At 51.2% G+C, this 70,823-nt stretch overlaps 2 protein-coding genes across 6 annotated transcripts; one reads left to right on the forward strand and one right to left on the reverse strand.

The window, feature by feature from the left end:
- Window positions 1-1,147: 1,147 nt before the first annotated feature.
- sulf1 (sulfatase 1) lies at window positions 1,148-28,505 on the forward strand. 5 transcript variants are annotated; one of them, XM_072699524.1, is made up of 21 exons: window positions 1,149-1,634; window positions 1,930-2,237; window positions 12,080-12,294; window positions 13,078-13,317; window positions 14,268-14,419; window positions 15,676-15,845; window positions 17,758-17,908; window positions 18,009-18,184; window positions 18,279-18,407; window positions 18,855-18,911; window positions 20,027-20,162; window positions 21,162-21,372; window positions 21,797-22,046; window positions 22,452-22,548; window positions 22,629-22,723; window positions 23,497-23,669; window positions 23,780-23,922; window positions 24,399-24,522; window positions 25,063-25,096; window positions 26,082-26,135; window positions 26,968-27,136. In XM_072699524.1, the coding sequence occupies exons 3-21, from the start codon at window positions 12,123-12,125 to the stop codon at window positions 26,999-27,001; spliced, it is 2,598 nt and encodes an 865-aa protein (XP_072555625.1). In that variant the 5' UTR covers window positions 1,149-1,634; window positions 1,930-2,237; window positions 12,080-12,122; the 3' UTR covers window positions 27,002-27,136. The 5 variants fall into 5 exon arrangements, with proteins under 5 accessions (XP_072555622.1, XP_072555623.1, XP_072555625.1 ...); XM_072699525.1 differs by lacking the exon at window positions 26,082-26,135 and having other exon boundaries at window positions 1,150-1,634; XM_072699521.1 differs by lacking the exons at window positions 25,063-25,096; window positions 26,082-26,135 and having other exon boundaries at window positions 1,148-1,634; window positions 26,968-28,505.
- Window positions 28,506-28,675: 170 nt separating this feature from the next.
- Window positions 28,676-52,138, reverse strand: slco5a1 (solute carrier organic anion transporter family member 5A1). Its single transcript, XM_023794351.2, has 10 exons — window positions 52,078-52,138; window positions 50,184-51,603; window positions 40,301-40,433; window positions 39,749-39,966; window positions 36,863-37,027; window positions 35,165-35,363; window positions 34,550-34,709; window positions 32,570-32,811; window positions 32,379-32,443; window positions 28,676-31,956 (listed from the first exon to the last, which is right to left on the reverse strand). Exons 2-10 carry the CDS (start codon window positions 51,136-51,138, stop codon window positions 31,508-31,510), a joined length of 2,586 nt encoding a protein of 861 aa, XP_023650119.1. The 5' UTR covers window positions 51,139-51,603; window positions 52,078-52,138; the 3' UTR covers window positions 28,676-31,507.
- Window positions 52,139-70,823: the final 18,685 nt, after the last annotated feature.

Here is a 70,823-nt window from a genome sequence, read left to right on the forward strand (position 1 = left end):
AGATGATGACACTGCAGTAACAGCTGAGCCGAGCAAGTTATACAATAAGGAGAAGCTTCAGTTCAGTGAGTGTTTGGCTTTGTGTGAACGAAGCGCTCCGTCCGAATGGCGTAGGAGCCGAACGCCTTAGCGGACGCTGTAATCCACCAGAGAGCAGCAGCCTTTGTGAGCCTCTGGCCGGCCTCAAAGGAGAGAGAGGGAGGGAGGGAGGCAGAGGGAGCTAGTGGGGGTGGCGGGTGGAGGTATGGGCAGGGTGGGGGGTGTGACAGGAACGGGGGAGGGGGCCCCTTTGTGAATTTAGGCAGTTAGATTTGGGTTTAACTTCCCCTGTAAGCCCTGCTTTTATGACAATATGAACCTAGAATAGTTTTAAATATGTTAAGACCATTTCGTTTAACCAAGTGTTTTATTTAGCTCTTGGCCACTTAACAGGCATTAAAACAGTACGGAGGTGCAAAGGACTGGGGAACCACTATTCTCACTTTGCGGGATCTGGCTGAACGCGGAGCCCCCTTTACAGACTCGGGAAGGTATTCAATCCTCATTGGCTTGTTTTTATTGGTGCCTTCGGGACTTGCTCACCGTGAAGCTGATCAGAAACTACTGAAAAACAGTTTGATCATACATACAGTCCAGGAACAGTTTCCACCCCACTGCAATTCGACAGCGCAACACAATGCAATAAACTTCATAAATGCACAGCACTCGTTACGGGACAGAACGACATATTGCACTTTTATATATGTACTTTTATATGCATTTTAAATATTTATAATTAATCTAGCCATATCTTCTTCTTCAGCCGTTTATTATGCCATAAATACATACCTCTGCGGTTCCCGTGTCTACCTTGATGTTGTGTAAGTGACTTTGTCTTTTTTTGTGCTTATCCTGCTGGATATGCATGCCATCAAGTGGATCGTGCGAATAAGCATTCATATGTACTGATGTATGAAAGGCAAATAAGGAATCTCGAAACTCGGCTGGACTCCCTTCGTTTGGTCATCGTCTGGGTAGTTTACAGGTGCCGGGGCTTCAGGGTGGGGCCGTCACTTGCTTACGGAAATAAACCTAATGAATGTGCGCCTGTTTCATAAAACTGATCAATGCGTTTGGGGTCATTTCCTCCGGGAGGGTTTGAACACCAGGACCAGGTGTGAGGTCCGCCCAGTGCCGCCCTCTCTGCCTTTTGTTTCTATCCTAATGCAGATGGTTCGGTCACTGGGGGTCCCGTTAGAAGTCTGATCCAGACCGAGGCGTGTCAGGGTTCACGGGCGTGAAAACACGTACAGGTCCAACCTGCCTATTAATCAATGGAAATGCAAAGCGCGTCTCCAGCTGTCTTTCATGAAGTTTAACTGCGTCCGATACCTTTTAACCAAATACAAACTCTTGCTTTTAATCATTTTTGCAGACGTGACGCGTTAAACCAAAGAAAACGTTTTTGGTTCGGGAAACAGAAACACACGTAAATGGCCCATCCTGCGGGGGGACAGTGTGCGCGCTGAGCCGCTTCGGTTGACTGACTGATCGGAGTCGTTTCTCCAGCAGCCCCCTCCTCCCCGGCCGGCAGACGGTGTGTGAGCGCCGCTCCGCTTCGCGTAAATACGCCACGGCTTTATGACTGTAACTCGGTGAGATTATGGTGTTTGCACGGTCGTTGCGGTGTGTGAGTGTGTTGGCGTATATATGCGAGTGCATATGTACATGTGCGCGTGTTTGCGGGCGGCCCGCACTCCCGGAGACCGAGGCTGGTCGGGGCGCAGACCGACTCCGCTATTCACCGGCACCTCCTACTTTAACACTGATCGCTATAATTTACTTCTTTCTCTCTCTTTTTTTAATTTCGCACCTCTCTCTCTCCCCCCCCCCCCCCCCGCTCTCCCCCCTCCCCCTGTCCCGTACCCCTCCCTCTCCTCCTCCCCCCAGCCCCTCTCCCCCAGGCTCAGGTTACCGTGGCCGGACTCTCCAGGCGCACAGCGGCGGTTCCCCTGTCCTTGTCCCAGCCTCCTGCCTCCCAGAGCCACCCAGCGGCCCCTCTGATTGGACCCCGGCGATCGGCGGCGCTGAGAGCTTCGGGACGTGTTTCAACAGATGGTTGGGGTTAGTGTGTCATCACACTGGAGAAAGGATTAGAGAGGGAAGGTTGCCTTCCAGGATCTGTGTGGTCCCCCAAGACTGAACCTTTATGAGAGGACCAGCCTGTGGGAACCAGAGGAGCCTCCATCCAGCGTCAGGTAGCTGTATAACCTTCACTGCTGCTGGGCACGTCTGTGATCGCGGGTCAGACTGAGCCGTCCACGCTCTTCAGAAGACACAAGAGTCTGTACGCTTAGCAGAGATCACTTAGCATTTTCTAAGCATGGCTAGGGAACAGAAAAGTCTAATTTTATTCACCTCTGTGTCTGAGCTTGTTGTAAAGTTGTAGTTTGATCACAGAAGCTGTGGGAAGCTGGGTGTAGTGTTTTAGTTTGTGACTGTGGACCTCTGCGTGCGTGGTCACCCAGGGGGGTGGTAACTGGTAAGCTGTTAATGGCTTTTATGGAGCTTCTGGAGGGTCATGAGGAACACTGCTGTCCCGTGGAGGAATGCCCTGTTTTCCCATCTGGGGGCCCACATTTGCGGGGGCCCACATTTGTGTGGCCCCGCGTGACACACGTCCGGCATGCGGCGGTCCCCTTGCACAGATCGCCGGCTGTTCCCGCGCGCACACTGAGCGGTCTGTGTCGCGATGTGCCCGCGCGTATCGCCCCCTTTGCTTCATGTTTCGCTTGTGTAAATACTTAATATCAGTCTTGTTTATATTCAGCACGTCCCGGCCAGGGCTGCCGGCCTGCCTGGTAAATGGCCGCGCTGTTCGCAGATGTCTTCGGGAGGCGCTGTCAGGTCGGCACCCTCCTGGGAAGCCCTAAATTTATGCCCCAGTTAAAGTATTTCGCCAGGGAGTGTGGGGTGGGGTGTGCGGGTGGTTTGAGCTCTGCCAGGGTGAGTGGAAATGCGATGTACAGCTGTTAGGATCTGCCGGGGGCCGCTGCGGGACTTGTTGGCCGAGTCGGTCCCCTGTCACCAAGCCGGACGGCACGTCAGCCTGACCTCTGACTGATGTCCGTGTTTGTATTTTATTGTATTTGATGTAGATTTGAGCAGCGATATGATAGTTGCGTAGTGCGTAACGGAGACCTGGTGTAGGTTATAATGAAGTATGAGATGATTGGCATGCGGGAGAGGATTATATCCCGTCTCCGGGAAACCGGGAGGGATGGGGGCTCGGGCCCAAATCATCTCCCTTTGACTACCAGCCATTTAAGGGGATCGTAGCAACCCCCCCCCCCCCATGCAAAAATTAAGCCACACACATGGTACAACCCCCCCTCCCCAAAAGAGCTGAATACTGGGGGTGCTTTTGGGCTTTCAAATCTGCGTCATCCCTGTGAATATCTTTTCTGAAGGTGCTTTGGTGAAGGGCAAGGTTCCTCAGACATGAATTGGGCGTTTTCTCCTCTTACCCGGACAAAGATAGCCTTTTCCCAAGACCACTGCCTCTTTGGACTTGCAGAAATTTAAAATGGATTAAATAAGTCTGTTCTTTTAAAGGGGCCATTTAGTTCATTAGGAAGGAAATGATTTTATGTGATAGCGCTTGGGGTCGTTAACTTTATGGCTGTTGCTAAGCACACCCCCCTGCCCGGTTACTGCGGGTCCAGGAGGCCGTCCATGGTGACCTGGCGTGTGTCGTTGTCCCGTTTGTCTGTGGGGGCACTAAATACTCTCACAGTTGTGTGTTGATGTTGGTTGGTGGGGGGGCTGGTTTGGCATCGCCAAACATGAACAAATAGCAGCAGCAACCGCAAATCACCGGCCGCTCCCGCCCTCTCAGTGCCAACACAAATATTGTTTCAGGAGTTCCCCTGTGGTCACTTGGGTTTGCTGCCCTGGGAGACCATCAGGGAGATATGGGGTGTGGGCGCTGTCTGGACACGCAGGTGGTGGTGGGGGGGGCGGGGGGGTGTGGCCTGCATATTCACATGCATGTACGTGACAGTGGGAACACTGGGCTGGTTTAATTGGCCACGACGTCTGAATGCCCCTCTGCACTCCGAGCTGGAATGGGACCCGTATCTTTCTGTCTTTACCCAGAATCCCCATGGGTGGCTCGCAAAGCCATTTCTCACGCTGCTACAGCATTTTAATCATTGAGTACTTAGTGTTAGAGCTGAATGATTGGGGGGGTATCCTATTCTGCTGTGTTTTTCATCTGTGGCGTGTTCAGAGCGAGATGCTGTGTTCAGGCGGTACCGCAGCCCGTGTGCAGCGGGGGGAACTCCTGCTGATACCGGGCCCTCCTGCTCTCTGGCCGGGTTCGGCTCTGTCCTCGCCATCCGCTCTGGGCTCTCAGGGATCTGGTTTGGCCTTGGGCCTCTGTGGCTTTTGCTGTAAAGTACGGCTGGCCGCTGTTCCCTCATCCCAACCTTGAACCGCGATCCCACCACCGGCGCTGAGAGCCGGGATGGTCACGGTTACGCGTGGACTGCGTGTTCTGGCTCTTTCTGTCAATTTCAGCTGCTGGGATCCCACCCGGCCTCATTCCTTTGTATGCTGAGGAGGTCACAACAGCGCCCCCCAGTGTCATTGATGCAGGAGACATGCAGCCGCTGCTGCCTAAGGAAGCATCTCCTGCCTCTGCCTGAATGGGAGGCGCCATCCTCAATCCCGCTGCCTGCTCCGTTGTCTCTTGGTTGGTTGTCTGGTGAGGTGTACTGGTCCCCTCTAGGGTGCAGTTTGGAGTGAAATGATCTGTTTGCAGTTTGAAAAGTGACAGACCGCCCACTGTATCTCAGACAGGCTACTCCTGGGGGAGGGGGCTTTTTAAAATGGGGGGGGGGGGAGTCAGTGCTTTCATCCCAGAGGGCAGCTTACTCACTATACAGCATTAAAAATGCCCACCACCCATATTTTGTTCAAGTCTGTTGCTTTATGTACCAGAGGACGATGCTGCGACCCACCCCCCCCCCCCCCCCCCCACCCCACCCGGCACCAGGACCCTGTGACGATCAGTCGTCGTGGACCTGAAAGCAACGTTTGTAAACATTTCCACGCTCAGGCCATGCTGCTGCCAGGACCCCGATCCAGATCCCGGCAGATATGTAATTTTCAAATTCCATGATGTGTCATTTTCCAATTACGCCCCTGTGGCACGATCGGCATGCGGGGTTCTGCGGAGTGTGGGCGGGGCCTCGCCGGGTCTTGGCGGCTGGCTTTGGCCACCGAGGCCCCAGCAGGCTCAGTGCTTATGAAAGGCTCACTTGTGCAGGCAGGTGACAATAATGAGGCCTCTGCTCTCTCCGGGCGGCTCGGGCCCAGGGCTCGGGCCCAGGGTTCGAGGCAGCGTTATGTTCTGGTGATGCGTTTAGATCAGTGTTTCTCAAACCAGTCCTCAGGGACATCCAGACGGTCCACTATTTGCTCTCTCCCAATTCCTGGGTGTTGGGAGGGAGCAAAAACGTGGACTGTTTGGGGGTTTCTGACTGGTTTGAGAAACACGGGTTTTGATGGTGAATCAGGCTCCCTGGCTGTATGTTGAGTTGGACTTGCGTACTTTCACGTTTCATCTCATGGAAGCGTTTCTCTCTGTAGGTAATGTCTGTCGGGGGGGGGGACTAGACCTCAGAGGGCTACATGGAGCCAACTACGTGCCAGCCGACCCAGTTGTCCTGAAATGGACCTATGGGCGTCCCTGTCCTGCTGGAACAAGCTTAAAATCACCCTGGGTGGCTTTCAGAGAGCTTTCGGGGCACACATGACCCTCGATGTGACCCAGGTGCCCGTATGCGTCTCCAGCTCTCCACACCTCCTTACCTGGGTATGGAGGCCTGCTCCCTGGAGGCCTGCTCCCTGTCTGCTCCACTGGCCCAGATGTTGCTGCATCCTGCTGGTTCTGCTCCGCAGTAACTCCAGCTGCTTCGTGTTCCGGATCTGGGGACCGGCTGAGCTCCGGCAGGCTGGACGGCGTGGAGACTCTGCCCCGTGTAACGTGATGCGTGAGGCCTGTCGCAGGTTCACGGGCTGCCACTTCATCTCGGCCTTGACCTCCGTGCTTCTTAATTTCGCAGCAGGGCCCCTATTTTTAGCCGCTAAATTGCTCACAGTGCCGTTAGCGCTTGAGGGACTGGGAGCACTTTTAATGCTCTGGCGTGTCGTTCAGCTACTGGAGTCGGCAGGGGTGTCTGCAGCAGTACTTACTGGCTGCCTGACGCCTGTCACGTGTTTGCAGATGTTAGAGTGAGCGGGGCTGGTGCCGGCCGTCTCCAGCTATTTATTCTGATCAAACCCAGCAAGACGCCTCGACCCGCATGCTAAAACGCTCGCAGATCGCTTACAAACCGGCGCGCGGTGTCAGAAACGAACACAGACTCTTTTGAAACCTGCCTCTTAGACAAGTGGGCCTTCAGAAACCGCCGTCGACCGTTTCCAAACCAGTACGGGCCGTTAGACTGGTTCAGCGAAGCCGCCCGTCAGCCCGAGTGCTGGAAGGCCTGACCTCTGACCGGAGAAGTGGATATCGGGGTTCCCATAGCAAAACGGAAGCAAGGAAATAGGAATTTGTGTTGGGATGAGCTGCTGTGCGTCACGGTGAAAGGGGCCGATTTTATTTATTCTGAGCGATTTCCTCAGTGGAAACTTGTTGAAACAATTAGCATGTTTTTCAGCTTCTTCGTGCCTCTACGCCATTAAAGATTCTGCTGTTCGTTCAGTGCAGATAAGGGGGGCGAAATCACCTCTTGCAGCTTGCAGCACGTTTATCTTCTACGCACTTCATTTACTCACTTTGGTGCTGAAATGTTGTTGGGCGTTGCCCCTGATTATGAGTGAACCGCCGTAGCGCACGTTACAAATGGCCCTTCTCTTAATGTCCAGCGTAATGATGATTGAATCCCGTAATGATGAATCCCTGAAGATTCATCCCAAACATGCTATGTGTCATGTCAATAAGTGACTGTTTGGTTTTGGCGCTGTGAAAGTCCTCGTTCTTCTGTGAATGAGGGGCACGTCTTCCCCACCTGTTTTCTGTTTCCCTCATCACCACAAGCCGTATAACCCCCGTCCCCCTCAGTTACACCACCCATGGCCGATATGCCCCCCTATACCACCCCCCGCCCTCGATCCATACCTTCACACAGGCTTGCCGGGAGGTGGACCACATATGGGTGTGTCCGTGGGTGGTTCCACAAATTAGCTGCAGTGACCTTCACATAAATTTAGAAGCTGGGTCTCCACAGCCGAGAGCAAGGATTTATGAGGAAGCTGGGGGGTGAATACCTCACTCCGCGCTGCGACACACCCCCATGTCTCTCGGAGATTGCAGGGGTGTCCTACAACCCCTCAGATCTACAGCCTTCTGTGCCTCCTGACCAAAGGAGGGCAGGAATGTCGCCGGCGGAGTTTAGCCTGTACACCCCAGATGGAGCTCCCAGTCCCCCAGAGGGCGCTAACGCTCCCCAGCTCAATGCTTTAGTGGCCCTGTGTCACCAGAATCGCCCCCCCCCCCCATGTTTTAATCATTTCCCTCTTAGTGCTAAGAAAATCCCACCAGCGTTCCCAGTGGACCCCCTGGTGACACCTGGAATACGTCTTTGAAGTCGCCTGAGCAGCATTAATTAAATTATATATTTTCATGCGTCCATAATGAAGGTCTGGCCTGCGGATTATGAGGGGTGGGTATTAATTAACTCGTAATTAAAACCCGGCCACAGTCATCATTTAGTCAGCTGTCAGCTTCTGGATGAAGTGAATGCCTTAAAAATGTGGGTCACAGTGAGGTGGCCAGACTAGACCCAACGATTTTACTGGGGTGACAGTGGGGGTAATATTTTGCCAAACAGGGCTGTGGATCCCCCCTGGTATATTTTGCAGATTGTGGACATTATCCATTTTATCCGTTCATTTGGAGAGACACGCCACAATCGACTGATGGATGCTTTGGACACCTCTGATTAGCAGGATTACATGCTCTATATTTTGTTTTTATTTTTGTTGGGGGGTCAAGTGGAGTGACCACAGAGTTACCAGAGGGGGCCATGGTCACTCCTGCTCCCCCATCGATTCACCCCCATGTTCATCTGTGTCTGGTTGGCAGCTGTTTACGCTGATGTCTTCATAGATGTTTTCTCTTTTAATACCGTTTCGGGGTAACGTGCCGACATTGGGTTCTGCGCTCTCTTCTCTGAGGTCCCTGAACAGCTGCCACGTCTCTATGGCCCGCCGGACTCTTTCTGAACCCGTGCATGATGTTTGACAGCCGTTTCTCGTAGAATCGCCTGGCAGCATTCGGTGGAAATCAACGTCGTCACATAGCCGGTTTATGATGGTTTACGACGGAGCGGGTCCATCTGGCGTTCGATGGTCGGCGGCAGGTGGGGCTCGTGTTTGTGCCGCGGTCTTCTCCGGGTTCCTGGTGGAGCTGGAACAGGATCTCCAGCTGTAAGGGCAGGCCGACTCCAGGGGTCCTGCTGCAGTCGCCAGGAGTCGCCGTCGCACGGACGGGTAGCTGCAGAGGCGAGCCTTAAAAACATCTTACGCTGTTGCCGAGAAGCAGCTGCGGTCACGGTCCGAATTCTGATGGCCGTTCCTGATTGATCTGTTTTCGCAGAATCCACAGGATGGGAGGTGTTGGCTCTGCCCAGTTACCCACACTGCATTGCTGTGACTGACACCATGCGTGACTTTCTCCACGTTTAAGAGTACCCCCCCCCCACACACACGCAGACACACACATAAGGTCATGGCTACATGTCTGGTTAGCATTAGCTGGCATTTAACTCGACAGCATCATTGTGGGGGGGGGGGGGCATCCGTGTGTTTTAGGCGTAGACCTTGCAGTTCTTTTTATGTTAAAAGTCTCACTTTGGGTAACGCCTTATTCTCTATGGGAGGATTCGCCCACCCCCAAAAAAAAAAGTGAAGATGCATTTAGTTACAGTCCCGGCTGGAACCGTTTGCCGGTGATTAATCTGCGTAGCTTGGAGGTTTGACAGCAGATGGAAACCGCTTCAGTGAGTCGGCCTGCGTAATCAGTGCCCTGCCTGGCAGCTCGCCGCTAACGCGAGAATAACACCGCCGCCACAAGCGATAAGCGGTCTGCCTGTCCGCTTTACGGCACGGACGCGGCTCGTCGCGGCGAGGGAGCAGCTGAGCGCGGTAAGTCCGTCTGCCGTGACGTGCCTGTCCTGTAACTCCCGCCATGTTCACGCGAGTGTCTTTCCGTGGCTCTTTGGTGTCAGAGATGCCGGGACATGGGACCACCCTGGGCTAGCCGTACTCCGCAGTCTGGCATGGAGACAGGCTTCTGGCCTGGGGGGGAAGGGGGGGGGGCGTTTGACAGTGATCCCTGGGGAATCGCAGGCTGTGAATGCAATTTGCTCAGGCAGGGATTCTTCCGGATTAAAAACGCCTCTGACGCGCCAAGATCCCGTCCGCCCAGAGCCATAATCGTCCTTTTTTTTTTGCGCTGTAACGTGCCGAATCGCAGCTAAAATGCTCCGACCATGCAGGAGACGTCGAGTGAGAGCTCCCCTCGCAGGATCCCACTGAGACATCCCCTGCGTTTCTGGGTTCGGCCACAGAGGCCAGTCTCCTGTACTGTAATTTACTGCACGCAGAATTCGAACTATGCCACACGAGTCCAACAACCCCGCCCGCCTCCCCCCCCCACCCCCCCCCGGCGCACTCCGGCATCTTGGCAGCCAGAGGGATGAAATCAGCAGTGCCCAGTGGGGTTTGCTCATGCCCGGCTTTCAAACGGTCATTGTCCCCAGTGACTGGCCTCTTCTGAATGGCCGATTTACTTTTGGGCCATGTCATCTACTTTAATTATAGTCCCCCCCTCCCCCCCCTGCCTTGAGCAGTAGCGGGGAATCGGGAGATGGGCCGCTGAAGATGGCCGGGAGCTGCTGCTGAATGGAACACTCTTGTTAAAAGGCGTTTGGAAAGGACCTCCATCGGTCAGGACCAGCGTCCTTGTTCTCGTCAATGTTGCCTATATTTATGGTGTAGGTTGCCCCTGGAGAGGCCCGGGAGAACGCTGCTGGTGTTTTCCTCGGCACCTTGGAGCGATATTGCCGTAGCTCTGTGTTTTTTGGAAGGTGTAAGGACCACGCCGGCCTGCCTCCCAGTAATGGCGGCCGCGTGCAAAAAGAGCCAGCGTTGGCGAGCCGTCTCCCCCTCGAGCGTCTTCGTAACCTCGACCTCCTCACCCCGTCGCGTGGCCGTGTCGAATTCAACAAGATCACGTCAAGTAGCCACAAAGCAACCACTGTTGGCACCACGGAGACGCATTGCTGACCCAGCAGGAGCCATGGTGACCAGCGAGCCGCCTGACAGTGGCAGTGACCCCGGCTGACCACGGGCTGATGTCGGCATACAGATCTGATGATCTGGTCAGGAGGCTTAGACTCAGGGCCTGTTGATGTGCCATTAGTCTGTCGCCCTGTAATCCATCTGTCTGACAATTGCATGTTTCCACTTCTCGCCTTTCTGCAGAATCGGTCTTTCACAGCCTCCGAGAGCATAACAGTCCTTCGAATGTTAGGATCATCATGATGAATATGAGAGGACCCTCAAAGCCTAATGGCCCTTCACCACTCAGCACAGGCACTGATGTGCAAATGAAATGTCTGACCTTCTCTGCTTTGTCTCATGTTCCTCGAGTACAGATTACTTTTGTTTGAACTTCTGAGTAGGCTTTTATCTCCTTAAGAGTCCAGCATCTGTTTTGAGCAGTTATTGTCCCAGTGTGCATGGCTTATTAAAACGAGACCATTTCTCCTTCTTCAGAACGTCTGAGGGTCCTTCTCTTTGAACCTGGGTGCTTGGAAGGAGCTGTGTGCCAATTATGCACCTTCCTTCTATCAAACCCAACATGTGCTTCTTAAATTGAAGGTGCTGGCTTTTGAGTGTTCGTCTTGATGGTGCTTTTGCACTAGTTGGCTTCAGAACCTTTATGGCTAAACCTGACATTGTAGGCAGGACCACAGGCGATGTGGGTCGAGCATGTTGGTTTGAAAGCTTGATCGTCACACTGTACATGTCCACATTATGCTGCTATCCTGTATCATGGGCTCTGGGGTTTGTGGGTGGAGGGGAGCTCGCTGGGGGTGTGGGGCAGGGTTGTGGACTCAACCAGTCGCTCTGCAGTGGCGGCTAGTTCAAACAGTGCCAGTATTTTTCCAGGGCTGCTGGAGGTGGCCTTGTCGGTGGGTCTGTGATGCACTCTTTCCGGGAAAGTCTTTAAACCCATATCGGAGAGCCCCCATGTTACTGCCGCAAACATGGTAAAACGGGGCATGCAGATGGCGTGTTTGTCTTATCAGCCACCATGCCAGATCGCTGAGTGCCCTCACTCTATTGAAGGTCTCACATCCGTAGAGAGCTGCTGTTGGTGACTCAGACCGTGTCTATTTGGTGCCTTAGTCAAAGGAAGCCATTGTCTCTCGCATGCTTCAGGGCACGTGCTGGTGGTCCACTGGCTTAGCAACACCCTGTGCTTTGCTTCCAGCCCGGGGGCCTGAGCAGGAGAGATCGAGGACCCTACAGTTCATGTGGTTTACAGGGGATGCAATCTGATTGGTCATTGTGAATACCAAAGCCATTCTGATTGGCTTGCACCAAGTCCTGTGCAAAAGGATGGCTCAAATTGGTCCAGAGCTGACACATACCCATGGGAATGACTGTCTGGGGAGTCTGACAGGAAAGAGATGCTCGAGGTGCCTTCAGTGGGGAATGTGTTTGTCAGGTGCTACAAGAGTGCAAGTTAAGGCCCGGATGTGGCAGCAGCAGGAATGGGCAAAAATTCACTTGAAGTGCTCACATTGTGCCAGTGAACCTTCATTATGTACAGCCAGACAAAGTGGTTTAAACCCTGTTTACATCTGGGCTTGTGACGCTAAGCCCCAGAGAAACGTGAGGTTCACACGAGAGGCGTCAATCCTCTGTATGCTCTCTTTGGGTGAATGGCCAATTTAAAAACTTTTTAAATTCCCTGTTATTCTGAAGCAGATTTTAAAAACAGGCTCCCCTCCACCAGGTCGTGACATCCAAGTGGAAACGCGATCCCCACCGCCATCGCCATGAAGCTGCTGTGCCTAGCCGCTGTCGCCGCCCTGCTGGTGGCTGGCCCACTGGACTGCACTGCGTTTACCACACGCGCTCAGGGGCTGCGCGGCCGTGTGCAGAGAGACCGCCGCAACATCCGGCCTAACATCATACTCATCATGACCGACGACCAGGACGTGGAACTGGGTGAGTCTCGGGGGCCCTCTAATTCTCATGTGGCCCGGTAATTCTCATGGGCCCCTCACAGAGCTCTGTCAGGGGCCCTGTAATTTTCCTGGACCCCTCAGGGGCCCTCTCTCTCACAGGGCTCTCTCTCTCTTGCTGAACTGGACTCGTTTGCATAAATAAGGAAGGTTTTCATTGCACGAGAAGCACCCGCGGTGAGGAGAGGGCGAGGTGGCTTTTAGGGGCATGATTAAGGAAGCAGGAAACACTAACATCTACTTATTAAGCAAAACCGACCTTGTTTGTTCTGGCGAGACCCCAGACTGCGGACGGCGAGCCCAGGAGTGTTTGAGATTCCTTCGCGTTTTTGCTTAACCTGAGAGGCGTTTGCTATGTGTGAGGTACCTATAACTCGCCGGCCGCTGGATCAGACGCCACATAACATCTGACGCACATTGTTGAGGGAGCGCTGGACAGGAAAAGGCATTTAGCAAAAGGTTTTAGAGAAACATCGAGGTTCAGCTGCTTGTCTAATTTACAGTGAGCCGCATGGATCTGGCGGATTACTGTTGGGGGTCTTAGGGAATGCAAATACTAACACGGGGCATTAAACCATGGAGGAGTGTTCAAATCCGGCTTTGGGATGTGGCCAGGAGACCCTCTCATCTTGGGCGGCGAGACCCCGCAGGGGTTGGCGTGATCCTGCAGAGGGCGCTCTGCGACGACAAACCAAGCATCTGCCAGCTTTCATAAACCACCTGGTGGGGGTTCCTGTCTGTTTGACGCCCGTCTTCCGCCCCACAGGCTCGCTGCAGGTGATGAACAAAACACGCCGGATCCTGGAGCAGGGAGGTACAACCTTCACCAACGCTTTCGTCACCACGCCCATGTGTTGCCCATCACGTTCCTCCATGCTCACCGGCAAGTACGTCCACAATCACAACACCTACACCAACAACGAGAACTGCTCATCACCATCCTGGCAGGCCCAGCACGAGCCGCGCACCTTCGCCGTTTACCTCAACAACACGGGATACCGGACCGGTAAGCCTGCTACCCCCTGCTGGAGCTCAGGGACCCCTTGGGGTTTCTGTTTGGGTTCTGTGGTGGGTTCTGGAAAGGTCTTCTCTGGACAATCCAGTACCGTGGAGAAGAGTTCCTCCTTTAATCATTGCGTTATGCTAACCCTAACCCACTGTTAATCACCATGTTATACTCACATGTAAGTGGCTCGACTGCAGCCAAACCCGAAAGCTGAAGCTTGTCATTTAAAAACGATTACAGCAATAAAAGCTTGTATTTTATCCATTAAGAACTTTGACGAAAGCCAGCAGCCCTTCCAGGTTTGAAGTTGAAATTGGAGTGGCGTATCTGGAGATTATCTGGCTTTCTCACCTGGAGGTCAGTCTGGTTTCAGGCATGTCCTCCCGGGATCTGGTCCACGCTCTTTGCATGCCCACGAGCCCTCCTTCACCCCTAGACCCACCCGCGGTTTCTAGCGAAGACGCTGGTCCACTGTTGACTCCCTGGGGTGGACTGGCGCCGTTCCCAGATATTGGGAGATGTATGGCCTGATTCAGCAGGAAACGATCGCATGTTTGCAGGCTCGTCTGAAAGGACTCGCGTCCGGAGAAGAGGAACAGAGGAATCTGAGCAGATATTTATTGACACGTAGAGCAAATACTCAGTTTTCAGGGCAGATGCTCACGATTATTTATTGACACGGAGAGCAGATACTCGTGGTCAGTTATTGATATGGAGAGCAGATACTCGTGGTCAGTTATTGACACGGAGAGCAGATACGGTTATTTTTCAACATGGACAGCAGATACTCGTGGTTGGTTATCAACATGGAGAGCAGATACTCTCATTTATTTATCAACGCAGAGAGCAGATACTCGCTGTGACCTGTCCCTCATTCCATGGTAAACACCTCCTGTCCTGCAGACATTATCTTTCTATCTCCTCACTGTGGATCCATTCCTCCTCTGCAGCTTTCTTTGGGAAGTACCTGAATGAGTACAACGGCAGCTATATCCCGCCCGGCTGGAGGGAGTGGGTGGGCCTCATCAAGAACTCACGCTTCTATAACTACACCGTCTGCCGCAATGGTTACAAGGAGAAGCACGGGGCTGACTATGCCAAGGTGTGTACCGCTGGGCCACCCGGCCCCTGCAGCTGGCCAAAAGGGCACGCCCATGACCCCCGGACAATGGCTGGAGGGCTGCATGTTAGCCTAACCTGGGCAGTCCTCCTGGCCGTGTGACATGACAAGGAGCAGAAACCCAATTGGTCACATTGTGGGCGGTCAGTATCATGGCAGCTCAGCTGTAATGATACAGGTTCACCTGAAGGAGGCGGGTGTCTTTGGCAGGAACCCAAACGGGCAGCCATGTGACCAGCCCAGGTGGGGCCCAGTGCTTCACTCATGAGTCAACTAATCACCCTCTCATCAGTGAAGACGTAGTGAAGTGTACCAAATTAGTGAAGTACAACATTATACCCTAGTGTAGCGTTTCCCAATCGGATCCTTGGGGACCCCCAGAAAGTCCACATTTTTGCTCCCTCCCAGCTCCTGGAACTCCTGGGTCTCCAAGGAGTGGGTCAGGAAACACTGCCCTAGTTTGCTACCATGGTGCCTCCAGTACACTGATGTTATAGCATAATGAATGTTAGCAGTGAAGATTACACCTACGGGGTGTGTTTACCCTGTCAGTAAAGAAAGTGTGACGGTATAATCTTTATGAAAAAATGACCTATCCCTGTCACCTTGGGGCCCGAGGAGCATATGGACAGGATAGCAATGTTTCCAGAAGCCTGGACTTGTGTTGCCGCCTTACCGTATGATTATTCTAGAAGGGGCGTCTGCTGTGGGGGCTTTTCCTGGAGCTGCTACCTGTCAGTGTGCTCCTAGGTAGCGTGAAAATGTGAGGGAGGGGGTGTTTATGGTCGGGAGCCAGTCTGTCCATTGAGGGATGTCTGCACCATAGGTAAACGTGAGTGTGGGGTAGCAGGCGGATGTCAGGCGCCCTGCTCATTGGGTCAGACGGAGGTGTGAGGGCCCCTGCGTGTCAGGAAGGCGTCCCAGGGAGTCTGGCATAGACGCGCCTAGTATGTCCTCTCCTCGCCTTTTATAGGGGTGTATATTTATGCTTCTCGATGTCCAGTAGCTTTTCCTGAGTGAGACGCTTTGGTGTGTCTCATTCTGGCTGTGGCTGCTGACCCCCACCCCCCCCCCATAGCCTCATAGAGACATTCGGAACCCCGCCCCCCCCCAGGCAAACGTGCACCCAGCCACTGCAGGCCTGCTCATCCCTTCTTCTGGGTTTTGAGTCTGAAGTGTGCTAGTCCTCAGTCTTCTCAGAGCTCTACCTTCTCATTGGCCTGTTACCTCTCCTGCAGGACTACTTCACGGACCTGATCACCAATGAGAGCATCAGCTACTTTCGGACGTCTAAGCGCATGTACCCACACCGGCCCGTCATGATGGTCATCAGCCACGCCGCCCCGCACGGTCCCGAGGACTCCGCCCCCCAGTACTCTGAGCTCTTCCCCAACGCCTCCCAGCACATGTGAGTCCCCCCCATCCCCCTCCTACCCACCATGCCAGGGTCAGCAGCAGGGTCGGTCAAGCACCTGGGGGGTATTTACACAAAGCAGGATTCATTCTTTAGTCACATAACTTAAGCCAAAATGTAAGGATTGTCCAATAGGAATGCCACTCATTTCTTTTCCTATTCAGGTCAAATCCTGTAAGTCAGGAGAAAGCGTCAGACAGGAAACATTTCTCAAAGGATTTATTCTTTATTATTTTTATAAAGACCAGACTGGAATTCCAGTGCCACTGATTGATACTGGTAGAAAAGGACAGGCTGCGTTTGCCGGTTTTAGGTCTGGCAGTGCGTAGCAGACACTAAACAGCCGCGCCTGTAAACGTCCTAAAATCGTTATTCCGGCATCTATTATGTCGATGGGCTGGAAAAACGTCAGCTTGGCCGATTTTGACGTCAGATAGCCTGTGGATTCGGTGCTGAGGCGTCTGGCCGTTCACGAGGAGCGTGAGAGCCTCACAGCGCTGCACACCAGCTCCCGGACCTCAGCTGGGCTTCCAGAAATGGGGGAGCAGAACTCTGCGCTGCCCCCGTCCTTGCACTCTCTCACCCCGTCCCTCCCCAGGCTCCGCGATTCGCAGAGTATGTTGTTTGCTTTGGACGGCGCTCTGCGGCGTGATTAATTTACTGCCATGCTGGCACCAGGACCGGCCCTGAAACGCTCCGAGACCGGAATGTGGCTGAGGCGTGTCAAGTGCTGCGTGCCGGTTTATGGGGTCCGATTTACGGGATCGCGTGAATACGGCAGGCTGGCCGCGGAGGCCAAGGAGAACCTATTGTCAGCAGGACGCCCAGGTGGGGCGGTGGTGTATGAAAACGGGGGACCGCATCCCCAAGCGGAACCGTAAGTGATATGCTTAATGTGCAAGGCATGCGTCAGTCCTGCGTAAATCAAACCGGCATCTCAGCACCTCGAAGGGGCCATCGATGCTTTTAACTTGGCCGGCAGGAGTCCGTTTAGCCGAGGGCTTTGCCTCTGGAGGGCCGCGTGATGGCGTGTTTAGACGCGGAACACATATCCTGCACTGTGTTCTCCGAGAAGAGTCTTCCCAGCCTATGAAGCAGATAGGAACCCACACATCACCACGGATCTCTCGCTCCACCTGGAGGTCTCACCTGTTGTTCTTGGTTGCCCCCCACCTCAAGCTGTCCTCTATGGCATGGGGCAAAAGGCTCGCAGCCTCAGATCCTGGGTGAGGAGTTCAGCAGGGTGGGGGGAGAGGCCTCGACTGTCGCCTGCTAGCTCATTACCACTCTGGCAGGATCAGCAGGCAAACGCCGGCCCTTGGCACCCACACGGTGCCCTCGGCCAAACTGCCCACCTGCTCTGCCTCTGACCGGACCCTCTCGGAGCGGTTAACTATGTTTATTCGACGGGTCATTTAGGAACTTTATTTTTGGGTCCGTTGGTCATGGACCTATTTTCTTTAGCGCGTGCCAACCCTCAAATGATTTTCCGCAGCCAAAAGCCTTTGACGTTCAGCTGTGTGTGAAGACAGAGTGACTGGCATTCTTGTTAAAATGCTCACCAGGGAAAATTAGCGAATTTCCTTGAGCAAACAAGAGGCCGTCACTTTCTCTCACTTGGGGGTCACCAGGCCTCTCTGCTGGCCGCTCTCTCTCGGGGGAGGGCATCATCAGACCCCTCTACTGGCTGCTCTCACTACCTTTGGGGGGTCGTTGAGCCCCTCCACCAGCCACTCTCAGGGGGAATTCTTGGACCACTCTGCAAGCCAGTCCCTCGGGGGGCGGGGGGTCATCAGACTCTTCTGCTGGTCTCTCTCTTTTGGGGGGGGGGCTTACTCTCTCTGGGATGCTGCCCCCTGAGTCTGGATGTTGGGAGGCTCCTCACCCAAGCCACTTATTTTCCCAGTACTCCCAGTTATAACTACGCTCCCAACATGGACAAGCACTGGATCATGCAGTACACCGGCCCCATGAAGCCCATCCACATGGAGTTCACCAACTTCCTGCACAGGAAGCGCCTGCAGACTCTCATGTCCGTGGACGATTCCGTGGAGAAGGTGAGGCTGTGGAGGTCACACTCCTCAGTGTGGGTGTCTCGGGGGGGCTTCCCCTGGTGGATCTCTCACACCTCATGTTGTGCCATGGTCACCGATGCAGATATATGAGATGCTGGTGGACACCGGAGAGCTGGAGAACACCTACGTAATCTACACAGCCGACCATGGCTACCACATCGGCCAGTTCGGCTTGGTGAAGGGCAAATCCATGCCCTACGACTTCGACATCCGGGTGCCCTTCTTCATCCGCGGGCCCAACGTGGAGGCAGGAGCAGTGTAAGGAGCCCTTCCAGCGTGTGGGACTGGGGCGCCCCCAGGGCAGTGCTGAGCTGGGACGTCCGTCTTTACACCGCCGTGCTTGAATCCGCAGGAATCTCCACCTGGTGCTGAACATCGACTTGGCGCCCACCATCCTGGACATCGCGGGGCTGGACACGCCCCCCGACATGGATGGCAAGTCCATCCTGAAGCTGCTGGAGCAGGAGAGGACAGGGAACAGGTGAGGTGCTGAACCTGCACGCGCCATCCTGCAGGGGGCAGGTGACTAGATGTAGAGGCAGGCCGTGGTGTGTGTTAGGCGTTAGGGTTAGGAAGCCTCTGTCAGAAGTAGTGTCAGTACTGTTGTTGTCGCCCGTCCTTTATAATGACATTTCTCTTACTCTTGATGATTAAACATCATTGTGAATCTGCATATTTATGCTTGTTGAAGTTCCAGTATTGGCAAGAGTATCTTTTTGTAACTTCTCTGCATAGCTGAGAAGGTAGTTTGAAATTCGGCTGAACCTCCCAAAATTTTGGAATGTTAGAAGACATTTGAAGGTCACCCAAATGAGGGAAGCGGTACTCAGATCATGTAACGCGAGCGAATTGTTTACTGCGTGTTTTGGGGGGGGGTTTGGTGAACCATGCTGTCAGAATACTATCACGTCATTTCACTCTGTTTCAGATTCAAACCAAACCGGAAACCCAAAGTCTGGAGGGACACTTTCCTGGTGGAGAGAGGGTATTGTGCCATTCAGATTCTTATTTTCAAATTTATTTTGTTCCAGTCTGTGTTATGGATTCCTGTTGGCGGGGCGGCAGTGTGACCCAGGGTAACCTCGCCTGCGCAGTGTCCGCCTGCGCAGTGTCCGCCTGCGCAGTGTCCGCCTGCCCCGGCCATCACTGCCTTTAGGGTCTTTTCTCGGAAAGCGCAGATATAGCGCTAGCTGTAACTGAGCGCAGCATGACGTCATCTACACGCTGACGGCGCGTCGGGGCCGACGCATGCAGGGTCTCGCTGGGAAAGCGCGCATGTTCCCGGACCGACGGCACATTTCCCAGGAATATTACAGAGCCTCACTCCAAGAACCTTGGGCCCACGGCGAGGCGGTGGGGTTACCTGCAGGTGGGGGCACGGAATACGATCCACGGCTCTTTTTTTTACACTCTTTTTGTATCACTTAACACGCTAAGCTGTGCTAATGCCCCAGGCTCTTTGTTGCGAGTGCGCTGCCCGGACCCTCGTAATCCCATCAGTCTCCCTGCGTGGCCGGGATGCCTGGGACCGAGCCCACGGCCTCGGAGCCAACATTCCTGCTGTCACCGGCGCTGTCAGCTCCCACCCAGCCGGGGGGTCGGGGGGGGGGCACACAGCACTGAAAAGCTGCAGCCTGCTTGCTGGATCGTCGCGGTGCGGAAAATGAAGCAGCGTGATCCGGACCTCGACGTTCTGAGCCCAGCCGCTGTTAACCCGGACAACGGTCCGCTGTGTTCGGAGGGGGGGGGGGAGATCACTGTCGCTGGTCTTGCATACCCTCAGACCCCATGCCCGCGGGACGCCCTTCGGCTCCTCGGCCCAGTCCCCGGACCGAGCGCCAGCTGTGGCTTCAGGCTGCGGACAGCAGGGGGGTGTACACCACAGAGGGCCCCCCTGCCTTATTTATTTGTCTGGGTTCTCATGAGAATGTGGTGTGCGCTGGCAGGACTCAGGAAGCGGGGGGCACCAGCAAGGGGACAAGCGGTTTGGCAGCGGGGGCCGGCCGATCTCACGGCCGTGGTCCTCTGGCACCCAGGCCACCTCCATCTTCATTGTAACCCCGCCCCCCCGGTCGCTCACTCGCCCGTCTCATTTTGCAGGAAGATACTCCGCAAGAAGGAGCAGGGGGCTGGCGGCTTGAACACGCCGCAGAGCAACAGCCTGCCCAAGTACCGCAAGGTGAAGGAGGTGTGCCAGCAGGCAGAGCTGCAGACGGCCTGCGCGCAGCCGGGACAGGTGGGTACCGGGGGGGCACCAGGGGCGCTCAGGAGGCTGCCGCAGGAGCCTGAGGAGCTGAAGCACCTCCCGGAAATGCAGAATCGAATCACTGATTTGAACTTGGGGGGGGGGGGGGGGGGTTAAAAGATTCCTCCAGCTAGTGGGGGCTGCTTTGAAGCTGACGGGGGGAACATGGAGGTGCTAAAGGACCTTTTGCCGTTTGCTGCTGGGGCAAGGGGGGGGGGGGGGGGGGTTCAGAAGACAATCAGTAAAAGTTGATAAAAGAACAATCGCTACAGTGTCAGGAGCATTTAGCAGGATGTTGATGTAGAATAAGCACCTTTTGGACAGCTATTCCTGCAAGTGACCCTCAGAGCCGAGTTTAAATGCCACTCAGAGACCTATTCCTGTTTCACGAAAGCGTCCCCAACTCTGCTCTTCCACTTCTGGGGTCTATGGCTGCCATCGAACCCGGCCCCCAAGAGGGGCGTCCTCTGTGTCATTTGTCTGCCGTCTCGTGGGCATTTAGTTTCGGCCCAGTGCAGTCACGTGTGGGAGAGCAGTGCCGGGGGGGGGGGGGGACATCCTGCGGCTGACGGCGAGTGGCCCCCACTGTCCCTTCGTGGCAGTCCCAGAACATGCCTGTAGCGTTGAGGGTCTCAGCTCCATGCAGATGTGTGATCAGCAGTCAGCAGTAGTATCTGTAGTTTGGTGCCAGATATTGGATGCTCCTGTGTCTGGTACGGCCCAACAGGACAGCAGGTGGCACAACACCGCGCTCCGCCAGCCTGCGTCCATATAAAGGGGTTTCTGTCCGTAACTCGCGGTTCCCTTTCTGCCTCGTGCGGGATGTGGCAGCACACAGCTTCCCTGGGGCCTCGTGCGGCGAGATGCCGCAGAACAAGAGCGATTATCTCTGGGAGGTCCTGATCCACGCCCCGAGCTGCCAGACAGGGCGTCGGCGCAGACGTACCTCTCTCTGATCTCCCCGCCGTCTTGTGTTTTGGCGCCGGGCAGAAGTGGCACTGCGTGGAGGACGTCGCGGGCAAGTGGCGGATCCAGAAGTGCAAGGGGCCCCTGAAGGAGGGCCCCAGGAAGAAGGCGAGGAGCCTGCGGGGCCGTGGCTATGATAGCCGTGAGACGGAGTGTGACTGCGGGGAGCCGCCGTACCGTGCCGCCGGCGGGGGCCGACGTACCCAGAGGCCCTTTGGCAAGCCAGGCAGCCCACGTGAGTCAATGGGGGGAGGGATGGGGGCTTGGTTGGGGTGCATGATTATTTTAGACGTCCCGGTGTCTTTGTGTACCCTGTGAAATGTCACTGTGATTATGGTAAAAATGTAGCGGTAATTAAAGCTGGAAGAGCGGCGTCCTGGAAACGCTGCAGAAAGCTGATCTGCTCCCAGAGCTGCTGTCGCTGCTTTGAAATCTCGTAACGTGGCTGCTATGGAAACACAGCGCACCTGCGGGGCTGTAAGGAGAGCGTTTCATTGACTTTGTCAGGCCGCCTGTCATATCCAGTGGATGTTGGCTGGAATAAGTGGTGCTGGTGCACCCCCTAGTGGTAGAAATGTTAGTTGCGTTTAGGTTTTGAACAGCCGGACTGTCATACTCGGGGGGGCTTAACGCACGGAGCCTTATCTCTCTTCCCCCAGGATTCCGGCCTCGGTTTGTTCACATGCGGCCGTCCCGCTCTCTGGCAGTGGAGTTCGAGGGCCGGATCTACGACATCGACCTGCAGGCCGAGGACAAGTCGGACCTGGTCCCACGGAGCATCAGCAAGCGGCAGGACATGCCAACGGGCGACGTGGACTTCGGCCTGGAGTCGGACGACGCCTCGGAGGAGATGCTGGCAGACGACACCAATGCGGTCGGATATCCCAACTCCATCAAAGTCACGCACAAGTGAGCCAGTCCACCATAGTGCAGAACTCAGAGTTACCAGGTGGGGGCATCAGAGATCCCCTTCAGTTTAGAGGAGACATGCTGTCATCGAGCGAACATCACGGCGGCGTTTGTTGTCGCTGGGGCCCCTTGCTCCCCCCCCCGCAGTGTAGTGACTATTTGTGGCTGACAGGGGTCCTCCCAGGACTTGGGACCCCACACAAATGCATGGTGTGAGGTGAGGTAAACGTCACTCTGGGCAACACCATCCCACAATCTGTGACGGATAATACAGTATCTGCTCTGAGACACGAACCAGTAAAGTCAGAGAGTCCCCAGTTTGATCCGTGTAACCGGTGCAGGCTCATATCCCTGTGAGGCGTAGGGGAAGCTCCCAGTGACCGACCCCTCCCTGCCACTCTCTAGGTGCTACATCCTGACCAACGACACCATACACTGCGAGAGGGAGATCTACCAGTCATCCCGGGCCTGGAAGGACCATAAGAGTTACGTAGATCAAGAGGTGAGTCCATCCCCCGCACCGTCGGTCTGTCTACCGCCACGCGGCACCAACCGCGACTCTCACTCTACGCTTGGATGCAGATCGAAGCTCTTCAAGACAAAATCAAGAACCTGCGGGAGGTCCGGGGACACCTGAAACGGCGGCGACCCGATGAGTGCGACTGTGGCCGGAAGAGGTCAGTCCCGCTAGCTGCTAACTACCCTGTTCTTGTCACCTTCACTGCACCCAGACACAAAGGCCCCTTTACAAAGCCCCAGGGTCCCTCTGTCCCACAGCTTTGCTACAGGCTCTTGCTAATGGATCATGTCAGGAGTCCCTCCATTTTTCTGCTTGCCGTGATATCCCATAATCCCTTAGTCTCCTGAGCCTTCATTCTCACTATATCACGGCTGCCCTGAGGGAGAGTAATGGCAGTTTTTTCTGGCTCTTTCTGATTCTTCCTCACCTCTGTCCATCCCCTGCAGTGTGTGACACTGCTAAAGCCCACTGCTGTACATTCTCCTGTAATCATAGGAACTAGAGGGAGGCGGAGCCTGGACTATTAATAGTAATGATTTTACATTCACATTACATTTTACTGGGGCCGTGAAGTCAGGAACAGTTGTACATCCTCTTAGAGCCAGAGTCCGCCTCAGTGGCATAAGGGACGTGCTGGGGAGGAGCAGAGGTGCCCTCGTCATGGTGAATAGCCCCCGTGAATCTGTTTGCCCTTCAGTTTCATACACACTAAATTGGCATTGGGGGCCTAATCTACTGTAACACAGTTAAATGCATTAAAGAGCTTTTTTAATGTTACTCTGGGGGTTAAAGAGGCCTCTAGTTGCTGGGATATGGACAAGGTTAAGCCAGCATTTACTTCAGTAAAAGTCCTCTATGTGTAATGTGTGTAAAATCCACTCAGTCATTGGTTAGTAAGTGCACCGCTTTCTGATTGGTTGGCTCTGTCAGGGAGGTGGTGCCAGAGGTGGACAGGAAGTCGCAGCTGTTTAACGAGATCCGCAGGAAGAAGAAGGAGCGTAAGCTGAAGAAACGGCAGCGCAAGGGGGACGACTGCAGCCTTCCGGGCCTTACCTGCTTCACGCACAACGACGACCACTGGCAGACAGCCCCCTTCTGGAACTGTACGTCAATGCTCCCCCCGCCCCCCCCCCCCCCCCCCCCCCAGCTGTTGGTGTGACAGGTGGCCCCCCAAAAGACCATGTCACATTGATCTCTCCCCTTCTTTCTGCAGTGGGGGGCTTCTGTGCCTGTACAAGCTCCAACAACAACACCTACTGGTGCTTGCGGACTATAAACGAGACTCACAACACCCTCTTCTGTGAGTTCGCCACGGGCTTCCTGGAGTACTTTGACCTCAACAGTGATCCGTATCAGGTGAGCAGGCGAAACTGGGCACTGCGTGCCCTGGAATGTTCTGGGTGGTCCCAGTCCATTCCAGCAGCTGCAGGAGACCTTATCAAATATGTGAGGGGTAGAGACCCTAAATCAGCCAGAAATCTACTTGTATTATAGTGAGTTTCAGGTTCTTTTCTATGGGGCATTATAATATGCACAAAATGCTAGTAATATACACTAAAGAACACATATTAAATAAATGTAAGTGTAAATTTACTTAGTTATTGCCTTTTCATGTTGGTGCTTCCGTAAACCCTATGTATCTTGGATATTTCAGGATTTACTTAAGTCGGTTTATGTAAGTTGAGAGCTGCATGTGTAGGTAAGCAAGGTTTGCTGAACATGTATCTGTAACTGTGTATGTTTGTGTGCCGCTCTGTTTGTGTTTGTGTGCGTGTGTCTCTGCCCACCGCGGTGTGTCTTTAATGGACCTCCGTCCTCCCGGACTCGGGCAGCTGACGAATGCCGTCTTCTCTGTGGAGAGGGACGTCCTCAACCAGCTGCACTCCCAGCTGATGGAGATGAGAAGCTGCCAGGGACACCGGCAATGCAATCCCAGGCACAAGGGCCAGGAAGCCGGTAAGATCCTGACGCCCTGGGGGGGTCACAGGTACCCTGCAACCTGCCCCGGCTACGACTCAGCCCCGGTCACCTGATTTAAACCATGTGATTGACCACTCTCTGGAGAGTCGGTTCTGTCACAGTAGTCATGTGACTTGGGCCAGGTCATGTGATTTAAACCATGTGATCAACCACTTTCTGGACAGTCAGTGTTGTCAGACTGAGATGGACTATGAAATTCCCGTTTAGGTCATGTCCATGGAAGCCATGCCCCAATCAGAGTAAACGGGGCTAATGGTCCGTCTGGGTCACATGGTTACAGATGCTGTGGGGACTCAGATGGGGGTTCGGCGTGTCTGGGTGGTGGCATGTGTGAACCGGGATGATGGTCCACAGGCTCTCCCCGCCTCCTCTGCTCCAGCTCTCTCTGGGTCTAACGCCCCGCGTCTCCTTCTAGGAGCTAGAAACTATGCATGAGGAGCTACAATGTGGATGTTTGTTCTCTTTTCCCGTCAGTCCTAGAAATTAACATGGAATTGCTCTTATTTTCCTAATCAGGAGGTAAAGATGGAGGAGGCTATGATCCACACAGGTATCCACCCTTTTTTGTATCCCGTAACTGCATGAAGCAGCCTGTTCCCACTAACCTCTCAGCATGACAGCTGTGGCTCAGGGCTTGGCTGTGTGGCGTGCCTCTAACCGCGGGGGGGGGGGGGGGGCAGCAATGACGGGGCTCCTATCTGATTATCAGTGTCTGTCTTTCACATACATGTGGCTGCTGCTCTGTCTCCGGGGGCAACAACCGCATTCGTGCTCCTGGCTACACAGAGCAACGCTTTTCTGTCCGGGTCAAGTAGCATTTAACTGAGTCTAACTATCACTAGCACTGCCTACTGAATGGTGAGATTAAAACCAAATTAAATAATAGCAGGACAATTATAAAGACCAGAAAAATCAGATGAGCTTTCATGAGAGATATTTAGGAAGCTGGCACATGTTAGGGTTCAGATTTGGGTTCAAATTTCATTTATTACTGAATTCAAACCGATGATTTACTGTTAGGGTTAGTCGCTGCATTCGGACGGAGGAGGCGTGGCGTCTCTTACTGTAGCTCACTGGGTGTATAGTTTTTGATAACCCCGCCCACCTCTCTCGCCCATCAGACCACACCCTCATATGTATGTTAGTGTAGATGCATGTCCGCATAGTCATCCATGAGTCATCCATGAGTCATCCTGTCACCAGCCTCCATCCACCTCACTGGCTTCTGCAAAGAGGGCTTTGGCGGCACAGACCATACTTGCAGCGTGCTTTGATTTAAAACCACGGTCTCTCTCGTAAAGACAGACCCGCATTATTAAATGTTCACCTTGATGCGGACCTGGTGGCTCCACCTTGAGGCTGTCGTCGCCACGTTTCATATAGACCACAGTGACGGGTTAGCAGGCCTGCGTCAGGTCATGCCCCTGCCTGAACATGGGCTCACGGGCCCGCAGATTCTGGCTGTGGTGAGTTTGGGTCATGTGACTGAAACCCCTCCTCCTTTGATCTTTTCTGTCTCTGGCCCTGCCTACCAGGCTGCTGCAGCACCGAAAGTGGTCAAAGTTGAGGAGACCGAGCCTTGCGTATGCGTGAGTCTCTCAGCCAATGAAACGTCACCTCCGCCCTCTCTCTCCTCATTCCACTCAGCCACTGCCTGAACACGTGAGCGCCCCCTAGAGCCCTACAGCCATTGCCTGAATGATCGTTTAAGGGGGCTGGGTCTCTGTCAGTTTCAGATGAACCACACTGGCTTTTCTGATTGGTCCTCGTTGGTCTGCCCCATCCCCCACCATTAGATCAGGGCCAGAGGGTTTTACCGCAGCTTGTGACAGTGATAAAATGCTGTGTGTCCAATTCCGAGGAGCAGCGCAGGTGGAGTTCATCCAGCTGAAGTGACCTGAAGGGAATGTTCTGCAACATTCAGTGCAGGAAGTGCTTAAATGTGCCCATCTAGTTTGGGTTTTCTAGAGACTCACCTGTTCAGGTTTGCAGATCTATACCCCTGCCACACTCATCCTTCTGCCTTTCCCTCATTTTCCATCATATTTCGGAACACTTTCTGAAGTCCATCACCTGCTTCCTTTTTCTCCACTTCCTATGCCCTCCATTCAATACATTTGCATCAATGCTTTCATTGGATTTGATACTTGCCAAGTCAGAGCAGAGTGACTCCATACTCTCCTGTATGGCTTGGGCTTTGCCTCGTGGTCTGGATTCGGAGTCTCTGACATCGCAAGCCTTTGTCTTGGCCCCGCCCCTTGTGGAGTCTGCTGCTGGGTGCAAAGCTGTATCATCTGTTTGGAGGGGCCCTGGGCGAACTTTGTAGCAGTCGCATGGCAGTTTTTTAAACCGGGTCTCTCTCTCTGCCTCCCGTGTCTCTCCAGATGCACACTTACACACCTGCTCTCTGCTTCTCCCCAGAGCTCAGCCTGCCTGGGATGGACGCCGGGGCTAAGATGGCCGACTTCCCAGACGACACGGACTGGCGGGGGCTGGAGGACTTGTACAGCGTGGATGAGAGCCGGTACGAGTGGCGCTCCCATTTTAGCCCCGCCGAGGACGACTGGACGAACTTCTGGAAAGATGTAGACAGTATGTTTGTGCTGCTGAGTAATTTTAAGAAACTCAACCAAACGGACGAGCTCGAACCCACAGCCGAGTCTGGCTCGGGGGCCCTCGACCTGGAGGAGGGCAGTGGGGCGGGGGGCCCAGTCCAGCCTGCCACCACCGCCACTCCCAAACTCTCCACTCTCCCACCACTGGGTAGTGCGCCCCCCCAGGTTGAGATGAAGCCCCATCCCCTGAATGACATCCCTGAGAAGCTCCCCCCTTGGGGGAGGAGCCCCTCCACCGGGGAGACCTGGGCCCAGCAGCTGAAGGATGGCCTGGATGGAGACGGACTCACCTTCAGCGGAAACAGCCTGACGGAGTTGGAAACGCACCATGTCCACCTGCTGCGTTTGGCCCCCCAGGTGGATCAGGGCCCCAGGGAGGACGAGGAGGACATCTTCCTGGCCCAGGGCTACCTCCCCCTGTCCCCGCAAACCGAGAGGCCTGCAGCATAGACAGCGGGTGGCGGCGGCAGCGGCGCCCCCCGGAGGCAGGTGGTGGAGCTGCCGGGACAGCGCCCGAGCCAGTCTGACTCCACACACTGACACGCACTCCCTGATGAGCGGGCCGCCCGCTGGCCACACTTTCTGGCCAGTGTATGGCAGGTCCTGCTGTCTCGCAGAGCAATTTATAATTATATTGTGAATGACAAGTTGGCTTATTTTTCTACAGGTCCTTCCAGTTAGTACAAAGCAGTGTTATGCTGATCCGGTCTCTATGTAATATGTATGTATACATATAATTGCCTAATGCAGCGATGGTTGAATACTGGATTTAAATTGAAATAGTTTAGTACCACAAGGAAGCTTATACCATTAAAGGATGTTTTAATATAAATATGTCATGTAAAACGCAGGCTCTGTGATGGCACTGGGCGCCATTGTTTTCTGCTGATTGGTACTTTGTGACATTTGGCCGCTGGTCCATTAGACCATCACCCTTGTTGGGAAAAGAATTCCTGATGGGAGGGGGGTAATTAAACCCATATTAATGAGAGACCATGGTAATCAGGAGGGTCAGAGTAAAACCCCATACCAGTTATCGGGAGGTCTGCACACCTTTAACATGACATCTGCTGTCCCATGTGTCCCCAATGGGGGGGCGCTCATGGCTGCTACCCGAAGAGGGCCGGCAAATCTCACAATGGTGTAGACTGAACTGGAAGGTGGATTCCCCAAAAACCCAAAGCCATGACCTGTTTACTCCAAATCTGGTCTGGCTTCAGAAATGGTCACGCCAATCGTTGTAAATATTTAAACTGAGCTATTTTTTTTTTTAGAAACTTTGCAGCAAATCGGGCTTCAGGAAAGCCAATGAAATGGGTTAGAAATAAATATTTTACTGATTGATCTGTAAGAGATGTGAGTTTTATTTGACTGTGTAGATTTATACAGTGGCCCCACACACCCACCCATACACACACACACCTGGAATAAGACAGTCTGTCCTTTTCACAGTTTGATTTTCCAGGTAAGTCTTTGCAGAACAGCTTAAACATCATACGTGAAACAGGCATCCATACATTTTTACCATTTTTATTGACAAAGTATTCAAGGTATTTGCAAACCAAAATGTTCACAAATACTGTATTGATTTAGCTTCCTGAACATTTTTTTTTCCTTTTAAAATACGGGGTTCCTGAAATAAATGACGATATTGATATAAATGAAGAAAAAAGTTGCCCCCCCCCCCCCCCCAAGCTGTAACCCCCACACACCAGTGGCATGACAAGATGCTTCTGTTACAAACACCTTTTGTAACAGCGTGAGGAGGTATGAGGTTGCAAAATGCCCAGATTTGTCATCAAGCACCCCCCCCCCCCCCCCCGCCCTAAAACAAAATAATTAGTGCAAGCATACTGACCCAAATCCTGACCTCTCCTTCAGCTCCTTTCAAGCTGGTTGTGAGAAAAACCATCACTCTGAATGGCTTGGAGCAGTGTGGCAAACGGCATGGTCAGTAAGAGCATTTCCAGAAGACCATGGCGGGTAGGGACAGGGTGAGAATTTCAGCCAGCCTGCATCTGAGCCGACAGCAAACAGTCGTACTGTACAGTCGACTCGCACCGAGGTGGTCACCTTGAATGCATATTCAGGCTTTCACATTGTATATCACAAAATGTTCAGTTCGGCCACTTGAAATATTTACATTATTCTCTACCGGGGTATGACATGCCTGTTGGGGGAAAGCACTAAGGATTCTGCTCTTTGCATCATTCCATTTTCAAATTGACTGCAAGTCAGAATCTGCAGCTGTCATCTTAAAAAAAAAACAAAACACTGATCTCACAACTACTGTTTAGTAAACGCAAATGAATAACGACACCGTGACTCATCTATCAGCGACAATTATATGCTGTTGGAATTAAGTATTTTAAAACACGTACATGATGCCTTGAGCCTCACACCACTGGAAATTACACTCCAGCTGTCCTGATATATTTCCGGAGATATGGATGGACGATGCGTCGGCACAGTGCTGACCATCTGCAGGCCAGTAGTTCATTCACAGAGTAATGCAGACCTCCTCATCCCACGATAGCGCCCCCCAGAGGAAGAGGGTGGGCACAGGAGATCCCTGTTTAACGCCGCTAATATGCTGGACTGCAGTTAAGACGTTTTTTTTTTTTTTTTTTACTTTGGTAATTTCATCATATCCTTTAAATGCCATGAACAGAAAGAAATGGAATTTGTTGTTGCAGATCCTTCATTGTTTTCTTTGCACCATACATACACAAGAACATCCACAGAGAAATCTCCTCCCTCTCCATTCCGTTCCTCACCCACTGTCCTTATCATGTCGCCACTGTATGTCATACCCATTCTGACCAGCAGGGGATCTCAGCTGTCAAGCACACAGGCTCTGCCATTTGCTTTGAGGTTACATACTGCTGTTTTGTTATTGATTATTCCGGACATACAGTAGTTACATGCATGCTTACTGCACTACTGGTTAAAATCTTAACTGATTAAGACGGAAGCCTACCGTACATCCGGTGATCGAAAGAGCGCAAGTCGGAAGCCATTCTTCTGGGGCTAACGTTAAGCACAAACTCATCCTCTGGGTCTCCCATCCTCCCTGCCAAACCAGTGGCTTACAGGCTCCTCAGTTGTGGCCAGGCTGTATCATATATGTGACATTGCGCCACCAAGGGGCGCTGTTGAGGGTAGGCTGTGAGCACCGGGCCTAAAGCAGGAATCAGCCGTGTTCTGCTCTTTGCTGGCTGATCTTGCAAAGGTCATGGGCAGAGGCGGAGGAAACAATGCCTTCCCTGCAGGGACGAGGGCACTACGACCGGTGTAGAGGCTGCCCGCCCATGGGGGCATCGGCCATAGCTAAGATGCTTCTAACACTGCATTGGCATACAGGCAGCTAACACTATCATCATGGGGAATGGGCTGAGCCACCTACAGGGGGAGCCACACCATGCTGGGAGACCCTTTGTGCCACTTGAGCCATATGCTTGTCAGGCCCTCCCCCCTCCTTTTTACTGAAGTCAGTGACTGTGAGCCCATGTACACGTCGTGGCTGGCAGGACCACAGGAAGTGAGCAGGCTCAGCTCAGTGCCCTGAAGGAGAGCTTTGGGGATTTCCCTTGTCCCAGTTACAGTACGGTGCTGGAGGGACAAGAGCAAAAAGAAACTATAAAAAGCTGCAGCAAAGGAGAGGACTAAGAGGAAAGAGGAGAGGACCAGGAGGAAAGAGGGACTGACCAACGACGGAAGAGGAAGGCACAGGAAGGGAAGAGGGATGGACAAGGAGAAAAAAGGGATGAACCAAAAAGGGAAGAGGGAGAGACAAAGGGGGGGCGGGGGGAGTGGGACGGACCGAGGAGGGAAAAAACAGAACGCCACAGAGGCAGAACATTTAAACAGTGAGGTTTGCGAACATCATTCGATGCAAACAATAGGTAAGCTGTCAAAGAGACACAGACAACGGCCTTCCATGAGTGGCACGAGAGCTGGGAGGGCTTGCATAGTACACAATTCCGTTGTGCTCACCAAACAGCTTATATGCGGCATCTTAATTAAACAGGTCTATTCTATATATCCAGGTAAGACTCCCTCACATAGCACCATGGTGGATCGGAACACTTCATACGGATTATGTTCTGCACGTGCTGTAGAGGGTAAATGTGTGAGGGCTTGTTCGGGGGGGGCGGGGGGGGACGCACCGCTGGGCTCCCTGAACACACAAGTGGGGGGTGCACCGTGTAGCAAGGAAACCAGGCCTCCAGCAATCGGTGGGGTTTGGGGAGGGGACAGACCACGCATAAGCCAAAGGGGCGGGCAAAGCGTGGGGCAGGAAGGCACGTGTCCGGCATGGCTGTGGAGCGAGGGGGGGCCTCGCCTCAGACGCGTGCAGCAGTGGCCTCAGGTGAGCAGACAGGCGGGCTTATTGCTTTGAGGGCATTGCCAGGGCAGCTTTGGCTGCTGGGCCCACGGTTGAGGGAGGGCAGGCCGGGGGGTTCGGCGCGGGGTGTGAAGACGGGACAGGAGCGAGTCCGCGCGTGGCTCTTCTGGCCCCCAGCATGGCAGATGAGCTCGCTGACCGTGCCCAGAGGGGCAGCGTTCTGCTGCCAGCGCTCCAGCCGGTCCTCCTTGCACTTGATGGAGTACCACGTGAGGAAGATGAAGATGAAGCCCACAAACTTAAGACTGGCGGCCAGACCAAAGTAAACAAAGCGGAAGGCGGTGACGTCATACTCCCAGCAAGAGCCGTGGATGCCACAATCCTGCTGCCACAACATGCAGGTGGTATCGATGACGGCGCCGAAGTAGATGGGCGTGGGAATGTATGCTGCAGAGGGCAGAGTCAGAGGTCACGCTTCAGAGATCAACTCTACCCTGCATTACAATATGTGGTCCAAACATCTTGAAGGCATAGAATTCTTTTGACAATGCTTCAGAAATGTTGTAGAAACATTTCTGCAGACCACTGGCACAGTGAAAAATATTTACACATTTCTGAGACTTTTTTACTTTTATTTTTAAAGGAGCCCTGCCTGTGACTATGGTTAGCAAGTAATTACAAACAGTCCAGCATGAAGGCTGCAAAAGAGAACAAGCTAACATGGCTCTTTTGAGATCTGCAATCACTGAAAGTCTGCTATTCCAACACCCTGCTTTTAACAGGGGCTTTTGCAGGGCACCTCCCAAATCAAACACCAGATGGTTCCATTTTATCATCTGCCCTTCTTTTAGATTGTTTGCTGAACTTACCAAGTGTTCGGAGAAGAACAAACTGCATTCCAAGCGCAAAAGGTCGTTCCTGTTCCTCTACGGACCTGGAGAGAGTCCGGGAAAGACAGTATGTGTTTATGATCCCTCTGCATGGGCTGTTCTGTGTGAGCTGTTCTTAAAAACATATTTAGCATCTCTTCTCACTTTGAACTTTAGTGCAGCTCTCCTACCTAAGGGTCACAATGATGGCAGAGGGCTGGGCACAGGCAGTGATGAGCGTGACGATGAAGAGGAAGATGAGGAAGGGGATGAGTGTGCTGCAGGTGCGGTCGCATTTGCCCAACACAGCATGGCCGTTCTCGTTCAGGTAGGTCTTGACGATGACGAGCTGGAGCTGGTTGCCCTGTCCCCCTCCAGGAGGAGTGATGACTTGCCGGCTCTGGACACAGGCACAGTCCGTGTAGTTCCTGATCTGGGGTTAGAAAGAGAGGCATGCGGTGAAACTGACATTCAGACAGGAACCTCACCTGTTGTTCAATGGAGAGCCACCTACCAGTCGCTCTCTGAAAATAACAACAAAAATAATAACAAATAAATGAGGTCATATACAACACACATTTTGGCCATTGCAGTGGTGGACTTTTCCTTTGCATTCCAGCTATGGCAGTAGGAAACTTTTCCGTAGTCCCCCAGCCTTAGCGGTAAGAGACTCTTCCCCCGCACTCCGGGCTTGACTGTAAGAGACTCTTCCCCCGCACTCCAGCCTTGACGGCAAGAGACTCTTCCCCCGCACTCCGGGCTTGACTGTAAGAGACTCTTTCCCCGCACTCCAGCCTTGACGGCAAGAGACTCTTCCCCCGCACTCCGGGCTTGACTGTAAGAGACTCTTCCCCCGCACTCCAGCCTTGACGGCAAGAGACTCTTCCCCCGCACTCCGGCCTTGACGGCAAGAGACTCTTCCCCCGCACTCCGGCCTTGACTGTAAGAGACTCTTCCCCCGCACTCCGGCCTTGATGGCAACAGACTCTTCCCCCACACTCTGGCCTTGACTGTAAGAGACTCTTCCCCCGCACTCCGGCTTTGACGGCAAGAGACTCTTCCCCCGCACTCTGGCCTTGACTGTAAGAGACTCTTCCCCTGTACTCCGGCCTTGACGGCAAGAGACTCTTCCCCTGCACTCCGGCCTTGACGGCAAGAGACTCTTCTCCCGCACTCCGGCTTTGACTGTAAGACTCTTCCCCCGCACTCCAGCCTTGACGGCAAGAGACTCTTCCCCCGCACTCCAGCCTTGACGGCAAGAGACTCTTCCCCCGCACTCCAGCCTTGACGGCAAGAGACTCTTCCCCCGCACTCCGGCCTTGACGGTAAGAGACTCTTCCCCCACACTCCAGCCTTGACGGCAACAGACTCTTCCCCCACACTCCGGCCTTGACTGTAAGAGACTCTTCCCCCGCACTCCAGCCTTGACGGCAAGAGACTCTTCCCCCGCACTCCGGCTTTGACGGCAAGAGACTCTTCCCCCGCACTCTGGCCTTGACTATAAGAGACTCTTCCCCCGCACTCCAGCCTTGACAGCAAGAGACTCTTCCCCCGCACTACGGCCTTGACGGCAATAGACTCTTCCCCCGCACTCCGGCCTTGACGGCAAGAGACTCTTCCCCCGCACTCCGGCCTTGACGGCAAGAGACTCTTCCCCCACACTCCAGCCTTGACGGCAAGAGACTTTTCCCCCACACTCTAGCCTTGACAGTGACACTTTTGCCTTGAACTCTTGCTGTGGTGTTAGGAGACTTATCCCTCGCACTGCGGCTGCATTCAGCTATGGACTCCAGGCTTAATTCAGGAATGCGAAGGAATGCAAAGAGCAGGTTTGGATTGTCTGTCCCACCACATAAAATGTTTCTGCTGCTTTGTTCTGTATCCTAGCCTGATACAGAAAGGTGTCCCTGAAGAACACATCTTCCCTGTGTCAGCCTTTCCTCTCAGTGTTGCTACTTACCTTCCTACACGTCTGCCAATATTGTCTACTTCCTATATCACACTGGCCACATTGGCTACTTCCTATCTCAGATTGATGTGTGCTGAGCCCTGGGAAGCAGCTGTTTACCACGAACCTTCATTTATGCGTGCCATAGCAGTGTGGCCTTTGAAGCAGCAGAATACAGCTGGAGTCCCTAAACACAGTGGCACACGCTGGCAGTTAACCTCACCCCGGTGCTGTCGTTGCCCACACTGCCACAGCCCGCCAGACAGGGGTTGAAGTAGGTGATGCCGTCAGATCCACAGACGGGGGCATACTCGTGGATCCTGCAGCCACAATTCACATTGCAGCTGCCAGTCAGGTTCCGGTGGGTCAGGGTGAGTGTGGGCCTGTAGGGGACAGTCACAGTGAAGTGACAGTGAAGTACACACACAGCACTCCACCCCCCACCGGGGCAAGTCTCCCACTGGTTTTGGATCAAAGATTGTTTTCTTTTGGGAAAAAAAACTGGTTGAATTGGTGTTAAATGACCCTAGAAGAGAATGGCTAAAAGAAAATGTGAATGTATAGATCTGATACCATGGAGGCAAGCAGAACCAGGAGTTGGAACCAGGAGGTTCTTTTGTAGGTGGACCTTACCCTATGGTGTAGTGGATGTTGATGTGGGAGGCAGGCCTCACCCTGTGGTGTAGGGGATGTTGATGCAGGAGGTGGGCCTTATCCTATGGTGTAGTGGATGTTGATGTGGGAGGCAGGCCTTACCCTGTGGTGTAGGGGATGTTGATGCAGGAGGTGGGCCTTTCCCTGTGGTGTAGGGGATGTTGATGCAGGAGGTGGGCCTTACCCTGTGGTGTATGGGATGTTGATGCCTCCAAGGTTGATGCTCTCACAGCCCACGATGAAAAGTGTGGAGAAGCAGAGCAGTGAGACCCCACTGCAAATCATGGCCAGCTTGGCAGACTCGCGGGCACCCAGCTTCAGCTTCTTGATGATGTAACCCCCCAGGACAATTCCCACCCCAGCGCTGGGCACAATGATCACACCTGAGAGAAGGAAGACGACGACAGGGTTACCATATGAGGAATCTGGGAGCCAAGAGAGAATCGCAGCACAGTGGACTTTAAGGAGAATCTGTATCACAGAATTCATTCAAGTAACCCATTAAACCGGCATTATTCCAGGAGCATGGAAAGTATCTGTTGATCAGAGGGACACAAAATCCCATGTCCATCATTACCTGCCAAATTTAACCTAAGAGTATTGACAGCATGCACTGTGGGTCTGCCTGACACTGCACAGGTGGCTTACAAACTGGGTTATCAGCCTGAAGGGTACAGTGATGGGCTCTGTGGAAACTGGGAACTGGGTGAGCCCCAGCAGAGAAGTGCAGGAACTGCCCCCTGGAGGGCCGGTGCTATAAATCGACCTCCCCACTGAGAGAGATCGTAATGAGAGACAGGTATTGACGCAAAAAGATGGCGGGCAGCTAGAACACCTCAAAAAAAAGGTAGGAGATGATGGGGGGGGGGGGGCCTGGTAGCCTGAGCCCAGCCCACACAACACAGTAGGCTGGGACTGGCAAAAACCATACCAGTCTCAGGAAAGAGGCGTGTTTATGACAGGCATTAACCTGATCAGTCCCCAGGACACTGCTCACTGCTGGGACTCCCTGAGGACATGTCCAGTGGACATGTCCAGTGGACAAGCCCAGTGGACATGTCCAGTGGACAAGCCCAGTGGACATGTCCAGTGGACAAGCCCAGTGGACATGTCCAGTGGACAAGCCCAGTGGACATGTCCAGTGGACAAGCCCAGTGGACATGTCCAGTGGACAAGCCCAGTGGACATGTCCAGTGGACAAGCCCAGTGGACATGTCCAGTGGACAAGCCCAGTGGACATGTCCAGTGGACAAGCCCAGTGGACAAGCCCAGTGGACATGTCCAGTGGACAAGCCCAGTGGACATGCCCAGTGGACAGCCTGATAGGGCACGCCCAGAGGACAGCAAAAGTTTCAGTTTCACTCATTTCTCAGTTTATGGGTATGTTCCTGTTTTTTTGCAAACTGCAGCCTGGCTCTTCCCTGCTTCTCATTGATGAATGGATTCTCCCTAGTTTTATAGGTCTTTATGGTCTTCTAGGAGTCCTAGCAGACCTAACCATGCTATCAGTGCACTTCACACCACTTAATGTTTCCCATTCCTTATGAAGGTCATTTGAGGTTATCCTCCGATTTATGAGGCACTGCGGAATAAGTCGACGGCCATCTCTGGCATCGACGGCCATCTCTGGCATGTCTCCTTCTGTCTTAGAAATTTTGAGCTTGGAAGCAGCCTGTCTCTCAGTATAGCTTCCTGCCAGCAGAACCAGGATTAAACCAGGATTTAAAATTGCATATCACAAACACACACACACGCGCACGCGCACGCACACGCACACGCACACGCACACGCACACGCACACGCACACGCACACACACACACACACACACACACACACACACACACACACACACACACGCACACACACACACACAGCCCTCACCTGTGTAGATGCTGGCATTGGACGCTGGAATCCCGAACTGGGACTCAATGAACTTGGGGATGAAGGTGATAAATGCAGTGACGATGGCGCTCTCCGCCGTGTAGGACAGGCTGACGAACAGGAATGTCATGTTGCTCAGGATCCGGACAGCGGCCCGGGGGAGGTCTGCGGGGAGGGGGGCAGGGGGTCAGGAGGCTGCTGACACCCCAGGCCGTGCCAGGCCCTGGGGCTACAGAGCCGCATCCTGAGGGCAGCCGTCCAGAGCAGCATCAGGACCTTGCTTTGACTTACGACTGCGGGACCAGATTCATTCAGCGGTTCATTTCACAGCAGGCGGCCCGTTTAATGAGGAGGACTCGTACCGCAGGAAGGTCCATCTGCAGTTAAATCTTTCCCTTTATGTGGTCCTTCCTGGTAACACCAAGCATGGCATTGAGCTTCCTGAACCAGTAACACCTCCGATTTGCATCGGTGTCGTCCTGCACACGCAGCTAGGAAATATGCCGTGTTTAACAGCGAATCGGGACGTTTGTTAGCGTGTTACTGTAGATGATGACAGTAACATAAAACCCCTCCATTCACTGAGCCACCAGCCTTTGTAATCAGACACACAACATGAGGGATACAATATCAATCCTCTGAGATGTCTCCAGATTGGAGGGAGGGGCAGGTTAATTATTACGCTGAGCGAATCCCTGCCCTGCACTGTTATTCAAGGTGACGGAAAGGTATATTTTACCCATCATTCATCTCTACAGCATGTTCAGGAGTGATCGAGGTCATTTTGGTGCGTCAGTGTTGCCCACCTGGGATTTGACCCAAAACCCTTCTGGTGAGGAGCACAGAGTGAAACAGCTCACTAAGGCAAACTTAAACACCTCCCCGGGACCTCTGAGACCCTTGCCCTGGCTGCAGGGACACACGGTGAACCTTTCAGACCTGACATATATCCAAAGGAGTTTGTAACAGCCACAATCTGATGAGTGCAGATGAACGGGGGGGCTGACACGCCCAGGGACAGCAGTCTGCTTGCTGCCGTAGCTCCAGTCGAAGGTCATTTTTGCCATTAACATGTCTCCGTAAAGAGACGTGCTGTACTTTTATCATTCTGGAGATGATTATGTCACATCACTGCTAATCTTCTGATCTGTTCATATGATGACCAGGGCAAATATCTGCTGAATTAAGTTAAGCTTCAGCTGAGGCCCGCAGTCTTGCTCAGACTTGATAACCTTGCATCTTTACGTCAGCGTCTTGAGGTTCCACAACATTGCTTCGGTGACGACTGAAAGAACCCAACAGCACAGGGGGTGGGGGCAAGTAAAGCTGCCCAGCTCTGCTCAGACAGACTGCAGGATTTACTGCCTCATGCACTATTACCCGGTTAGCTGGACTGGGTTCTTAAAGCAATCCAGGCAGATCAAATCATTCTGGACATTCTGGAGACAGAATGTTCTATCGCCAAGAACGAGGGAAACATGGTTAGAGGAATTTAACCGAATTGATCCTGACAGTGTCAGACTGTTAACTGCTTATTGGATTTTCTAATCTTGTTATGAATGACAAAAGCTTTTAAATCCTGTGAAAAATAAGTGAAATACAACCATAATGAAGAAATGACGAGTTACTCCATGGCTGAGGTCCACTGTCTATCTAACCCGGAGGTGCCTTTACTCCTCAGGGAAGCTCAAGGTAGTATTGCCCCCAGACAAGCTTTCCTGCCAGCGCCCCCTGTATAACACAAAGTGAAAACAGCTGGCTAAGTCTGCGCCCCCTCAGAAGACGGTGCCCTAGGCGGCTGCCAAATGGGTTGACTGGAACTGGATCCTAATGGATGGACCAGCACCAGCTGAGGGTGTCAGGCTGTGCCCCCCCTAGGGCCCCAGGCAGAGCAAAACCCCTTCAATGTAAATCTGCTTCAAACTTTGAGGACACTTTACTTGTCAAAACAAACAAAAAAAAAAAAAACGTAGCATCTTTCTGTAAAATGCATCCGGTCAATGCAGTGTATACTGTAACAAACACATCATTTGTCAAGAGTGATTTAGAAAACATTGTGGAACGATTTTCTTAGGCCACATTTCACACTCTTAAATTTGATTTAGCATCAGGATGGAGGGGCATAATTTGAAAGTTGAAACATTAGAACCTTCTAAAAGGTTTTGAAGGTACTAAAAATAGGACCTTTTAGAAGGTTTGAGGTTCTAAGAATAGAAGCTCCTAAAAGGTGTTGAAGCCAAAATCGATAACAGGAATAGGTGGTTCAGAAAACTGGTTGAGTACACATCTCGACGGTACACAAGCGGTTCTCCTTCTGGGACTGCAGGTCCTTGGTTACAGGATCAGGTTCCTTAAGGGCAAAGAGATTTCACCTTCCTGCTGACCGTCAAAGCTTCAAAAGATTTATTTCTGTGAGTCCGGTGCCATACACAACCGTGAGACAGAGTCTTTCCTGGAGCTGCAGGAGACCAGTGAAACATGACAGGTTAAGGACCTCATATTTCACACTCATGGATGCTGTTCAGAGATGTCTTCAACATAACGTCTATAAAATATCGATTAATGGCGGCGTGGTGAGCCTGAACATTGCACCAGCGGTTCTTCACAGCTTATAGTTGCTCCATGTCATCCCTTAATGAAGGCCACTAAGCAATCATGAGAAACCCAATGAAGGTCATTGAGACTAGCACCAGGAACCTGCTGTCTACAATATGAGGAATGGAGGACAAAATCTACTGGGCTGAATGCTCCACACAAGGTGACAAACTAGCAGAGATGAAAAGCTCACCAGGTCCATGGTAAAGATACAGCTCACACATTCATTCACGACCAAGCATGGCGGGATTGACGTGGGAAGCTCGCAGGAGCCAGCAGGGGGCGAAGTACCTTTGATATCCTTCCCAAAACCCATGGAGGAGGTGACGGTCTGGCCTTTGCTACCCGACTTCTCCTTCATGATGTCCTCATCGCTGGAGACGTCGTCGGTGGCCAACTTTTTCTTCTTCTTCTTCCTCTTGAGGCGTGGAGGAAGCTTTTTGGGGAAGGTGAACATGGGGAAGATGACGAGGAGCATGGCGATGGCGCAGAGCAGGAAGCCGCTCCACCTGTGTGGCACAGAGAGAGACACACACAGCATGTCAAACCCAAGAGCAGTGATACCAGAGATACCAGAAGGCCTGTCTAACCAAGGCTGACATCTTTATGCAGCACCCTGACAAACGCACACACACACACACACACACACACACACACACACACACACACACACGCACGCACGCACGCACGCACACACACACGCACGCACACACACACACGCCAGAAAGCTCACAGCATGTCATACAGATGATTTTGACCTCTAATTCAGGGGACAAATGAAATCTGCAGACACCATGCATCATCCAAACACCACAAGCAAACACCCCCTCGCTTGAAGCTTACCAGTTCCCCACGAAACGCGGGTCGCTCTGATCGATGGTCACGATGGTTTTCGGATCCACGTAGAATCCGATCAGAACCCCTCCCAGCAGGTAGCCCACGGCTGGGCCCAGTGCTCCCATGACATACATGATTGCTGGAAAAAGCAGAACCGGTCAGTAAGGAATCCTACTTTCATTTTTTAAATATTGAGGTAGAAACCTGATACTATAGCACCTCTAGTTTAACTACACAAGTACTACAAGTCTGCACTAAGATGAAGGATGGGACACAGGACTCTGTGGAGGGTGTTAAACAGCAAAAAGATTAGTTATTGACATTTTCCCAGTCTTGGGGAGGGTCAAGCTATTGAATGTGTGCCCACCCTTGCAACCAGAGCAGCTGAGAGTGGTGTAATGGCTGTGATGGGGATACTGGTCTGCAGGTCCATATGGACCCAAAACCTAGAGCGAATCCCTGGTGGAAATCCAGTCAGGCCAGTCAGAGCAGTGGGATAAGCTCAATGAACTGGACCTTTGTGGTGACTCCATCACACCTTCACGTTGGCTGCTTGTGCTTTTATTGGTGTTTTATTGAGGTAATTTCTCTGGGGTGACACACAGAAGCTTCCAGAACCCTTTAGTTTTCATCATGTGGCCTCACACTTACAGTCTGCTCCAATTGGCTCAATACACAAATTTACATTTAATTTATTTAGTGGACTCTTTTAGCCAAAGCGGCGTACATATTTGAGAAAGCAGGTTCAGACAGTCCCTGGTGCAATCATGGGCCCCTCAGTATCACTTCACCAACCCAGGATTTGAAGCTAGTGACCTTCTGATCTTAGGCACAGCACCATCACGAGCTGGGCTACACGCTGCCCCCAAATGTAAACTGCCGCCAGGATGAAGGTGGTCCTGCCTGGTGACCTTCCTCCTCCTCTTCCTCTGGCCAGATCCCATACTGTCCTCTTTTTGTCCAATCAAATGAAGCATGGAATCCCTGACTGCCAAGGTCGGCTCAGAGCGTCGTGCTGGACCTCTCTACGGGAGCCGTGATACCTCACCACGCGTGACAATGACACCATTGGCATGCGACAGTCCCCAGACTCATGAAAGCATCCGGCACTTTATCATGCTACGAGGCCTTTTCACAGACACCCAGCATGATGTGTGTGTGTTTTCATAAGCCACGAACAGAAGCTACCCACTGTCTGAGAAGATGAGCCTGTTAGGGTTAAAGATCCCCCCCCCCCCGAAACACTGCAAGGTGAAGCTATGTTTCATTACCCTGAGAGGAACATTTACTGAATTCATTCAGGCATAAAGACAGACCCCCATCCCGCAACGAGCCAGCTGCACCCTCAGGGTCACGCCAGGGGTTGGTCTTCACCCCATGCCTGGCTGATCACCATCAGGGATGATTGGCTCACGCTGACCCCCCCCCCCATGTGGCTCCACATTCACTCCCTCACCCAATCAGACCTTAAATGGGGTCACATGAGAGCACTATTGGTTCCATGGGGAAAGCCCCCACCAACCAACAGGGACTCGGGGTACCTACAACCCCTAACACCCTTGATGCGTCAGGGTTTGGGTATAGGGTGTGATCTGGGGCGGGGGGGATTCACACAGGCGACCCAACACTACACCGAACCGCACAAATCATCAGATACGGAACAATGAGGCACAGCAAGATCATAACCTTCCTACACCCCCTTCCCCATCACAGGCTCCTTTGCAGTGGGGGAGGGGTGTGGCCAGGAGCTGATTTACAAGGTGGGGGGGGAGGGGGATGCTGCTTCGTTTGCAGCAGCCCTCCTATTCTCCTACCTGCCCCCCAACGCTCTGAGGATGTCCTCCAGGAAACCCCATCCCACTGCAGTAACTCTACGAGGTTAATCTTAGACCGTATCTATGGACCGGATTGCGACACAGATTTTGGATGCCACTTAAATGTCTGACTGATTGAAATACTTGCCCTCTGGTGTTCAGGCAACGGAAGCATCACTGCACCTCACATGCCATCACTAGTTAACATTACACTTGCTCTGATGTCAGCAGACGCCTACAGTTAGCTAATAGCTACCTTAAGCATGGTGAAAATGCCTGAATCTACACTAACAGTCGGATGTGTGGCAGTATTTCACTTAAAAGGATTCCGACACTGGGGAGTTATGTAAATCTGTTAAGTATTTTGTAGAACTGTCATGATTACTCAATTAGATTCGATTATCGATTAAAATTTTCCTTCGGGATTACTCAGCGATATAGCAGAAGGAAGACCCGTATAGCGGATGAGGTTCTAAATAAAGAGTGAAAGCATCAGTTCTCTGGAAGCACTTCACATGAAAAGTGAATGAAAATGCAGTCGTCTGTCAGTATTGCAACACCGAACTAACATACCATCACATGACAACCGAAATATCTTAAAAGAAGACATTGAGGTGTAACGGACTCATCCAATAACGCCAAGTTGCAATTTAACCTCTGAGAGTAGCCAAGCCTGTTTTTATCGTCACTTTGACTTAATTTGCTTAGCTATCGCATGTGTATGAAACAGCCCGTCAATACTAACACGGCACATTGTGCGAGCCCAGAGGATGGATATTAATGTCGCCGCTGCTCTCTGTGTGTGGAGTTTGCATGTTCACCCTGAGTGTGCGTGGCGATTACTTGATTAATCATCAGATTAATTGGCAGATTGCTTCATTATTGATATAATTGAGTGACATCCCTAGTATTTTATATTTATTTATATATATATATATATATTTAACCCTTGTGCACATACCTGAAGTCTCTAGCAAACGGGGAGTCATTTAACGCCCTGTGCACTCATACCTCTGCTACGCCCAGACAAGCCGCTATTTCACAAGATTGACAGAGATCCATAGTGATCTGTTTCCATAAACGGAACTGTCATATTTCTAATTAATGAAATGACAGGACAGAAAGAAGGCATCCAAATCCAAATATAACTGAAGCGCTTTTGTTTACCAGAGGAAGCTGTAAACACCCTCACAGCCAAAAAGCCAATTAAGCCGACACCGGTGAGGGACCCGGCCTTTCGCGATGGTGTGTTCGCACACCGCTCGACTGAGCCTCTTTGAGCCTAGCTGCGTGTCCTCTTCCGCTCTGCTGTGTTACGGGCTGAAAGCGCGTCTTCACTATCTCTGTTCACCCCCTCTTTGATGCGCTCTCTACTGCCTTCTGTGGCACGTGCAAAAAGCACCGGTCACAAGACATGTATGACATGTAGCATAAAATCAAAGTGAGGCTAAGTTTCACGGCACCCCTTGCACCCACAGGTGTAGATGACGTACGAGAAGGGGCAGGCACCAAAACAGAGGAAAGTCCACCCTTATTCTGGGAGATGTGACACCCCCAACCTGACACCCCAGATGCAGCCAGTCTGGATGATCGGTGTTTCACGCCCAGAGCTGCCTGTATAATTACATAAATAAGTACGTTCTCCAAATGTAATATAAGGTGGGGTACGGCCAATCCAGAGCGCTAGGGCATCTCTGGGCAGTAGCCGACACCTTTGAAATCTTTTCCTGCTGCTCGCCCATCACTCAGGGTCCTAGTTGCGGACAGGAGCCCTAAATCCTGCACCAATCCATGATGTGGACCAGGAAGGCATCAGGGGGTCTCCCCATCCAAGACCCTCGTGGGTATGGCAGGGGCCCGGCGTAGCTGTCTGTGTTTAGCAGACCCGGGCTCCCGTACCATCCAGAAAAGTGCAGTACCAGAACGGGAAGTTCTGTGTGCTTTATTAGAAGGACGTGCTCGAAGCCAGCGCTTCACTCTGTGTGACAGATGGGCCATGACAGGTAGCATGTGGCCGCCAGCGATGAAGGACGGTGGTTGGATCAATCCAGTTAGTGGGAAGCGGGAGAGGAAACGGCATGCATCCTGGGATTGACCGCTTGGTCCTATACCTGCTGATGCTGTAGGACATTCTGAAGCCCCAGCATCCCCCGGCGTGGTGCCATCAGCACACAACCCCTGCATCATCCCAGTGTAAAGCACCTTCAAAGGTCACTCCGTGTGATGCAGAGTTCCAGGGTGTCCCCACAGAGGAGGTGTCCCATATGTGAGTCGCCGTGGCTGGACATGACCATGACCGCTTGATTGCAGAGCTGGAACGTCAGGATAAATGCACGGTGCGGTGTGACGGTAAATTACCATCTTGGGCTTAACGACACAGCGAAGGGGAAACTGGATGATTGAGAAAGAAGAGTCTTGCTTCTGAGCTTGTAGACTAGCAAACAAAAGCAAAGGCTAAATCTGAAAAGGTCTCATTACACAATGGGAACCTGCGATTCTGCGAGTCAGATTAAAACACAACTGCCTAGTGAATCAATGATGAACTCCATGTGAACAGTACCTCCACATTATCCTGCTGAGCTCTCAGAGCAAACAGACATGTCCCCACATCAACAGAACCTCCACAGAGCATTGCTGGGTTCTCAAAAAAAGGACAGAGCCCCACATCAAGAGAACCTCCACATAGCTCCACCAGTGTCTCAGAGCAAACGGCCACAAATCAACAGAACCTCTGTTGAAATACTGCACATTGTCCAGCCTTATAATATACTGCAGCCATTTTTCACATTCAGTCCAAAATACCCCGCCTGGTGTTGTGATGTCATTTGGCGACGGTATCAGTTTTTATGCCAGTGGAAAACCAATTCCCTGAAGTACGATATTTCCGGTTCTTTTTCTGATGCACCAAAATTACGGTACCGGGTATGGTGGAAAAGCACCCTCAAACCAAATGGACAGAACCCCACATCAACAGAACAGAACAGAACATCACTTCCTCACAGAGTACTAGAGCAGGAACCAGGGAGCAGTAGTACTAGTGATAAATACGCTGGCTGGGAATAAACGCTTTCATAGACACATTAAGGAGCAGATGAACTGGGAACAGACACCGGAGGATACATTTGTCTGGCAACATTACGGAGATCAGTGGCTGTACACTTCCTGGCTTTACCGCCAGGCAAAGCCGTCCTGGTGTGTATGGTGACGTTATTGGTGTCGCCACGAGAATTCAGCAGACGCCAAGAAACGGACCCATGGAGCCCATGTGCGGGGAGGGGGGGGGGGGGGTCACTGGTACTGAAACCTCAGCCTCATCTCCCCACGTCGCTAAGGTGACCGCTTCTGTTTTGGATCCGCCGCCTTTTTTATTCCTTTATCTCACAGCTGATCAACTGAAAAGCACTCCATGACCCATGACCCCCCCCCCCCCACGACTCTTGCTGGGAAGGAGATCCACGTGACCATGCAATCGGTCTGCTTACAGGCTAAGTGCTGCAATTCCATTATAAATTGATCTGGCAAAGAATATACAAATCCCCCTGTAACTAACTCCTGCACCTCAACCAGTAGGAGGCGCCGTCAATGCATGCCACTGGGACTCGAAACTGCAACCTTTCGGCCAGTGGGTCCAGCTCATCCATCAAAAGCACAGCTGCAGGCAAGAGCTAAAGATTTCCCTGCAGCTTCACCACACAGCTCAGACAGGAAAAGGCTCACAATCCATTTGTTACCCTTCCTTTCATCCATCGGTTTTCATTAGGAGCTTATTTTCTTAGGCTCAGGGTAAACCCAGCTCAGGAGAGACAGCCAGGTCCTCCAGGTCCAACCCACACAGATTCATCCCTACCATCCCATAACTCAGAGAGACGGATCAAATCCAAAAGCGCACTGATCCACCTGATCCGTCTGCTGAAGCAGCAAGACGCTGCCGACTGCAGTGTGAGCTCACACACACCCGTCAGCTCCCGAGGTCCTCAGCGCCCCGCCCTGCAGAGCTCAGGCTCCCAGAAGCCAAGGTCCTTCATCAAGGCGTCCTGTGACATCCCGACCACGTTTCCAACGGCGCCGCCACACACATCACTCAGCAGGGAGAAAGAAAACATATAAGCCAGGATCAATTTACAAGGCAGCTAGAGCCTGCAAAACTGACCTTATATAACTGACCTTTTGTATTAACAGGCATAACATTAATGGACAGAGTGCCTTGGGGTGACTGTGTTGTGAAAGGCGCTATATAAAAATAAACTGAATTGAATGAAATAACAGTGAACCCTATGCTAAATCCAGGACTTAAGCCTCTGTAATACCAAAAATGTCACTCAGGGCTGCACATGCAGACTCAGTGGGTCCGAAACAAGGCCAAGGACCCCAGGCAGTCGTCTAGTATGTGCCCATCAGGTCCGGCCCTGCGGCGCTTAACACCACCGGGCCAGATGCATTTGCCGTGATCCAGGATGGAGGACAGGGGCCCGGGGCCCGGGGCCCGGGGCCCTCACTGAGGCCATCTGGCAGAGCAGCTCCCATGCAATGGGAGTGTGAATCGAACTGCCGTGGGGAGACTTTGTTCTGAGAAACCTATGGTGCGGCCCAGCCCTCTAACTGAATGACCCCACCCCCCCCAAACTGGGCCCCCGCTAATCCCACACTGTGGCAGCACCACATCAACTCGGGTGACCTTCCCAAGCAAGAAACGCTGATCCCTAAATCCGCCTCAGCATTTCCATGTTGTGCCTGTCGGGATCAGCCAGCCGTGAGACTCCGAGGCCCAAACGAAGAAGCAGAAAAAACACCCCCTCCCAGAGTGGCTGCTTGCACACAGGGAGCGAGCGACTGGCCAGGGTAGTGGTTGTGGAGGGGGGGGGGGGGGGGGGGGGGCAAGCCAGGAGGTGGGAGGAGTGGAGCACATACCAATTCTGCCATGTCAGATGATATCATTAACAGACAGAATTGGGGACCAATCACATTTCAAGGCGCTGACCCACAGAATGATTCCCAAACCAAGATCCAGCCAATCAGGTGCAGACCAATCACGGGGAATTGGATGAGAGGGAAGGGGGAAGTGTGTAAGCATTATGGGATAGGAGCTGCGTTACCCGGCGACCACGGCATCCCGTGGTTAGCCTGCACTGTTACGTCCCTCATGCACTAACCACTCACTGTGGGATGTGCGTAGCTTAGTGACAGCCCCCAACGCCTTTTTACATGCGCCCACCGACAACAGGGGGCGCCACCTGTAAGGTTCACAAGCCCAGCCAGGTAAATAAGTAAAGCAACACAGAAAAAACCAAGGCAGGCGGCAACCCAGCAACACGTTACCCAGGGAGACTGTGAGGGGCACCGTGTAAAAATAGATGTGGGATTCGGGGATTCCCCACAGTGAGAACATGGGAACACACACATGCTCACACTCACACACACTCACACACACACTTATACACACACTCACATCACACTCACATCCCATCACACACAGAAGTCCACCACCAGCAGTTCCTTTCTAAACTGAATGAAGGGAAAAGCAGGAGCTCGGATTCCGGCTATCCACACGCAACACGCTCACAAACGCTTCATGCCATGAAGCACAGGCTGACAGATAAGCACATTTAATGGCCTAGCAGGTCAGATTGCCGTGTCTGTAATCAGAAGGTCGCCAGTTCAAATTCGAGGTTCGGCAGAGTGATCTCCAGACCAACCAGGCTGAACCGAAGCAGTTTGTGTCAGTGGAGAACAAACTAGTTCTCCACACTAACAACCGCAGGCCCTGCAGGTCAGGATGCATCTGCACAACCCTCCTGTCCACCACATTGAGAAGCTCTCATGTCAGATTACATCTGATTTTGACCTCACGGCTACATTTGTCGTCAGACTGACTCCGGAACAGAGCCGTGTGGCTCCGACCTCAGGTGACATATTTATACTGCAGAGAGGACGATGCAGTCACATGCAGTCACCACAGAAACAGTGACCATACTACGTGCGGGAAAAGAGCGAGATGACCAAGAAGAAACCGGAATATAGGACAGTGAGCAAAAAATCAAGGAATGTGACAGCATTGTGTTCATGTCATTACAGGTAATCAATTAGACATGATGCCAGGGGCAGGTGAGAGCAAATAATGTACCGTATTACTCAGTGCACAGAAATACAAAGCAGACTGGCCCTGAATTCATACATCCAATGTGTTATTCTGCTGAGGCTCAGCACAGGGTAAGGCAGCACAGGGCAGCACAAGACAGGACAGCACAGAACCGCACAGGGTAAGACAGCACAGGGCAGCACAGAACAGGATAGCACAGCACAGGGTAAGACAGCACAGGGCAGCACAAAACAGGACAGCACAGGACAGGACAGGACAGGACAGGAAAGAACAGTGCAGTGTAGGACAGTATAGCACAGGAAAGCATAGGAAAGGGCAGGACAGCACTGGACAGGACAGGACAACACAGGGAAGAAGAGGGCAGGAGAGGGAAACTCAAACTATGACATTGAAAACTAGAGATGCTCCGATCAGCATTTTTGGGGCCGATCACCAAGATCATGATCTGCCGATTGCCGATCACTGCCGATCACAGAATGGCAGGGGAAACGTCAAGTGGTCGGCTTTTTTGATCTGCGCTTTTGGGGTTCGCCGATCAAGCTATTTTTAGCCAATATCGGCCGATCATGATCGGTGGCCGATCAATCGGAGCATCACTATTGAAAACTCTTTCCCCACCAAGACCGTCACAGAGTGCTGGACCCTTCCTATCTGACTATATTGCACTCATTTCGGCAGGGGAGGAGTCTGTTAGGATGTTTGTATGTGTTGGATGGGGGGGGGGGGTCATACTTAACACAGAACACTGTCACCATGAAAATGCAGTCCACAGCTATAAATAAACAAACAAGCAACCAAGCACACCATGCAGGAAATGACCCATGGACTGCTGTCACGGACGCATGGTCTCAGTGACGGTCACAGATCGGTGTCCTTCCAATCGGGGGTCCTCGTAGGTCTGTCTTTGTTTAACTAGCACACAGGGGGTGAGCACCAATACATCTATGGTCCATTCCTGCATAGACTGTCCCTGACTCACAGCATAAACATATCACAGACCTGGTCCTTCCCTGCATACAGTGGCCCTCATTTACAGCATAAACATATCACAGACACGGTCTGTCCCTGCATACAGTGTCCCTGACTCACAGAGTAACGGTAACACAGTGACGGTCACTCCCCATGTACAGTGTCCCTGATTCACAGCATAAACATATCACAGACATGGTCCTTCCCTGCATACAGTGTCTCTGATTCACATATAGGACTATTAGCAGTTAAGAAGCAGAAAAGCAGCTGGTTACACCAGGATGTGTGAAAGATACTTAATCTGCATTGTCTCAGTAAATGCTCAACTATACAAAGAGGCTTTTTTGCATTATAAACTAGCAAAGACATTCCCAGCTCTTCAGATGAAAGCCTAAACCAGTGTTTCTCAGCCCCAGAGGTTTAATTTCTGCTCCCTCCCAACTCCCAGCACACCTGTACCAGGTGTTCGGCGTTCCTGATTGGCTGGTTGAGGGTTGCTGGGTGAAGAAACACTGTCCTAATGCATTTAGAATAAACCATCTAAGAGCTTCTCAGTAGACAATGGGTAGATGGTGGATATCTACTGTAGACCGTTGCGAGAAGTCACAAACATAGCGAGTACAAACGGTCACTTTTGACAAGCACAGGTAAATACACAACTTTGTAAACAGCCCCCCTTCCCACCCCTCCACTCCCTGGTGGAACGAACAAGACAGGATCCTTCATTTCTAATCAGCTAACACGATTCCCACATGCCTCTTTGTACACAGTGAACTGAGGATACCATATAAGCACAGTAGGGGGTGCTGTCCTGTTGTGAGTAAAAGGTTAAAGATCCAGAGACACACTACTGCAGCAGGCCAACAACCAACATCTACAGCGCTCTCACTGAGAAGATCACGGCATTGAGAACAGACCACCTAAAATTCCCAATACTCAATGACTTTGTGTTTTGGGTAAATTTTGAGAGGAACTCGGTCCGACAGCCACAAGCGCGACGTCACCTCACCTAGATAAAGGGATGCGTTCTCCTTCTTGACGTTGTCGTCCAGGTAGGTCGGTCCCAGGGTATAGATGGGCGTGGAGCCCATGCCCACCAGTATCTGAGCGCAGATGAAGAGCGCCACGTACAGCGAGTGGTCATTGCCCTCCTGGTCCCGGGGGCATGAGGACGCCTCGAGGAGGTCACGCCTGCTGCTGTTGCCATTGAGACAGAGCCCCTCATTGGCCGTGGAGGAGTTCACCTCCTGGATCTGGTATGGAGGAGAGATAAAGTGGGGCAGCGAGAAGAGCCCAGCGCCAACGGCGATGAAGACCCCGCCCACCGCCAGCCAGCGCGGCCGCTGCCCGCGGCCCCCAAAGTAGCTGATGAAGACGACGACCAGCAGGCTGCCGATGTCGAAGCAGCTGACCAGCAGGCCGGACTCGGAGCTGCGCAGGCTGTAGCGCTTCTCGATGGTGGTGATGACGCTGCTTAGGTAGCCCGACACCATCAGCGACTGGATGAACGTCAGGTAGCACATGCAGAACAGGAAGCAGCGGGAGTCGGCCAGGATTATGCCCACGTATTTCCTGGCGGGAAGGTACATCAGTCTGCGCAGGGGGAACCTTAGCGCTCTGCTCTTTGTGGTGGCACCCTCGGTCTTCATGGAGCTGCTCAGACCCACCACGCTCGACGTGGACGGGGACAAGTCCGTCCTCGCCGAGGACTCCGGGCAGCTCAGGTCGATTTTCCGCAAACTGTCGTCCAGCGCCAAGCCCGGCTCCAGGTTCACGGACGCCTGCATCGTACTGACCAGCCTCGGCTCCAGGGAGTCCACTTCCGCCGGACAGGAACCATGCAGGATCGGCAAACTTTTGGATTTGAAGTAAGAGGCCGGGTCGGCGAACTGGCCCTGCGGCTGCAGCTGCTGCCCAGCCTCAGACAGATCACTCCCTGAGCCGTCGCTGTCGGACAAGACCATGCTGAAGGTTAAACGCGTAACTGTGTGAGGACCAAGCGCACACGGACACGGCAGCTAGCTAACGGTGCATGTCGCCAGCGGCTCACTCCGATGGCCAGAAGAAGCAGAACACAACATGAAAGGCTTGAGGGGCCCCTTCAGCCAGCATGATTTATCTGCATTGCTGCTTGAAGTCCTTTTCCTCTCTCTCTCTCTTGCTCTCTCTCTCATCTGCCCTGTGTGGGTTCCTCTTATCCTTCCTCTTCCAAATGATAATAAACAATCGTATACCGCATCATGCTATTTTTCGTCCTTATCTCCGATATGCCCCTTCGCTCGCGCACAGCAATGGTGGTCTTACATGGGCATGCACACAATGTCTGTACACACAAAGCCTTGCTCTGCGGGCTCTTTGTCACTTGTCACCGCATGTCCTCCAAAACGCAGTCCGTCCGCTTGATCTCGTCCCGACGGCGGAGCCGGACCCTGAAGCAGAAACGCAACGCAATTATTTTTTTTGTGTAGAAAAACACTGTTTTTTCGATTTAAACCGATATCACATGCATTGAAAAACACCGCCGCGGTGCATCGTCCTCTATGCATGAACTGGCTGGCGAGAGCCCAGTGCAAAGCTGCCCAGCCGGCGGAGGGTCCCGTTAATATCACATACGGGGGGGTTGGTTTCAAAAACTCACCCCGGCATTGATATGACACGCTCAAAAATTAACGCCAAATACATGCAGTACATCAGCGACGAGGGTCGCGGATAATCAGCGACTTCCCCCACCAGCCATACCGGTCCCGGCTTGGCCGGAGACTCGTGCGTTTCAAGGAGAATAAAGAGCCGACAATCATGCAGCGAGTGAAATGTGGGCTTTCGATGTGAAAATAGATGCGCTGCACGCTAAAGATCGCTACCCGCCGTTCAATAAATCCTTGAATGAAGCACCATATACTCACAGAGATGAGCGACAGGCTGTGCTGGTGCCGACCCGGCGGCTCGGAGTGAATGAGACTGCGGATGGTTAACGGAGGGGCGGCCCACGGTGCGCTGAGCATCGTGGGCAGTGTAGTCTGATATCGGCGACCTCGGCACTACGCTGACGGCGCGATATGGAGACAGTTCCAAAGGTTTCCTTAAAGCAAAAGGAAACTGGTTCCTGCGGCACGATAAGCATAATCCCCGGCAGGAGCGGTATGCCTTTCCGCCCTGACAGCGTTGCTTCGATCACCTCCGACTACAACATCCAAGGTGCCCAGCACCCTGCATGTCAGCCCCATCACGTGTAAGGTATCAGTCGAGACCCCGGGACCCCAGGCTTGACCACTGGGAGAAAGCTGGGAAATCTGAGCAAACACTCGACGCTAAGAGATCAAAATGAGCGGACATAAATTAGAAAGCAGGCTTCAGGCCCCGTCGCACTGAATGTGCTGTACCACTGGAAAATTGATGGATAAATGAGAAATAAATGAGGTTACTTAATTCGTTTACCCTGCATGTTAAACACTTACATCCAGACATGCTGGGAATCTTTTAGGAAGCCAGTATCCCTGAAAGGTCTCTATGTTCTTAGCAAAAACATTTTGCTCATGTCTCCTCATATGATTGTAGTGAGCTCTTAAGAGCCTTTTAAAATGCCTTTTAATGATGCATTTAAGTGGGCTTCAGGAGGCGGACGTTTTCCCTTCCCATATCTGTTGCCCACTCTCTTGATTTCTTGATCGTACTGAATTTAGTAATCTTAAGCCACGTCTATAGATTTCCCCGTTATTGTCAGATATATTTTATATATCGGAAACTTTGTAACGTTTAAGCAGCTGTCATTCTCAGACATGAGGAGTAGCAGTGACTGCGGGCTTCGGAGAATGACGCACATGTGCGGGTTTAAAATAACAGCCAGCTGACTGGGACACCTATTTACGAGAGGCGGCTACTTCCCTTCTCATTAGAAAAAACACAATTACTCCAAATTCGATTACCCTACTGCTACAACTGCATTTCCCATATGACAGAATAGCTAGTCTGATAAATAATACTTAAAATGCGCCAAAATATGCATATTCTGGTATTTTTAAATAAGGCATTTCAGCCGGAAGCATTATTGATTTTTCTGTGCTGTCTCAAATATACCGAGTTATATATTTACACCGATTTCATTTGTTGTTGATGTCATGTTTACAGTTCAGGAGATGCTGAGCAGATTAAATGTTTTTAAATATCTCCGTGATAGCGGTGCAGACGTCAGGACAAACAGCTGTGAGGCTGGCGGCCATCCAGGCACAGCTCTCAGTATAGCTGCAGGACGACACTGGATCTCAGGCTGCGGTGCGGCTCAGGGTCTCGTCGGGGATCGACATCGGCCAGGGTCCCTCTCATGTTGACAAACCGTGCATTATGCTGATATTCATATTAACCGGTGAGCCGCACAACATTAATATCGAAGCAGTTTTTGCGATCTTTGCTTTTCGGCTGCTTGGCACACGAGCCATAACACAGAAAATCGCTCATGTTGCAGAAATGGAAAACGTGTGTAGTTGTGTTTATCGGTTGAATGATTGTTTAAACCACTTTTCGTATTTGTCAACTGATTTGATGGTTTACCCAAGACTTTCCCACAGGTTTGCTCTGTGAAACGCATCTGCGTGTTTCTGGGACGTCTGTGTGAAATGGGGGCGCGGAGCAAAGGTCGGCACAGCTGAAATCTTTGGCAAGGCTGCCGGTTCCCGAGGGCTTACAGAACGGCATTGCCAGAATGACGTATAATTCCAAATATCATGGCCCCACAGGTGACCTTGGATGTGTTTAATTAAAGCAGTTTGGTTTATCTGGCAGCAAACAGATCATCCATCCTAAAATAGCCAAGAGTGGCATGGCATCCTTTAAGTTTAAGGTGTGGCGCGTTATCCTGGCGCTGTCACTGGATGCGTTCTTTGTCAGCGCTTTAGCCTTGTATGGTGTGCGGTAAGTTTGGAGAAGAAAGGAAATTGGGCTTGGCGTCTGAGAACGCGCAGACGCATGAGGCGGACACGGGGGCAGGGACGTGAAATCAAGGGCGGAGGTTTGGTTTCAACGTTGCTACTGTAGGGACCAAATCAGTCCCGATCAGCCCACATTCTTAAACACGCACGGTACTCCCACAATTGGTAGGGGCATGTCCTTATCGTCCACACCCAAATCTATACCCTTGCGTGAAAGGCAGACAGCAGGAACTCCTTACTGTTTTCATTCTTCTCATGGCCGAGCTGCAGGAGGACCCCAGCCAGAGGAAGGATTTGGGGAATAGTGTATACAAACTGTTATTCAGAAATTTCAGCTGCAGACTTGGTTCATATATGAAAGGAATATTATTATGGTGTTTTGGGGGCGCCAGTCTAATACAGAGGAAACTGCTAATAGCGATCATGTCTGTCTGGGTGAAATTGATCACTATAAGGATGATCATTAAAAGCATTTTTTTCTTCTTTATGTCTCAGATTATGTGGTGTATGTCTAAGATTAGCATCCAATTGACTTTGTATATTTATTATACGAATGTTTTATAAAATTAATGTTTTATGGTAATAAAACAGATAGCTCCGCTGCATTTACTTAATTTTATTGACGATTTCAAAATTGGCTACAGTACAGCTGTTTCAAACGCTTTTCACATTACAGTACTGTGCAAATTAAATTACTAAACTGTATAATTTAAATATGTTGCAATACAGTACAGTACTGTAAATACACATTCATTTCAATTCAATGTCATTTATACAGCGTATTTTCACAACGTTACATTGTCTCAAAGCGCTTATTGCGGTTTAGCTGCTGCATCTAGTTTTTGGCGGTTTATCATCAGCTGTGATGAGTCGATATTTGCTGTGTTTGTTTTCACCAAACATGACATTGTGCATCATGGCCAAACATCTCCACTTTCGTCTCATCTATACAAAGGACTTTGTTCCAGAAGTTTTGTGGTGTGGTCGGATGCAACTTTGCAAACCCTAGCCATGCAATGTTTTTAGAGAAGATAAGCTTTCTCTTGGCAACCCTTCCAAACAAGCTATACTTGTTCAGTCTTTTTTTAATAGTACTGTCATTAACTTTAACTTGGTGTTTTCTTTCTCTAATTGGTTCTCTAACAGGAACCTGTTTTGTAGAAAAACATCATTTTATTTTGTACTAGGACTAAAAACTAACAAAAAATCATTTCTATCTTAAATCTCCCCTCTGCTGCCGGAGCAAGACACACAGGCACATCAACAAGTGTGGGGGCAGTTAGCACTGGTGAACAGGTTAGTTATGGGGCTTTTCAGAGCTACCAGTAGTGGTGTGCGATACCACAAGATTTGGTATCGGTCCAATACCAAGTAAATATAGCACCAGTATCGCTGATACAGATATCGATATCAATACTTCTTAATAATTAAGGTGGATGCATCACCAAATTGCTAAAGCTGAATTAGTTTTCATTACCTTTAAGTGTTTTTGTGATATTTTTTATTAATTAGTAAAACCAGGTGTTACAATCGCTGATAGCACGGCGGGAAGGAAGGCATGGGAGTCCAGGATACGGGGAAAACTCGGCGTTTAATGAGGGTAGGATACAATCCGGAGCACAAACAGCCATCAGCAACTAGGAGACGTTAACTACAGAACTAGAGAAACAAACAGGAACGCGGACTGAAATACACAGGATCAATTAGAAATAACAGGAAACAGCTGGTGACATCGGGATTTCACGTGAGGTTAAGGAGGGGGTCCCGTGGGATGCCCGTGCCTCGACTGCTCACCCACTTTTTGCACTTTAGTCATATACACAGTCCATATTACATTAGGGCCTTGGGGGTGCGGGGAGGGGGATGGGGGACTCTGCCATCTGCCAGTGGTGGGGCCCTCATACCCGAACTGCACCCACTAATTTTAATGCATTGTAGATATAAACACACAACTCTCTCACACATATACATGCACACTTCACACCAATATGGAACGGGGAGGCAATGGGGGCTGAGGGGCCCCCCTAACTCTCTGTCTCTGGCCCTGCGTGAGTGGGGTGGCCCGCCGGGTGGAAGATCGCGGGCCGGGTGGTGCTTGGCTCTGCTGCGCCGTGGTGGGACCCTGGCGGGCAGTCCGGGGAATCTTGGGACGGTCTGGGCCCTGCTAGGCGGATTGGGGGGTTCGGTTTGGGCTGGGCAGGGGGGTCTGCCGCTCCCCGGTCGCCACGGGTCCGCTCCCGGGTGGGGGGGGGGGGGGGGGCTCTTTGTCTTTATGGGCCCCCCTTAGATCATCCTGCAGTGTCAGAGGGGGGACGTGCCGGGTCGCTGCGGTGGACGCTGCAGTTGATGGGGCCCTTCAGCCCTGGACCCGCTTTCCTCGGTGGGGGGGTTGCAGGCGGGACTGGGGGGCTCGCCGCCCATCCCCCTTCTGCGGGCCTCCCTGTAGGGGGGTTGGGCGCCCCCTTAGTCCCTCGCGGGCTCCCTCTCAGGTTGGGCAGGTGGTTGCCTCGGGGGCGCGTGGCCGTGGGCCCTTGTGCCGGGGGGGCGGTGGGGTGGCCTTGGTTGCCTGGTTTCCCCTGTCTTCGCCTTGGGCCCGGGGGTGGGGGCTCTGTCACGTCCCCTGACGGCATCAAATGCCAGCACATCCAATGACAAATCACACATACAATGACAAATGAGTTCACACCTACACTTGCACATACAAGGATGGGCGCATAGGAGGTTGAGCGATCAGTATCATCATCATTATTATTTCTTTTAGCGTATGTTAAAGTTCGGAGCGGCCACACTCTTTACTCTTTAATTTAATATAAAATAAAGTTGTCCTCCGAAGAGGGGGGTGGTGGGCAATAATAAAAAAAAACAAAAAGGAGGGGGTCGTGGCACACCGAAGGATCGGACGAGCAGGGCGTGACACCAGGACAGAATTTGGGCAAAGTATATAAGTAAATAAATACTTTATTATAAAACACAAGTAACACAAAATGTCTTTTTCTTAAATAAAGTGCACAAAATTAGAGAACCGGCTTTGAAAAAAATAAAAGAGTGGAAATACAATAAACAAAGTACAATAAAAAAAAAATACAATAAAGTGTAAACACGCTCAAAGACATAGTTAACGCAAAAGGGTAATTATAGTCAATCATACTGAACATAATATAGCAAAGATTTATTTCTTTCAATTCCAGTTAATTTATTCATTTTATAACGTGGCAATTTGATAATATTGTATCAAATAACACGCTAATTTTGATTATTTGATCAACAAAAAAAAATAGTTAAAATAACTTTGATTAAACGCATTCTGTGGTTCTGGTCACGGTGACTGAAAAATTATCACGTAAACCGAATCCATTTACCTATTTGACCCTGATGCTAGCACTAGCATCCAATGATATAAAGGTCTTAGCATAATTTATACATTTTGAGTTTTAAACAATTGCATTTTGAAAAATTAATTAGCGTTCAGCATTTAACTAATGCTGAAGATGATTAAAATACTACTGGCACCACTATGATCTACCTGGATATTCTCTGCCAAATTAAAGAGCCTTTACCAGTGCGTGTGTGTGCGCGCGCGCAAGTGAGCCTGTTTGCTTGCCTGGCGCCGCTCAGTCACGTGACGACACAACATCAAATCAGAAGACTGAGGAGGAGGAGGAGCAAAGCCTGTCGCGTCCTGTGACAGCCGGGAGCGGCAAGTGAGAGCAGCAGCGCTTTCAGGGACAGCCGTAGTGCATTCAGGAGAGATACTGAAAGGGTCCAACCTGAAGGAGAAGCACAACTTTAATTTAAATACAAAGGTCTATTTATTGGGGGGGATGAATAAACCCGAATTAAATATTGGAGGATACACGTCTCCCCCCGATCCTGTATATGTGTGTTTTAGTTTATAGTGAAATTCAATAAGGTGATTTCGTTACCGTCGGATGTGTCGGAAGGCGCGGCACAGCATTGAGTGAGTGGGGTGTATGGCATGTACAGGCATTTATAAAGTTTTCCGAGGGAACACAAAAACAAATGCGTGGAAACGCTAAACAGTTGCGAGGGAATGCAGAAGTTTTGTAAGCGAACGCAAAAATGTCAAAAGTAATATTTTCCAACCCTGTGCCTTTAGGGGCTCAGTAGAAAAAGATGATAATAATGGGAGGAGAAAAACAACTTTTAATAACTGCATTGTGTTCGTTCAATGTACAAACGGTAAAATTAATGAACTAACAGACCTAAGTATAAAACTAAACCACACAGGCATGTCATTTAGTTATATACGCATTAGTCCATTAATTCTATCTTTTGTACTTTGAACGGCCATATTGCAGTAATTGATAACGCAAAAGTTTTGCGAGAAATTGCTATTTTTTTTCTCCTCCATTAATTTGTTTCTCCTTTTGTAAAAACATAATTTCAGGATAGGGGAGACCGGGGATGGTTGTAAAATGGGTTAGTTGTAAGAAAGTCTATTTCTCAAATCAGGAACGAAGTACAAATCACATAACTCTGCAAATGCTCAGTTTAGTCTTCATTTCACATGTGAAGAAGGAGCGCCGTGTAACAAACACACTCGCAGGAACCAGAGCCGCAGCTGCACAACCTTGAGATGCTTTTTGTCTAAAAAGGCGGTTCTATTTTGGGATTTTGCGACTCCTTTCAGCTTTGCGGCTGATTAGTTCTATCTCATGTCAAGGTCCGAACGTTTAGCTAAGCGAAGGTGGGGTTTCATTTCCGTGCGTCAATAGCATTACATCTTTGCAGCTGAATACATTTCAGCACTCCCTAGTGCAGTGGTTCTCAGACCTGTTCTTGGTGCCTCCTCCCCCCCAGAATGTTTTCATTCCAACCCACACTGCATGCTTTCAACTTGCCACATTCATTATTAGCTTATTAAGTTCCATATGATCCTGATTAAGGTAGGGCTGGAATGAAAACATTCCGGAGGGGGAGAGGAACAGGATTGAGAACCACTGCACTACCGTGTGTGCAAGTAAAAAACACCTCTAATCAGAAGGATTTATGGCTCAGATACCTTTCATCTGTTGTCAGTTGCTTTAACCAACATTCTGCTCTCTGTTTTTCTTCCACACTTTGTTACTCGCAATCACCGAGGAAAGTAAACAGATTACAAACATTCATTAACACCTAAGTTGAGGGGGCACAAGCAATTTATTTACTCATAGTTACTACTTAAGTACAAATATCCTCCTGAGATCCCACCCATTCATTTATGTCCATTGTAGTGGACATTTTGTTTTTGCATCTATCTTTTCAATGATGTAAGGAAACATATTTATTCCTGTTGTACACTAAAGAGGACATGCTGTGAAATTAAAAATAAAAATAAATTTGAAAAAATCTAAATTGTAAGATGTCTTATTTCGTCCAAAGACGAATAACCTATAATTAAAGGACACTTTTTTCCTTGGGTCTCAGGAGGATATAGTAACTGCAGGAAATACACGAGCCGTTATGATTGTTTAATGATGAACAAACATGGAATCAGTAACTAAGTAACATGCAGTTCCTGGTTAATACATTAAGTGAGAGTTTACTCCTACATACACATGAAATTCAGAAACGTAAGTTCATATAACGACTGGCATGTAAACCATGTGACGTTACCAGAGGAAGCCTTCAGGACATAAGAAGGACACAGAGTCCACACACAGAGAGCAGAGACTGTGATGCCCGATCATCCGCTCCTCCTGTGTGCCACGCTCCCCTTGTTAACCTCGTGTGATATCCCGACGTAACCAGCTGTCCCGTGTTGTTTCTGATTAGTCTCTGGTATTTAAGTCCGCGTTCAGTCTGTCTCCCTAGTCCTGTCATTGATGTTGTTATGTGGTGAAGTCCTTACGTGAGTCCTGTATCTAAAGCTTTCCCCTTAATAATCCCCGTTCTACCCCATACCATGGACTCATGACAGAATGACAGAATGACAGGACTCCCCTTAGGAGACCTACCTCCGCGAGCCAAGAGACAAAGCATCGGTTTGCTTCAGGATATACTTGCTAAACCAGTCTGAGGTTCGGGAAGACCCCGTGGCACTGGAGCTAGCCAGCTGGAGCGGGACCATCTTGCGAGAGATGTCTCCGCCCGGGAACGCGCACCTCATAAGTGAGGTGCATGAGAATCTCTGGCAGCTGGTGCAGCGAGTGATAGAGGGGAGAACCCAGCTAGTCGCGCTGCACCTCGCAGAGGTTGCCGATCCGCTGTCCGTCCTCTCGGAAGCGGCTCAACCTCCACTGACAGCCACGAACCGGAGGAAAAAGAAGAGAAAAGAGAGAAGACCAGAGGAAGAAACAACGATCTTCCTGGGGGCCGTATCCCTTGTCACTTCTGCTCCCGCTGGATATCGGGAGGAACCCCTCCCGATCCTAAACACAGCGGAGTTCGCCCGGGGTGTCGCCAACCTCGCTTCACACGCCCAGGTGCCCTTCCGGAAAGCACGCCAGGCTCATAAAGGGGCCAGGTCAGTGTGGGATGCCATCCCGCGAGTCCCGCAGTTCTGTATAGGGAACACGCCTACTGCTAAGGAGTTAATTGTGGTTCCTGTGCCAGCGGTCCCTGCGGCGCCTCCTGTCGTTCCTGTGCAAGCGGTCCCTGAGCCACCGCTGCCCGGGGATCCTGGTGCGACGCCGCCCGAGGTCCTTGCACCGGAGGTCAATGCTCCGCCCCCCACTCTGCCTGTTGATCCTGCCCTGCCTGTTGATCCTAACCTGCCTGATGTCCCGGACCCACCGGTACCAGGTCCAGATGGCCGACACCCCGGCCCCAGCAGTGCTTGATCTGCCCACACTTGATGCTCCGGCTCTGCCCGTACCTGCACTGCTTGTGATCCCTGTCCCTCCGGCTCCAGTCTCCCCGGTTCCAGTACGACCACTGCAGAGGGACCCCTCCGGGGGAGTGACTCCTCTGTCACCCCAGTATGGCAGACCCCAGCCAGGTCTCCACCTTTCGGATTCCCCTAAGGGGAGAGGACACCTGCGCAGGGGCCATGTCCCGCCCACCCTGCCTGTGTGGGCGGGACATGGCTGTCGCCTGCGGGTTCCCCCCCACTCCGGCTCGTCAGTGGACGGCGCCTTGTCCGGCTGTGGAGGAGAGAGGGCACTGCTACCCACTAAGCCCCTGTACCATCTTCTGTGATGTCATCAGTGAAAATACATGCATGATGATATGCAGTCAATAGTGGAATTTCTGACTGGTCAATGTGGCATTTGTTCATGACCCTTTTTCAGAATCTGAACCACTAGCTAAATATGTTCACACAAACAGGGAGCTTGTCTCCGTCTGTCGATGTAACAGGATGTGAACCAGCGACCTTCTGATCATGGGCACAGAGTCCTAACCTGTTGAGCACCCTCCTGTACAAAACTATACAATGAGTTCATTAATTAAATAGCTTTTTAATTTAGCTTTGAAACATGACTGTTTAATTTGACATTATGTACAGATTTGGATGAGAAACTGAATTTAGGGCATATTGGAATAAAGTTTATAGGCGAACATCGTTCTCCATTCACACATTTTCCCAAACATCACCCTCTGGGTTTGTTTCATTTGGGTGTTAATATCATCTGATTAACTTATTAAGGCAATTGAGCTTATCTAATACCAGGAAGTGAAAACACACCTCACTGGGACTGGATGGGTGGGGTCAGGTCCAATTAGATCACCCCCCCCCCCCCAACAGCTCTCCCAGTACAAAGGGACAGCTGATATCCTTCCTGCTTTTCTAATCTTCTGCGCTGCTCATTCTATGCTGTCCATGTCCACCTGTCAGTGTTGTTGGAAAGAATTGGAATCAGAATACTTCTATTATCCCAAGGAAGTTACTTGTAATTTCAGACTGCATAGTACACAGATACACAAAAGACAAATACCAAAATACACAATAGCTTGTGTATAACAGTGGGAACGTGTGTGCGCGCGGGTGTGTGTGGAATCCTACTTGCAGCAAATACATGCTACGAGTAGTTCTTGATGGTTGACATAGTTTGATGAATTCAAACACTACGGTATTTAACCCTAATTAGGGATGCTGCTCATCAAAAACGGGGCAGATGGATCGGGCTCAGTATCACTGGGGAGAACTTGGCTACCACAGGCTCACAGAACACCTGCAACTCAAGGAACTGAGCCTCCTCTAGAAATACAACTTGCCCTGGCCCTTTTGTAAAGAGCAGTTCAGTTCACCACAGGTGTCAATCAGACCACAGGTATCACAACCATGGGACAAGGGACACCAGCAATGGTACCTGAACACACTCCAAGCTGCCAGATTTTCTGCCCTTCAGCCTATCGCTCAGTGGCCAGGCTGGTCTCCAAGCCATCACTCATGACTGAGCTGCAGTCACTAACTGGGAAACACAGGTCAGACAGCTGGGTTGGACTCGCCAGTTGCATGGGAGTAACCAAGGAGAAGGTTACTGAGCATGGCTAGGTCAGGTGAGCGGCAAATCAATGTCAGGATGCTGAGCTAGACGAGGAACCAGAGCACAATCCAGAAGTCAATCCAGAACCAATCTGAGGAGAGCTAGCAAACCAGGGCAGTAGACTGTAGTGCCATGACCAGGCAGGTCAGTATGACCAAACTCAGAGCTGAGCTAAGGCTCTTTGGCCAGAGTGCAGTTCAATAGACTGAGAGATCGACTACAGGTGAGGATCATCACAGATTGGGTTCCTCTGGAGGTGGATATGGCCAAACAGGATGATCACACATAGAGGATGATCACACATAGAGGATGATCACACATAGAGGATGATCACACCTTCTTCTCACAGTCTGGCCTCATAGCTGGAGGCTGAAAGTGACCTGGGGCAGCTTAATGAACAGGCTGCAGCCTGGGGGCCCAGAGTCATCGAGGGGCCAATTCTGTCATTCTAGTTTTTTTATTACTGTTTATTTAAAAGTGATCCTTCATGTGTCATTTATATGTTTGACACTGGTTGTGTTTAGTTTCTCCATCCAGGCACAAGGAGCCCCAGGTGAGACCCCACATGACCTGAATGATTAGTTAATGATTGGTTAAAACTGAATAGGGCAACCAGTTCTAAATTTGCTGCTCTTTTTATACCATTTTGTATTTCCTGATCTGCCTATGCGTGCTCTGTTTCCTATGTAAAATGGACTTTACAAGTCTGATCGATGAGTTTTATGCCAGGAAAACACTGAGGAAACCATTCAAACAGTATGAACTTTTTTTACATTCTTTTGGAATTTGCCGCTCTCGCTACAGTTGTCTGTGGTCTTTACAGTCTATGGTAATTGTATCTTTAGCATACATTGTGGATGCAGTGGACACACACTGGATCAGAGTGTAATGTTTTAAGGTTACCGCTGTGGAGATGCCTTTATTCAGCCAGGTCTCTGTTACTCTCTGGTTACTGCTAATATTTAATAGTTTTATAGTTCATTGTTTTATCATTTTGGGTAGTGGGGTCAGAGGAGGGGTCCACGGAAAGTGTAGCCTAGGGGTCCCTGAACTCTTTAATCCGACACTGAAGGTGACCACTACTCCTATCTCACAGTCCTAGTGTGTAGTATCTACACCGGCTTCCTCTGTAGATGAGGACCCCACATTACACAGAATCACAAGGTTTACTCCTGCGAGGAGCACCTATCCAACCTCCTCTTCATATTGCTCCCGACTCCTTTTAAAATCCAATCTCAGAATAATTAGACGTATTCCCCATGACCAGAGCTGGCTTCACACCAAGCCTGCATAAATCTGTTAGCTCTGCTGATTGATCTTTAGCCGTCAGCATCCACGGGTCTCAGATATATGATCTTAACTTCAAGAAAAAGGCTCAATAGATATATGTCTCTTTCAAGAAAAATATTCGGCTAATGGTAATTTCTTCTTTATTTAATATATTCAGCTGTATATTCTGCTCAGGTCTCTGGTGTTCTTTATTTTATTCTCTCCCTAATATCAGTGAACATTGCGCCCTCATGTGGTGAGATCTTACAGAGCGGTCAGGCAGGGTGCTGTGTTGTTTACGCTGTATTGACACGTCATTCTCAGCAGAGCGGTTCACTCTCAGCCTGGATGGTTTCATTTCCGAAGGTTTGGCTTCACCTTCAGATTAGTGACCATTTTATACATCAGGAACCCGCTGAATTCAGCGTCATGCACGGATTAATGTCCCTGTGTTTGGTAGTTTATGCTATGCTAACGTGGCATCAGCCTGTCAAACAGAAAGGTATACAGAGGAGACATCACAACACTGTGTAGCGGGGATGACATGGATATTTCGGAGGAGGGGCGAGTTTTGGAGACAAACCCCTCCACTCACCTGTAACTGACAGACACGTAGAAAAGCCAGCATAGGTAGACCGGTTACGCAATGAGATTTCCAATTGCTGCAGTTGTCATATTCGCCACTAGATGGCACTGATGCATGTCCTTATGTTGTCCTTACTGCACTGAATCGTTCGTTAAGTATTAACCTTTTCATAACCTTTTATATACTGTACAGCGTCATAGATTTCAAGAGCAATATGTAGCCCACTTTCTGTAATTATAAATCTATAATAACATTCTGTTCAAGGGGTCAGAACACTATGTCTGTAATCAGAATGTCACTGATTCAAATCCCAGGGCTGACAGGCAGAAGGAACATAAAAAGTATCCTGACATTCTGCAGGCCTGCCTGTAACTCTTACATAATCCAGATGTGTAGCTGTGATAACATTCTGCATCATCACACCTGAACTACACGCCCATATGCATCACTGTGAGTACCAGCAATGCTGCTGTCAGGAAGCCCCCCCCCTCCCCCCCACCATGGAGAAACAGAGAGGGGGGCTTTGGGCTCCAGTCCAGGCGCTCTATCCATTATCCAGTGAAATCATCTTGCACAGTCCTGTTAAAGGAGCTTTCTGGAAAACCGGGCCCCTCTGTCATGCCTCAGCACAGGCACCAGAGGCATAGCTGGACGTTGCACCAATGGGGTGGCCAGACTAGACCCAGTCATTTTACTGGGTTGGCAATGGGGTTATATTTTACCAACTGGGGGAGGGGGCCCCCTCAGTGCATTTTGCCATTTTTCCATGATTTTTCTTGAGATTGAGTTGGATTTATCAGTAATCCGTTTTTATTATTTGGTGAGTGATAGCAACAGGGGCTGCCATGTACTTAGTGGGGGGGGGGGGGCTGGCCACCCCTTAGATGTGCCCCTGGTGGTCACGTCCCCTTTAAGGCAATCGGTGGATCATGAGATAATTTTCAGTGGGTCATGGAGAGTGTGGTTTAAGACATTAAAAAGAAAATGAGCTGGCAGGACAGTGCTTCACCTTTCTGTTTGGGCTGTACCTAATGCTAGTTTGCTGCCCTTGGTCAGCTTTGAGTGACCGTGGGTCTGCAGACAGCACAGGGGGGTATTAACACCACACAAAGACTCGGAGGGGCTAAAATAAAGACCCCCAATCTCTGGCCACTAACCCCTTGCTGAAGGTGAGCAGTAATTACAGTGACCCCCCCCCCCCCCATCCCCCATGACAACTCCCCCCCAGCACTGTGCTTATGCAGTCAGGACAAAAGGTGCAGACGCAGTGGGGCTTGAAGCGAGATGCGCACAGCACCCCGACAAAGACCACATCTGGCCAAAGCTGACCCAAAGCTGCTGCTTTCTGATAGTAAAGCGGCTTTAGCTCTGCGGACTCCTCTCTGCGGGGGGCTACACTCATATGCAGATGAGCGGCTTCAGAGGACACTGAGCACATCACAGACCCCAAGGTACCTCTCTGAAGCTCCCTTCACTCAGTTTAACTCTGCGTGCAATGAGAGGGCAAGATAAATATCATCAGCAAAATAGCCCCTGCCTGGTCTGGTGGGTGCTAAACTCACTTTAGACACAGGGAGGGGCCAAAATGGGCTGAAGCAGGAGGTTTAGGCCCTGTGAAGCCCCCTCCATACCTAGCCGAGTGTCCCCCAGTTTACAGTAAACACTGGCCCATTCGGCCTCTTCCTGGGCCTTTAAGCTGCTGGATATGAGGCAACACCTTCAGCCATTGTGTCCGTCCGAGGGAAACACAGCTCTTTCTGCCTTGAAAGGAACCAGCAAACGTTTCATATTCATGACAGGCACTTGCCCCCAGTGCCGTAATTACTGGGCCCGGCCAAAGGCATCCGCCTGTCACAGTGCTGCCCCTGGGCCTCTGCTTGGGGTGGCTGGCAGCACATCTTATCTGCAGGCAGGAAGGGCTGCAGAAGGCGCTGCATAAAGACGGCGGCCTTTTAGAGCATGTTAGGGGAGAGGGGACGTCCTGTGTGTGATATTCATAAGGGACCACTGAGGCCTAAGTGCTCATCACAGATCCAGCAAGGCCCTTTGAGCCAAAGGCAGCCCCACATCAGCGGGAAAATGTCACCCGAAACCCAGGGACGTGTCACTCACTCACGGGATCGCGCTCCTGTGGGTCAGTAAAGTTAGAGGTGCTTGAGATCCGAAGGTCGCTGGCTCAAATCTCAGGGTCTGCAGAGTGATTTCACCTTTGGACCCTTGAGCAAGGTCCTTAACCCCCGATAGCTCCAGGGACAGCTTTCACAAAAATGTACGTCGCCCCGGAGTTCGGCTCTGTGGGGTGGGGGTGGGTCCATCATCGAACGCATAAATCAAAGTCATCAGTGGAGTGAAAAGTGTCTCCTCAGGAAGGGTCCCAGCTTTCGGGGGCACAGGGCTGGTTTAGGAGCTACACTCTGAGGGCCCACTGCCATGATGGATCAGGGACCCAAACGACTGGCTGTGAGCCAGCGACTGTACAGGGGGTCAGTGGGAGTGGTGGGGGGAAGGTTCCACGCCCATCTATAGGACAGGATGTTTATCGGCATTTGGATTAGGGCAGAGGGAGATTTGATCCCGCACTTCTGTGTTCGTCTGCAGATTCTCAGACACCAGGAGTCCAGCATAGCTTTCTTCAGGTCATGTGGGGTCTCACCTGGGGCTCCTTGTGCCTGGATGGAGAAACTAAACACAACCAGCGTCAATATGCAGCCACTGCATACAGCCCTGTGCATCTGCCTGATAATGGGGATTTATTATATTAAACAGGCTGATTGTGACTAATTCCCAGGGAAACACAGAATGCTCATTATGTTTCATTAGAATGCTCATTATGCAGCCATATCACCTCAGACTAGGTAATCCATCTGAAGTTAATGCAGGTCTGGGCCTGGCCAGTACTAAGGAAATTTGTTGGGCTGCAGCTGGAAGAGGTGTTGGTGTGGCCAATCGGTTAGCCGATCCAGTGGCCTGTGTGGATCCCAGTGCCCCAGTGCAGTGACAGGAACTCTGTGGCCAATCGGTTAGCCGATCCAGTGGCCTGTGTGGATCCCAGTGCCCCAGTGCAGTGACAGGGACTCTGTGGCCAACCTTATAAGATCTTTCAAAAGAGTAGAGGTCGTACCCCGATATCTTACCTAAAATTGTCCCCTGTGGCCCTATCAAATCTAGCCGCCTAATCATCCCCTGTATCTAACTGGTGAATCCTCTCCTGCCCCTTCACCACCTTAGCTACTGGGTGGTGAGTGTACTGGCGCACAATGGCTGCCGTCACATCATCCAGGTGGTACTGCACAGTGGTGGTGGTCCAAGTGGCTCCCATTGGTTCTGTAAAGTGCTTCGGGCATCCTGACAAGCACTATATGAATGTAACATTTATTCATTACTCCACCTCAGGCTTACAGGATAATCTTATCAGAAAATGCGATTAATAAGCTGTCTGGTTGAATAGCAGGTGACAGCCAAGTCATTGGTGTTAATGAGAAGGTGACGCTGTGTTGGATCACATGCCCGTGACAGTCACATGACCACTGAGGTGCAGCAAAAGGTGCAATGGGACCCCGTGTAATGGCAAGCGGCCTAACCTGAGGGCTTAAGCCATTGGGTGATACAGTGGTGAAGACCACCCCTTCGCTGGTTAATTACTGAGGCTCCCAGTAATTAGGTTGTCTCCTCTAATCAGCTTGAGCCTACTGGCTGGATGTGCATGGTCTCCTTCTGTGCAGGCCCCACACCATGCTGCTGGTCTTTAACCCTGCCTCTCAGCAGGATCCTAGAACATTCACACCCACCAAACAGAAACGTGAGCCAAAAACGGCACCGTTTACGTTCTTTGTGTTTTCACTTCCCATGTTTTACATTCCTGTGTTTTTATCTTCCCCATGTCTTCACCTTCCTTGTTTTTTCAAAAGCTCCCTATGTTTTTACGTTCCCTGTGTTTTACAACCCCAATGTTTTACAGTCCCTCTGTTTTTATCTTCCCCATGTCTTTACATTCTCTGTTTTACTTTTCCGGTATTTTTTATCTTCCCCGCGTTTTACCTTTTTACGGTCTTAATGCTTTTTATTTTCCCTATGTTTTACATTCTCCATGTTTTTCTGTCCCCTTTGTTCTTACATTCCCTGTATCTTTAGGTACCCCATGTTTTCACATTCTCAGTTTGTTTCTACATTCTGACATTTTTCTAAATCATCCGTTTTTATTCTCCTTGATCAACTTCATATAAAGTGTAACATTTAAATATAACATATAATCAACACTAACATTGCTAAAATATTACATCTGTCCTTAAGTGCTTATGTGCCTATTTCTGGAACCTGACAGTTACTTGCCCTGCTCAGTGTGTTTCAAGCCCCAGCCAGCAGGGGCGCTGTCCCAAGTATGATACACACACTCTGACCACTTTGAGCTTCTGTCACAAAACAGTGACCAGTCAAAAGCGTTTCCGCTGTCCTCACCGTATAAAGGGGAGGGGAGATGAATGGGGCTGAACCCATCCAAGAGGCACATGGCAGACCCGCCCCCCCAAGCGACACTTTTTACTGTAATCCTGAGCTCAAAACCCAGCTGTAAAGGAGCAGGTCAGCCCCCTGCTACACCCGAGGTGATGGGGGTGTAATTGTAGCACATTGGCTTTGTTTGGCCTCAGCTCTTGGGTGAGGCTGGGGGGGGGGGGGGGGCACGTGCCCCCACTGAAAGACCCTCTGTCTCCATTGCATTCAGGACGTGGTACCACAAAGGCTGAAAAGGCCGTAATTAGCACAGTGACAGGCAGCGAGGAGGAAGCATGTGTGCGAGAGGGGCTATAAAGTCAGCCTAGGCCCCGCCCCTTCCCCGCCAGCCTCATTAGCTCCTGCGGCACAGAGCCGACGGCCCAGCCTCCTCCGGGGGGCTCTCTTCGCCGGCCATGTAATCTGAGACGAGCTTCCCAGCAGATGACATCGTTCTGTGCAAATCGCAGACGTGCGAGCTGGACGGGCTGTCTAATCTCATCGCAGGATCTGGGCCTGCAGGCCGCATCCTGGGGAGCGGAGGAGCTTGGTGACAGGGACAAGGGGAGAGTCACTTAACACAGTGTCCATCAAACACATACGTTTCGTTCAGTATCAAACCCGTTTCTCCTGCATGATGCGCGCGACCAAAGCTGTAAAACATCTTTAAAGCAGCTTACAGAGATGAAGACATTAGCTAGCATATTAGCATAACATTAGCTTATAGAGATTAAAACATTAGCTAGCATATTAGCATATCATTAACTTACGGAGATGAAGACATTAGCTAACATATTAGCATAACATTAGCTTAGAGAGATGAAGACATTAGAGAACATATTAACATAACATTAGCAGCCAGACTGACACTGTAGCCTGATTAAGGCACTGGGAAGCAGAAGAATGCTATTATAAAAGCTGGGAAACTCTTACTTAGGGATGGAAGCCTGAGAAAATCATGTCTGTGAGGTTAAAAACCACCGGAACACTGACAGCGCCGGCCGGTGCCGTCTCTGACCTGGAGGCGATACCCAAAAGGTCTTCATGGGGCTGATATGCCATTGAGAGGCTGATCCACCTCCTGCTGCCGGTACGAGAGGGTAGAGATGACAGGGTCTCCTATGCAGGCCCTGATTCACTGACATGGGGGTCTGTCTTGCTGATTTGTGGATGGGGCATGGTCAGTGTTGCCAAGGACACCCCCCATTGATCTGAATTTCTGAAGGACACCGAGGGGGGTCCCAGTGACACACGGATAATCCGCCTCAGCGGCTAACGCAGTAACACACACCAGGGTCCCACTCTGTTTACACAGCGAGGCAGATTAACAGACGCCCGGTTAAGGGATGCTTTGTGGTTTGGATATATTGATCTATCATCTGTAGGTCTCCTGTACAAGATCTCTGACACGTGCTGCTGTGGGGGTGGGGGGGATACTGTGCTTCTGTCCTGGGCGAGCGTGTTGCACATCTACCCATATGGACACAAATGCATGAAATTTTGTTCCCTCTGGAACCTCAATATCAGTGGGAAGTCATCAGTAGATTAAGAGGCCAGCTGAGCATTTTTGTGTGGATCTATGTCTGTGCTGATCCATGTCTGTGTCGATCCACATCTCTCCTGATTCATGTCTGTGCTGATCCACATCTTTTCTGATCCATTTTTTTTTTCCATTTGCATGTTACTCACTTAACTTTTTACTACAAATACACTCAATATTCTTTGTTTACAAATACATTTACAGTATTTTCACTGCTTGAGTACCTTTATTAGCAAGAAAATGTCGTATCTTCTATTCATCAAAGTAACCTCCTCTAGCAGTTATAACAGCAGAGAAAATTCGAGGCGTTCGTTCTACAAGGGACATTAAATACTGCTCTGTTTCATGGGATGAAACAGGTAACTAGTGCATTTAAAGTTAAAGGACAGCCTAGAGTTTGACTGCCATCACCACA

This window comes from Paramormyrops kingsleyae, chromosome 15 (assembly GCF_048594095.1).
Source record: "Paramormyrops kingsleyae isolate MSU_618 chromosome 15, PKINGS_0.4, whole genome shotgun sequence".
In the NCBI taxonomy this organism is placed as follows: domain Eukaryota; kingdom Metazoa; phylum Chordata; class Actinopteri; order Osteoglossiformes; family Mormyridae; genus Paramormyrops; species Paramormyrops kingsleyae.

Excerpts from the sequence above, each read along its gene's own strand:
- sulf1 (XM_072699521.1), top strand. The coding sequence starts at position 12,123 with ATGAAGCTGCTGTGCCTAGCCGCTGTCGCCGCCCTGCTGGTGGCTGGC. Across the intron at positions 18,912-20,026 it reads ACTTTCCTGGTGGAGAGAGG|GAAGATACTCCGCAAGAAGG; the intron begins GTATTGTGCCAT and ends CTCATTTTGCAG. Across the intron at positions 22,549-22,628 it reads AGAGTTACGTAGATCAAGAG|ATCGAAGCTCTTCAAGACAA; the intron begins GTGAGTCCATCC and ends GCTTGGATGCAG.
- slco5a1 (XM_023794351.2), bottom strand. The coding sequence starts at position 51,138 with ATGGTCTTGTCCGACAGCGACGGCTCAGGGAGTGATCTGTCTGAGGCT. Across the intron at positions 40,434-50,183 it reads GAACGCATCCCTTTATCTAG|CAATCATGTATGTCATGGGA; the intron begins GTGAGGTGACGT and ends TGCTTTTTCCAG. Across the intron at positions 31,957-32,378 it reads TGTTCTTCTCCGAACACTTG|CATACATTCCCACGCCCATC; the intron begins GTAAGTTCAGCA and ends TGCCCTCTGCAG.